Source organism: Nicotiana tabacum, chromosome 15 (genome assembly GCF_000715075.1).
Source record: "Nicotiana tabacum cultivar K326 chromosome 15, ASM71507v2, whole genome shotgun sequence".
Classification (NCBI taxonomy): domain Eukaryota; kingdom Viridiplantae; phylum Streptophyta; class Magnoliopsida; order Solanales; family Solanaceae; genus Nicotiana; species Nicotiana tabacum.
Genome location: NC_134094.1, coordinates 8,320,010 through 8,392,098, shown reverse-complemented (window position 1 = coordinate 8,392,098; position 72,089 = coordinate 8,320,010). Strand labels below are relative to the sequence as shown.

General features: G+C 38.7%; 2 protein-coding genes across 2 annotated transcripts; both read left to right on the top strand.

Moving 5' to 3' along the window:
* The first annotated feature begins 14,988 nt into the window (after positions 1 to 14,988).
* Positions 14,989 to 19,321, top strand: LOC107769005 (AUGMIN subunit 2-like). The gene is made up of 4 exons (XM_075231811.1): positions 14,989 to 15,778; positions 16,801 to 16,905; positions 17,264 to 17,332; positions 17,462 to 19,321. Exons 2-4 carry the CDS (start codon positions 16,840 to 16,842, stop codon positions 17,627 to 17,629), a joined length of 303 nt encoding a protein of 100 aa, XP_075087912.1. The 5' UTR covers positions 14,989 to 15,778; positions 16,801 to 16,839; the 3' UTR covers positions 17,630 to 19,321.
* Positions 19,322 to 20,670: 1,349 nt separating this feature from the next.
* Positions 20,671 to 43,356, top strand: LOC107769007 (serine/threonine-protein kinase SAPK3-like). The gene is made up of 7 exons (XM_075231389.1): positions 20,671 to 20,793; positions 21,458 to 21,532; positions 42,567 to 42,668; positions 42,765 to 42,818; positions 42,917 to 43,006; positions 43,095 to 43,187; positions 43,342 to 43,356. Exons 1-7 carry the CDS (start codon positions 20,671 to 20,673, stop codon positions 43,354 to 43,356), a joined length of 552 nt encoding a protein of 183 aa, XP_075087490.1.
* The last annotated feature ends 28,733 nt before the right edge of the window (positions 43,357 to 72,089 follow it).

Below are 72,089 nucleotides of genomic sequence, written 5' to 3'. Positions count from 1 at the left end.
AGAAAATTATAGTACTAATTTTATTTGGATCATGATCATCTTTTAGTCTCATAACATAATTTTTAAAAGATATTGACTCCTTTAGTAGCTTATACGCTACCTTATCCGTTTAATTAAATAAAACTTCGTGTTACTTGAAGTATTTATTATCTAAGAAAGGGTTAACGTATTATAAGACTCGTTAGATTTTTGTCTTAATGCATATAGCTACGTGGAAAAAGGAAAGAACTCATTTTGTTCTCTTTTTGCCTTAATTATTTATATCATATTTGAAAATTATAAGTACATATGCTTTTCCACGTATATTTTTTTGTTGGCTTAGCAATAAGATAAGAAATACCATCAAAGATTGTGGCGGAATGATCGATAAATACTCATCCATCCTTAATTCGAGGTTTCAAATTCGAACTAGAGGAATGTTGTCGCCTTTGGGTTTGGAATATTTTACTTCCAAAGTGAGACTTTCCTGCGTGTTCCGAATAAGTTGGGGAAATTGGTATTTTAACTCCTTAATTTATTTTTTCCTCGAGGTTTATATTTTAACTCCTTAAATAACAATCTATTTTTTTCCTTTTACGTTTTTACTTCATTTTATGACTGGCTTATTTATATCGAATAAATAACATTATCCCAAATTCTTCCATCGAATTAGTAACATTATCTCAAATATTTTCGTGGATATGGTAACAGGTATACTATCAAATAAGTATTACTCGAGAAATTCTATCGAGTGACTGGCCAGGTGCTGTAGCCTGGTTGACCAAACAATTATTTGTTAATTCTCTGATATGAGAGGCAATAATACAACAATAAAATTGACGATTTTTTTTTTTTTTAAAAATCCCCCCCCCCCCCCGATTTCCCTCTGATCTCCTTCGATCTCCTTCGTCGAAACTATTACTCCTTTGATAACTTGAACCCACAACCTTGGAGTTGTAGGTAGAAGGTGTTGACTATCGGAGCAATCCTTCCTGTCCTATAAAATTGACGGAGCAATCTAAAGCGAATATTTATTGAGACGAAGTATGATATTAAGCGAAGGAAAGGGGAATTTTAGGAAAAATATCTTTTTAGATCCTTTTTCCCTTACTCTTTAATATGATCGTAATATTTTTGCTATCACTTTTGCATTTGCACGTAAAAGAGTAATTGATTAAACATTGAATAAAACAATACCCGAAGGTTCACAAGCAACTGAATACTTATTCCACAAGGGTTTATTATTCAACCTAATTGTACCATGTAATCTTTTAAAAAGTGTTCTGAGTGAGTTTTTACTCTCTGAAAGTCAAAACTATATTTGTTTGAAAATAATAGACAAAAGAAGAATTTTTTTTTCATAATAAATCAATCTCATTTCGTCCGTTTTCTGAAAGTCAAAACTGTATTTATTTGAAAAATAATAGACAAAAGAATGAATTTTTTTTTCATAATAAATCAATCTCTTTTCGTCAACGAGAACACAGGATAATAATTCGCAATAATAACGTCCAATGTGTCGGCAGTTAGGTGAAAAATACGTAAAGGCTCAAACTTCAACGTCCAAATTCAACTATAGATATGCATATGGTGATTGTTAATTACAATTACAACACCAACGGTTGTGGTAGGATAGTAAACGCAGATATCTCATTATCCTTAACAAGAGATATTGAGAATAAAATTATTTTTTATAGGGAGCGTTTTATTCTTAAAGTGAGATTTTCTGGCATGAATTGAAATTAGTCGGGCCCAAACTGAATAGCTGACACTGAGTGAGAAGTTAAAAATTAGAAATTTCTAATTTAAATGAGTTTAAGTTTTATACATTAACAATGACAAAAAAAAAAAATCCAATAAAGCCATTTCTAAAATAATTACATGTGAATTTCATGATAAACACTAATTGATTACTTATTACAAATGATAATTAATACAACCTAGTATACTAGATTAATGCATACATATGGTATAAAAAGAATTTATATTGTTAATGTATATAACTTAAATTTAATTTTAATCGTTAATCAACTATAATTATTATTATCTTCCTTCTCCTTGGTTCTTCTTTAAACTTTTCTATTGCTTGTGCTTGAAGGCTTAGGAAAAATCTATATTACTCCTAACTTTTATGCACTTTAGTTTTTGGATTTGCCATTTGTTTTTTTTTTTTATATGATTACTTTTAGAACAAAATGCGTTGGTCGGTTTGAGATTACGGCGTAATCTAAGCTAGATCAGCGATTTTACCAATAATAAGTCTTGTGTTGCTAGGAACAATATTTTAATTTTTTTAAGTGTTACAGAAATTAATAATAATTTGCTAGGACGATATCTAAATTTTGTTAAGTGTTTAGAGTAATTAAGATTATGTAACATCAGACTGAGAAAAAAGCAAAAGAAAGTTGTAATTTTATCAACTTTTTTTTTTAAAATAATAGAATATTCTTTCTGAAATTCCACAATATTCCCTAGTTACAACTGTTGAAAATATTAACATGGAAAAACTGATAATGGTGTTAAAGCATATTTTATATTGTTTACATTATCAATGCATAAAACTTGAAATTTAATTAAAGTAAATAGTGATGAAGACATATAATAATAGGTTTTACCAACAAGGGCTATGCTGGCATCCTTAACAAAAGGTCTCAGGCTCGAACCCTGTGTATGATGTCGTATTTGTTAGGGAGCGTTTTACCCTCAAATGTGAGACTTTTCGGTTCGAATCCAAATTTAATCTAATCCCAATGTGAATACCGAATATCGGGTGAAAAATCAAAAAATAAAAATGAAAGTGATGCAATATGCTATTTAGGTTTAGGTTTTAAAATAACTTGTCTACGAGTATTTTGACAAATCATACATTACTTTAGAAGGACGAGGAAACTGGAAAATTCCAATTAACTAGCCGTGGTCCAAAATCTACATAACCTAATCAACGACATTGTGACCACTGCTATTGCTGTTTCTTGGTTTCTTCGTCTACAAATGCTCTTGAATTGCGAGAATTAGTTAAAAATGTTAATTGGGTGATTTTAATTTCTTTGGAAAAGTCTTTCTATATCAACGATTGGTTGGTGGTAGCGTGATCGCGAATTTATGGTGATTTACGGTAAAAATTTACTCGCATCATAGTTAAAGAATATGTTTTTTCACTTTAATTTTATTTATTAAGATTGAATTAATTGATTTAGTATAAACATTCTATGCAGGTTCATATGACATAAAATCTTGAATCTATTAGTTTTTCTTCTAAAATGGTTGACGAATAGTTTATTCAATTGGCTAGCTAATAGTAATAGTTATTTAGGAAATTTGCATGGCTATTTTCTCCATACTTTGTCACCTCTCGATTTACTTGACGAGTATTGTGGTGCTATCTACCTAGCTGCTGATATAAATATAAAATCTTGAATCCGTTTCTTCTTAATAGGATTGATGTTTAATCAGTAGTTAGGTATAACACATACAATGCATTTATTCATTTGTTAGCCCATAATAATAATTGAAATGGAGCTTTGAAGGCACGGTAAAGTTGCTTCCATATCACCTATAGGTCACACGTTCGAGCCACGAAAATAACCACTAATGTTTGTATTTGGGTAGGCTGTCTAGATCACACTCTTTGGGGTGTTGTCTTCTCCCGACCTTGCGTGAATGCGGGATACCTTGTGCACCGAGCTATCCTTTTGCTAGCTAATAACTGTAATTAAGGGAATTCCTTAGTTCTTTCCTATGTACTTTGTCACTTCAAAATTTGCTAATCACTTGTGATATTTGTTAAAGAAAGATGATTATGAAGTCTAGTTCTATTTTAAGCAGTTACATACTTCACAGAAGGAGAGGAATCACGTGTCCTTTCCCATTGCTGTTGAAGAAAAGTAAGTAGTAGACTAGTAGGTAATAAAGTAGGGTTTAATCTTCACATGTGAATGCATTTGTAAATCATTTTGACTCTTTCATAATTCCAATATTGACTGTACATGAGGGCGAATACATGAATAATACTCCATATTCATTTCCATGCCTAGTTCTGTAATATATAGTTATATAGAAGTCTTTGCCGTGTCGGCTTGAATATGAGTATTAAATTAATTACTTAGAAAATAATAGTGAAACCATATATACCTTAGATTATATTAATATAGTGTGAAAGAAGCCTTAGAGCAACGGTAAACTTGTCTCCGTGTGATATGTAGGTCACGGATTCGAACAGTTGAAACAACCATTAATGTTTGCATTAGGTTAGACTATCTACATCACATCCTTTGGGTGCGGGTGCGGCCTTTCCCGGATCCGGCGTGAATGCCGGATGCTTTGTACCGGGCTGCCCCTTTATATTAATAGTGTAAAAATTACTTATATTTTCAGTAGTCAGTTATACGTAATGCATTTATTCATTGGCTAGCTAGCCAATAATTGCCATTTAGGGAATTCCATTCTTTTTTCTCTATATACTTTGGCACTTCTAAATTTGCCTTGTGATATCTTTTGAAAGGGAAGATAATTCTGAAGTCTCATTCTATTTTAGGCAGTTACATACTTTATAGGAAAAGAGGAATCACATGTCCTTTTCCATTGCTGTTAGAGAAAAGTAATTAGTTGGTAGTAAAATAGGTTTCATTATATGGTTCACGTGTGAATGCATTTGTAAAACATGCATCTCGACTCTTCTATATATAACCCCATTGACTGCATGCATTCAACTAATATATAAGTACTCCATGTTCCTTCCGAACCCTAATTATAAAGAGTTTAATTTATACATAGTTACAGAATGAACGTAGACATACTTGATCACGTCCAAAGCACACCTCGAGAGATATGAAACGGTCGTATGCAATAATAGAAACCCAACTAAGAGTCGGGATCGAATCCACGTGGAGCTAAGATGGGAGTTAGGGGTATATATTTTAATTTGTGCAATTGGATTATCTAGATTGCACTTCCACAACAAAGATTTATTTTTTATTTTTAATGTTACTCTAATGATTGCAAAATAAAGAAAAAAGACTAGAGATACTTGTGTTTAAGGTTTTTCCAAATGGATAAAAGGCTTAGAGTGACCTAGGTGTTTGCCTAATGTGATAAAGACTTTAATGTTTGTTTTGTCGATTGGGGTGTATTATAGATCTCAACTATAAATTACTCATTCAATACCTCTCGGTCAGAGAGTGGTTTTGTACAATTTGGCTTTCTCAAGACCAAATGGGTATGAGCCAAAACAGTTGATAAGAGCTCAAGTCGGGTTATTGCTATCTCTAGGTTGAACCCTTTAATTGGGTTAATCAATCTCTCAATTAACCCAATTCCTTGTTAGCCTAGTTATCCTAGACTAGGTTCCTCTTTCTCAAGTAAAGACTAAGTCACGAATCAATGTTTGCAACCATTAATTCTATAATTGAAGTATGAACTAAGCTAAACAATCAACACCCAATCATAAACAAGCATAAAATTAATCACCCATAAGGTTTACACACTAGGGTTTGGGTCAAAACTCTTGTAAATATCTAGCTACTCATTATGAGATTTGAAGAAAATAAAGATGAAAAGCAAATTAAACTCATAATGGAAGATTAAAATGATGAAATCTAATGTTAAAATACTCAAATAAGCTAAAACTTCCTAAAATAGCAAAGAGAAACAGCTACAACAGCTTTCTATGTTCAAAACTTAACCTAATTGTGTGAAACTTATTTATTTATACAAGGCTAAAAATCTCGGACAATAATGCCCCTCGGGAGGTTCTGCGGCCGCACAATTCCATGTGCGGTCCACAAATTTCTTCATCTGGCAGGAACTGGAGTTCTGCGGCCGCATATTTCTGAACTGCGACCGCGAGGCATTCTTCTGTAGCCACACATTTCTGGAGTGCATCCGCAAGGTAACACGTTTGCGGTCCGCATAATTAGGACTACGGCCGTACAAATCTTGTGCGGTCCGCAATTCATAAAAGCTCCTGGACTTGGTCTTTTTGCATACTCTTTGATCTTCGACTCTTAGCCTAGCTTTGCGGCCGCACAATTCATATGCGGTCCGCACTTTGCGCAAATGTCTTCTAGATTTTTCCTCTTTGTTTGCGGCCACAGATGGAATTTTGCGGTCCGCAATTTCTTCTGCGGAACGCACATTTGTGCTTCTGCGCCCTTGATTGCCTTGTGCTTTGGATTACTCCTTTTTGAGTCAAATTTCATTTCGGGAGACTAACTTCCAGCATTCCTGTAATTTTGTACAATTTTATTAATTTCGGAAACACAATTCAATGCATTTATACTAAAACAAAAGTTAAAAGGCTCTAATAAGCCGTCAAAACCCCCACTTATCAATACTACAGAATGAATGTAGACATACTTTTATATAATGTACATAGGTAGCAGAATTATATGCATTCATAACACATTTATAACATCTCATTTTTTATTCTTTCTATAGTTAGGGCTCTATGTACTTGTATATATACTTGTTACTTCTTACAATAATATACAAGGAGATTGCTCCATTCTCTCTATATTTTACATGGTATCAGAGTAGATATATTTGATTCGCCGGCGTTGGTTTAGAAAGTTCGCCGGAAGTCATAGACCAGATCTGGTACGAGGGAGGTACTAGGGGATCAGTTCGGGTTTTCATTTATGATGTTGGCTATATATTTTCGATCAAAATTTTGTGGATTTTTTATTCATCAGACTTAGATTGGGTAGATTTTGAAGCATTTCAGGTTTTGTCAAATTTATTTTCTTTGGTCAAAATCATCTTTTGTTTTTACTTTCCATTTGCTGATTTGGTATCTAATTACTATCTAAGGACTCCATATTCTTGGTAAAATTATCCTCTGTGAATCTTTGGCTTGTTGAGCTTTATTCAAGTGAAGATCATTTTGGTGATTGGGTTAAAGAAGATTCTGTTACTTGATCTTTTGGATATTTGTTGGGGTATCTTTTTAGTGGAATTTTACTGGTTCTTCTTCCATTATTTTGATACTTTGAGTGTTATAGTTGAGCAAATTCTTGGTGGAACTTTTCAATTATATCAATTGGAACTCTATTCTGTTTGATTCTCACTTCTTCTCTGGTTCATTGGCAAACTTCTGATTCTGTATTCCGTGAGGTAACTTTATTTGTGTAAAGTTCTGGTTGTGGTCAGTTTGTTGAAGTTCCCTTTTGTTTACTGATTTCGTGGACTTATGGCTATGTCTCCTAGTCCAGCAATCTTGGTTTCAGATGGGTTTCTAAAATTCCTTCATCAAAAATCAGTTAGGGAATCTTCTTCGGTTGCTGATTTTGCTGGGTTAGATAAAACATGTCTTATAACCTCTTTAAATAAATGGGTGATTGATTCAGGTGCCACAAATCATATGACAAGTAATCCAAACATCTTCTCTAGTTTTCGGTCATACAAAATAACTTCTCCAGTTACTGTAGCTAATGGATCAACTTGTAAGAGTGTTGGATCTGGGACTGTCAAACCAACTTCCCCTATTACCCCGTCATCTGTATTAAGTCTACCAAACTTGACCTTTAATCCGATTTCTGTTAGTAAAATCACCAGAGACCTTCATTGTTGTGTCGCCTTTTTTCCCGACCATTGTTTATTCTTAGAACTTACAACAAAGCAGGTTTTTGGTAAAAGGTATCAGGTGATCTCTATATCCTTGATGATTGTCAACCCCGATTTTTTGCATGTTCCAGTATTGTATCTTATTTTGAAGCACATTATCGATTGGGACATCCCTCTCTACCTCTGTTGAAGAAAATCTGCCCTCAGTTTCAGAATATTTCTTCATTGGATTGTGAGTCATGTCGATTTGCAAAACACCATCGCATATCATTAGGTCCAAGGGTTAATAAGCGAGTAGAGTCAGCTTTTAAGTTAGTTTATTCTGATGTTTGGGGATCATGTCTTGTTGTTTCCAAAACCGGGTATATGTATTTTGTCACTTTTATAGATGATTTTTCTCTAATGACTTGGGATTTACTTTATGAAAAGCCGATCTGAAGTTTTTACTCACTTTTCTACCTTCTATGTTGAAGTCAAAACTTAGTTCAATGCTTCAGTGCGTATTCTAAGGAGTGATAACGCTAAAGAATACATGTCAGAGTTATTTCGATCTTATATGAGACAACATGGTATACTACATCAGTCTTCATGTGTTGACACATCCTCAAAATGGAGTTGCTGAGAGGAAGAATAGACATATACTTGAGACATCTCGGGCACTTTTGTTCCAAATAAAGGTTCCTAAACAGTTTTGGGCTGATGCAGTCTCTACAACTTATTTTTTGATTAATCGCATGCCATCTACTGTGCTTGGTGGTAATGCAACTTACAATGTTCTTTTCCCAAGAAAGTCATTGTTTCTGGTGGAACCTAAGGTGTTCGGATGTATATGTTATGTCCGATATGTTTGACCATCTGTTACCAAATTGGATCCCAAGGCATTAAAGTGTGTTTTCCTGGGCTACTCTCGCCTTCAGAGGGGGTTTCGATGTTATTCTACTGAACTTGGCAAATATCTAGTGTCAACTGATGTTGTATTTTCAGAGGCTACACCATTATTCTATGCACCTCCCATTTCTACAGTCTAGGGGGAGGAAGATGAGTGGCTAGTATATCAGGTTACCCGTACTTCGACAGAAGAACCAAATATTACTTCATCTCCTAGTTTTTCTATTGAGCAACAATCGACTATTATGCCTTCAGCACCTGCTCCAACTGTGTTAGCAAGACCACCAAACTCGCGGAGGCGAGAGACCAATAATACATGTCCAGCAACAGTTCTTTCGTCATCAGATCCTCCTCCGTATGATTTAGTAGAAGACCTTGACCTTCCTATTGCTCTTCGTAAAGGTACACGTACTTGAAAATTCACATATTCTATTGCTAATTTTATTTCCTATGGCCGCTTATCCTCTACGTCTAGAACTATGATTGCTTATCTAGACTCCATTTAAGTATCTGAAATAGTGAAGGAAGCTTTGAATCATCCAGGATAGTCTGATGCAATGCTTGAGGAAATACATGCCTTAGAGGATAACCACACGTGGGATTTGGTGGATTTATCCAAGGGAAAAAAACCAGTGGGATGTAAGTGGGTCTTTACAATTAAAGTTAATCCAGATGGTTCTGTGGCAAGACTTAAAGCTAGACTTGTGGCTAAAGGGTATGCTCAAACTTATGGGGTGGACTTCTCCCCGGTTTCCAAACTTACTTCTGTACGCTTATTTATTTCTCTCGTTGCTTCTACGAATTGGCCTTTACATCAGTTGGATATCAAGAATGCGTTCCTTCATGGTGATCTTCAGGAGGAAGTTTATATGGAGCAACCACCCGGTTTTATTGCTCAGGGGGAGTATGGGAAAGTCTGTCATTTGAAGAAGTCTTTGTATGGCTTGAAGCAAAGTCTTCGAGCTTAGTTTGCAAGTTTAGTGAGGTAGTTCAGGAGTTTGGGTTGAAAATGAGCAAATGTGATCATTCAGTCTTCTATCGGCAATCAACAACTGGAACTATTCTTCTTATAGTATATGTTGATGACATTGTTATCACAGGATGTGACTATGCGGGGATTTCTTTCTTTAAGTCTTTCCTACACACTAGGTTTCATACAAAGGACTTGGGCATGTTGAAATACTTTTGGGAGTAGAAGTAAATCGAATCCAGAAGGGAATTCCTTTGTCTTATAGAAAGTATATTCTTGACTTACTTGCAGACACTAGAAAGTTGGCAGCTAAAGCCGTAGTACTCCAATAGTTCCTGATATGCATCTTATGAAAGATGATGGCGATCCTTTTGATGATCCAGAGAGATATAGGAGGTTAGTTGGAAAAATTAAACTACCTCACTGTGACTAGTCCAGATATTGCTTTTGCGGTAAGTGTTGTTAGCCAGTTCATGTCTGCACCAACGGTCAAACATTGGTCAGCTTTGGAACAAATTTTATGTTACTTGAAATGAGCTCCTGGACTTGGCATATTATATAGTAATCACGGCCATACTCGTATTGAGTGTTTTGCAGATGCTGATTGGGCTGGATCCAAAAATGACAGAAGATCTACTACATGCTATTGTGTCTTTGTTGGAGGGAACCTAATATCTGGGAAAAGTAAGAAGCAAAGTGTTATATCTGGATCTAGTGCTGAATCTGAGTACAGAGCTATGTCTTAGTCTACGTGTGAGATTATATGGATACATCATTTTTTGACTGAAATTGGGTTGGAGCATCCAATACGAGCAAAACTCTGGTGTGACAATCAAGCCGCCCTCTATATTGCATCAAATTCGGTGTATCATGAAAGAACTAAGCATATTGAGGTTAACTGCCATTTTATTCGTAAGAAGATTCAGGAAAACTTGATATCCACTGGCTATGTGAAGACATGAGAGCAACCAACTGATTTATTCATAAAGGCGTTGAATAGAATTCGAGTTGATTACCTTCGTAACAAGCTGGGCGTGATCAATATCAATACTCCAGCTTGAGAGGGAGTGTTACAGAATGAATGTAGACATACTTTTATATAATATACATAGCTAGCAGAATTATAGAGATTCATGGCAGATTTATAACATCTCATTTTTTATTCTTTCTATAGTTAGGGCTCTATGTACTTGTATATATACTTGTTACTTCTTGCAATAATATACAAGGAGATTGCTCCATTCTCTGTATATTTTACAATACATAATGGGGAGCCTTGGAGTAACGGTAAAGTTATCTTCGTGTGATCTATAGGTCATGGGTAGGAATGACAAAATGGTTAAAAGAAAACAGTTAACCACCCATATTATCTACTAAAAAATGGGTTGGATAATAAACTTTTTAAAAACGAGTCAAATATGGATAAAAGCCATATTATTCATTTAGAAAATGGATAACTAATGAGTTTAACTTTTATATTTGTAAAACCTCAAATTAGGGGTTCTTCAAGTTTGGGAGTCTAGTAATTCTCCCTAAAGTGATCATATTCATGAAGCGAGGCCCATATTATCCGCCGGTTAACCTGTTTTTTATCCGTATTAAATATGGAGAGGGTCGAATATTATTTTTTCATTACCCATTTTCGACCCGTCCCATATCCTACTCGACCCTCCTGTTTGCCACCTCTAGTCACTGGCTTGAGCTGTAGAAGAAGCCATTAATGCTTGAATTAGGATAGACTGTCTACATCACACCCCTTAGGGTGTGACTCTTCCGCAAACCCTACGTAAATTAATGCAGGATACTTTATGCACAGGGCTGCCCTTTAAATTTATATTCATTGATGATGTAAATTTTTTTTCCCATAAATCAAGTTACTTGTATAGTATTACAGATAAAAATATTTTTATAATAAATATTATTAGTAACATAGTAAAAATAGCAACTAATAAAAGGTTAAATCATACTTGCCGTATAAAACTGATCTTATTATGTGAAAGATAATTCGTGGCAGAAAAGTTTTAGCTTTGTAATAAATTGAGGTCCAATAGGATATTTCCACCCTTAATAAAAGATTGTGGGTTCGTCTCTTGGGTATAGATCTTGGTAGGAAGCATTTCTCTTTCTAAGAGGTTTTACACAACGTAAATTCAAAATTGTGACGACCCCATGATATCGATCACTAGGTGAGAAACAACAATAACAACTTAGTATAATCTTACTAGTGGGGTCTGGGGAGAGTAGTGTGTACGCAGACCTTATCTCTACCCTAGGGTAGAGAGGCTATTTCCGATAGACCCTCGGCTCCCTCCCTTCAAGAACTCCCACTTTGCTCTTGGGGTGATTCGAACTCACAACCTCTTGATTGAAAGTAAACCACTCTTGTCCACCATGTGAGAAAGAGAAACCAAAGAAAAAGAAAATTGAGGTCCAATAGGATATTTCCACCCTTAATAAAAGATTTTGGGTTCGTCTCTTGGGTATAGATCTTGGTAGGAAGCATTTCTCTTTCTAAGAGGTTTTACACAACATAAATTCAAATTTGTGAGGACCCCGTGATATCGATCACTATTTGAGAAACAACAACAACAATCCAATATAATTTCACTAGTGGGGTCTGGGGAGGGTAGTGTGTACGCAGACATTACCTCTACCTACCCTCGGCTCCCTCCCTTCAAGAACTCCCACTTTGCTCTTGGGGTGATTCGAACTCACAACCTCTTGATTGGAAGTAAACCACTCTTGTCCACCATGTGAGAAAGAGAAACCAAAGAAAAAGAAAATTGAGGTCCAATAGGATATTTCCACCCTTAATAAAAGATTTTGGGTTCGTCTCTTGGGTATAGATCTTGGTAGGAAGCATTTCTCTTTCTAAGAGGTTTTACACAACATAAATTTAAATTTGTGAGGACCCGTGATATCGATCACTATTTGAGAAATAACAACAACAATCCAATATAATTTCACTAGTGGGGTCTGGGGAGGGTAGTGTGTACGCAGACATTACCTCTACCTACCCTGGGGGTAGAGAGGCTGTTTCCGATAGACTCTCGGCTCCCTCCCTCCAAGAACTCTCCACCTTGCTCTTGGGGTGACTCGAACTCAGAACCTCTTGGTTGGAAATGGAGGGTGCTTACTGCTAGAGTAAATCACTCTTGTCCACCATGTGAGAAAGAGAAACAAAGAAAAAGAAAATTGAGGTCCAAACCAAGAAAAGGATATTCTCTTAGACGTTCAAACTCGAAAAAGAAAAAGGAAAGGAGCAGACACGTTCTCACAGCCTCCCAATGACCTTTTAATTTGGTCAAAACAAAACGGTTAGAGATGGCCTTTTTTGATAGACTAGGTATATTTATATTCTTCTAATTTCAAAAGCATATGGTCAAGAAAAGAATATGTTCAAATAAGAACAAATGGTAGATGTAAAAAACTCTTAACAAAAGCTACTATTAGTCTTTGAAATTTTACCAGAGATATACAAGATAAAGGTGGTGCTAAAAATGAATAATTATACTATCAGCGCCATATACGGCGGATTTACATCATAACTTATGGGTTCACGAAAACTCAATAACTTTTATCCAGAAAATTAACTGATTTGACTGTAAATTTAATTATTAATTTATATTAAGTTGAGGTTGGCACATGAATTTGTAAACTTCGTGAATCTGCCTCGGCTTTGTCATCGATATCGGCATAAAGCAAATAATCAGAAGAAAAGGTCTAAATTATATTCAAAGGTGAAAAAGATGGTGCAAATGTGAACTTGAGTTAGTATCAGCAAATATAGGTGAAAGCAGGCTTCACAAGTGGGCTGACTTGGGCCCAAATTCGCCCATTAAAGTTTGGAAGCGTGGATCGTAGTCCGGTTCAGTCCAGTTAACTGCTTAACGGGCTCAACCCGGGTCCAACATACCCCTATCTCGCTTAAACTGGGCAGGGTCAATTAGACCGGGCCGGGTCATTTTGTCAATCCAAAGAAGTGAAGTTCAAAATTTGTAGTAGTCGTTATAGAGAGAGAAAAATGCAGATGATGGGAAGCGACAAAAACTCAACATGGGTTGGAAGAAAACCAATGAGACGAATTGGTGGGATGTCGGATTAGGGCTGTTTATCGGGCGGATTGGGCGGTTAATTACTCTTAACGGTTTGGCTTAACGGTTATCGGCTTTTAAATATATCAATCCGCTAGCCACCCGATAAGATATCGGGCGAATTGGTATCGGTTTAGCTCTTATCGGGCGGTTATTGGGCGGTTTATCGGCCTAATTCAATCTATATTGCGTGTATTAATTGTTTGCTAACCGCCTAGCATACAAATTCAAAATAGGAAATTATACGTTGAGTCCAGACATACATGTCTGTTAACGCCTACATAAGAATGATGTAGTGTGTCATGTGTTGTAGAGTGAAAAAAAATGTGGCACAACACTGTTGTTCTTCTATTAAACATAGACAACATGCATTAGTTTTAAAAAATAAAAGCAGAGGTGAACCATAGACATCAACTTAAACAATCTTGTTGTAGGGTGGGAGAATAAGCTAAGCTTAGCCAAGCCTGGGATCTTCTGATGCATAGTACGTAAGGGTTCTAATTATTTAGGAATTAGGCGTTAGAACTTAGAGATAGAGTACTAGAAGAAGTGGAAGGGTTTTTTGATCTTTAATATATATATATATATATATATATATATATATATTCTTAATGGGTTAACGGATTATCCGTTAAGAAAATTGAATAATCCACCCCCAAACTGATAAGCCGTTAATAAAAAAATTTCAATCCGTTCCCCGTCCGTTAAACCGTTAACCCGATACCAATAAGCCATTAAACTTCGATTTCGATTCGGTTTTCGGTTTCGATTTGGTTTTGAACACCCCTATGTCGGATGCACTCTCTATTGCTTCTGAACTTGGCTTCTCTGTTCGTCCTCCTCCTTCACAGGTCCATTTTTTCATGTCCCTACTTATAGTGCCTTTAGAAGTTCCTAACTTTATTGTTGTCAATAGTAATAAATGATGAATTCCATTTTTACTATACATTTGGGTCCTATTTGGTTGCGATTAATCTGATTGCGATGCACGTGAAATTTGACCGTTTTGGAAGTTACATTTAGGTAATTGGGTTTTGCTTAAGGAAACATAAAATGATTAGAAATGTCTTCGACTAAAATTGAGATGCAACATTAAAATGCTGCTAAGAAATGATTGATTTTTTTTCTTTTCTGTGTGTGTGTGGGGGGGGGGGGGGGGATTTACATGGTTAACTCAAGATTTATAAGTGAATATTCCCCTTTAAGTGGAGGCAAGAAACACCAGTCTAAGCCTTTGTGGCAGAGTTATCCAGTACTATAAACTGTTGGGAGTTAGTAGATACCCGGTGGAATAGTTGAGGTCCGACAAGTTAGCCCACAAAAAAAGAAGAGTGAATATTCCGGGTTGCAATCTGAATTTGTTTTATACTTGAATTTTGTTTAGCAGGATTTTAGTATCGCATTTTATCTATGCTTTTAGTATCACAATTTAGGGTTGTGGTGGAATTTACATGGTTAACTCAAGATTCTAGATGTTTCTTGCTAAAAAGTGAATATTCCACTTTAAGCAGAGGTAAAGAAACACCAGCCTAAGCCTCGGTGACAGAGTTATCCTGTGATATAAACTGGTGGGAGGTTGCAGGTACCCATTGGAATAGTTGAGGTGCCGACAAGATAGCCGCGACACCTTTGTAAAAAAGAGGAGTGGATATTTCACGCTGGAACTCTGAATTTGTTTTATACTTGAATTTAATTTAGGAGGATTTTAATATCACAGTTTATCTATGCTTTCATGATTGGTTGAGCCCTTCCCCATTGCAGGTTTCTTTTCCTTTTCTTAACTCTTTGTTTGTTTTCTTTTGTTTTCTCCGTGGGCCTTGCTTCTCTTTTCTTTCATCCCTATGTTTTTGGTTTCTTAGTTGAGAATATGTTTTAGACAAATTAGCACTTGTAATATAGGTCCTATGCTTTCTAGGAGCGGTTTAGCCTTTAGAGATTTCTACGTTTAAAATATATTGAGAACTTTTACTACGATTTATTTGTAGCTGCATAATATTGGCATGAGATGAGTTTAAATGGAGTAACATTCGTAAGAATTCATATAACTGACCCTAACTCTAAGACCTAGTCGTAGTTGTTGTTGTTGTAGTAGTAGTAGTGTTTGCTTTCTTAAGATGGTTATTTGAGCTTTATTTGTACTTATATTTATCGGAACTAAACAATGTTCCCCTTGTATAGGAGGAGATCCAAAATTTAAAAGGGTGATGATTTGATAAGGGTCTTGAAGGAACTAACTGCTGTTCAAAGGAAAATTGCAGATTTACAAGTGGAACTACAAGGTCGAAAGGTGACGTTTGTTGAGATTCTACTGAAATTCATCTATTTTTGTAAGGTTTTACATGTTCCTCAGAATTATCCAACACGAAATGGTGCTTTGAATCTAGTGAATACGCTTCTTGACAGTATGATTTTATATCACTTAACTTTTCACTTGACCATAGTATATAGATGTCCTATCCATTTCAGCAGGGGATGGGTTCGAAATCGTTCAAAATAATTCGAGAACTTCCCTAAATTAGTTTTTAAATTTGTAATTGAGTTCAGCACATGATGTTTCCGGCCAATCTGAGTTTGAAATCGTTCTATCAAAATAACTTAACCATAAAAAAATAAAATTGAATGAACATTCTTTCCTTTGAACAATGTTAACAAAAGTTTATATAGCCTTCCTTATACAATTATTTGTTTTTGTACTAATTAATACCAGTTAGATGTTGTTCTCTATTTACTATTTAGTCATCCGAGTATTCAAATGCATAAAGAGCTTGAGTGCTATAGTTAGGGACTAGCACACATTGGGTTGGCAGCTCAATTTAATAGTTTAGTAATTTGATCAAGATGGGTGATCAGCAATGCAATGAGTTTTCTGATGAGCTTGGACCTTTAATATTTATCCTTGTTTCATCTTGGGAAAACATAAGTTCAGTAGTATAACTTGTCTATGTCTACCTTAAATGCACAATAACTTAGTCTTCCGGATGATGACATCTTGCACTAAAAATATAATACTACTACATTTAAGAAAAAACTAAAATTTTAACACTAGAAAACATCTTGACTTTGAATCTTAGGACTGGGCGCAGAGAGGTTTTGCAGCTTCCTTACCTATAAGTTTAACTCAAACTGTATTTTCTGTTTGTTTTACACTTCTTTTCGCTTCCTTGTGGACTCCTAGAGTGATAGGACATTATAAATTAAGTTAAAAGGACTAACAATTATGATATTTGATTTTCATCACTTTGGTAACCTGAAAACTTAACTCTTTTAGATGATATCATGAACTAACACAGTACTGTGCTACAACTTTAGGAGGACAAAAATGTTGCTCATCTGACACACGTCAGTGAAATGGAAAAGAAGATTGAAACATTGCAACGGATTACTATTATTTTGAAAGACGTTATTCAGAATAAGGTAATTGACCTAATCTAAGTTTTAACTTCTGTTTTCTTCTTTGTTTTACATTTGGTGATGTTCAAATATTTCATTATGATCTCCTCCGTCCACCAGTTTGAAACTAAACCAAATTCCCTCCTATAGTGGGGAGGCATCAATCCTACTTGTGTCAAGTGTTTAAGAATGCTTGCATTAGCTTGCAGTTGCTTCTAGCAAAGAGCATTGATAACTTTATTTGAAGTGTAGTGAAGCAAATTTCGTCCAATTGCAGAATTAATAGTATCCTCTTATCTAATTATTTTGTCATTGTCACTTCTCTCCTTAATTGCTTCATTTTGCTGCTGCATTTGCTTAAATATCTTCTGTGCATTTTTAGGACCGCATAATAGCTCGCCTTCAACAACCATATTCATTGGATTGCATTCCTGTGGAAGCTGAATATCAGGTTAGTTACTTGCCAGAGCAAGAAACTCAGATGGCTCTATCAATCTTTAGCTTTTTTCAACTGTTCATTTAACCATTCATCCATGTGATGAGCCAATAGATAGACGCCTAACGTTATTGAATAGTGCAGAGACAATTTTCGGAATTGCTGATGAGGGCTGCTAGTGATTATGGTGCTTTAACGGCCTCTGTAGCAGATTTTCAATGGAGTCAGAATTTTAAAGAACCACCAACAGATTGGGGGGTATGCACTTATTGTTTCCAATTCTTCTATTATCTTTATCTTCATATGTTGTAAAACAAAAATCTTATTTCTCATGGTGGTTTGAGTATTGCAGTATTATTCGTAATGTTGTACCAAAAATACTATGTTTGTCTGGAAGCTATTATTTTGTTTAGTATGTGAGGATTCCTGAATCAGTAAGGGTAAATAGCATCATCGCACCCAAGGGTGTAGCCTAGTGGTCAATGAAGTGGGTGAGAACCACGAGGTCTCAGGTTTAAATCCCAAAAGAGGCAAAATCACTAGGTGATTTCTTCCCATTTGTCCAAACCTTGGTGGACAAAGTTACCTGGTACTTGTTGCTGGTGGGAGGTGGCAGGTAACCCGTGGAATTAGTCGAGGTGCGTGCAAGCTGGCCCAGACACCACGGTTATCAAAAAAAAATAAATAGAATCATCACGTTAGCATATATCTGTTCTGGTGACTGTTTTCAGGTGTTTGATGATACTCATTTCTTAATTCCCCATTTGTTTGATGCAAAAAGAATGTTAATTTTCGTTTTGTGGTAGGGCATGTCAATGTAGTTCTACATACTTATTGATGGAAAGAAATTCTGAAACCCAATAGGAAGGAAAGAAGAAAACAAAGAGTGGTGTAGTTAGCAGGGGCAATAACTGTCAAATAGGCACAGAAAATTGATAGAAGAAACCAAAGTGTGGTGTATGAATCTATATAGAAGCAACACATGTTTGTATGTGTGCTCAGATAAGTGTCCAAGAAGTTGTAACCACTAAAGGAACTATAAGATCACTAGTGCAGTACTGCGTTCTGGTTTATCGCATAACTGGGAATTGAACCCTCAAAGTGCATATAGGTTGCAAAAATTGTTCCTTGTTACTCTGCGGAATGCTTGGGTCTGTTGCATGAAGAATGTTAGAGAACTTCTACCTAAGGCTTTGGTCTAGTGGCTAAGGCTTTGGTCTAGTGGTAGGAGCGCAATATGTGATGTGTGGCTAAGGCTTTGGTCTAGTGGCTTCTTGCACCATATTCTTTGAAGCCATGTCCGCAATGAGGGAGTCATTTGCATCGCTGCAAGCTTTGAGAGTTGAGTCATTCTTCTTCTCCGGCTACAATAACGAGCAACTATCCTTCTCAAACAAATGTTGGAGATTCTGATTGCGTGACTCCTCCCACATTGAGAACTGAATCGAGCTTTGATGATTTAGCAGTCGAAAGCTTGAGAAGGCAAGAAAGTGAGCCCCGCAAGAAGGTTGCGAAATTGCAAAAGGTGATGGTATGAGCCACAGGAGATTGTCATGGCCTCCTTCAGTTAAAAACATCTCATAATTGTACCAACGCTTCTTGGCATGCTTTGTATATTGTTATTCCCGGTTCCAGTTTGGATCTCTTTGTATTCTCTCAGGGCTCGTTTGGTATGCGAGATAAGGGATAATTAATCTCGGGATTGAATTTGAGATGAGTTTATCTCACGTTTGGTTGGGACAAATCGTGGTATGACTAAACTAATCCCCGGATTAGTTATCTCGGGATTGTACTGTTTTTTTAATCCTCGTGGGAGGGTGAGATAACTAATCCCGAGATAACTAATCATGGGATAACTTGTTTCCCAACCAAACGACCCCTTAGGTGGTTGTATCCCTTTAGTGAATAGGCAGTGATGTTTGTTTGGTTTTACTCTTGTAATCGTCACTGTTGAACTGCAGCTATTTCTGGTAGTGTACAAAGTGATAATAGGCGTCTGGTCAATCTTATGGTGTAAACTCTATTTTGTTATTGTACATAACTAAAATGTGCCTAATGTTTAGCCATTTAATGTTTTAAATTAGGCAATCCACATTATTCAACAGTTGTTAAGTTTCTCCCATTCGGATCACTATTCTGTTTTAAACCAAAAAAAGGAAGGAAAAGAACACTTTTGAAAGTTTCACAAAAAAAGTGACAACAATATGGAAATGATATCGTGTAGCCGCTCTCAAAATAATATCCAAAAAATGTAAATTTTTTTTATATATACATTCTGTATATTATATATAAAAATTATATAAATTTTATACATTTTTTTCCGACTACTAAATATAAATAGTTTCTGGCGCGGATTAAAACACCAGCAATTGGTCGGTAAACTTAGTTTAGTAGCGACCCAAGAGTGGATAATATTCTTTACAAAGCTAGAACAGTAGTAACAAGTAACAACTAAAAAGTACTTCATCGTAAATTTGGGTTCATGTCTTGGGTCCTTTGTTAGTGTGTTCTTTTATCTTTATACATGGAACTTTCCGGCGCGAATTGGAATAAACTAATTACTATTGATTATCCTTAAAAATAATTTAATTGTGTAAATATCTTTTTATGCCCTTGAGAATACATGAACATTTGTATATATAATATTAAAGGACACTTATAATACTAATTATTAAGGGGTTGGCTTCAAACTTCAAAGTTCATTCAAATTATGAAGACATTTTCTTGAAAAGATTCTGTATTGTTTGTCTAGTTTAAGATTGTAATAAATGGTTGTCGGATAACCTTTTTAGTTTTCAGTATTGTTTAAGATTCCAAACGATTTGAAGTTTCATGTACTAACGATGTAAAAGTTATTTATATAATCAAGTTACTTGTAAAACAATTACGTAAATCTCTAAGATAAACAATATACTCTCTCCGGTTTCAATTTAGATGAGCTAGTTTGAATATATATATATATATATATATATATATATATATATATATATATATATATATATATATATATATATATATATATATATATATATATATATATATATGTCCTTAGAAAACATTTTGAAAATAGTTTATTTTTAAAGAAAATGTCGTCGTTCTGGATTAAAGAGAGTAGTGGTCTAACGAAATGTTTATTAAAAAATTGGTGTAACTCTTCCCAGTATATATAATTAGTAGTGAGAGTTGAGTAATTTCATTAACTAGGATTGGTCAAGAAGTCTAGTTGCTTTGATATAAAAAAAAGATCTTCTTGTGAGTGGCTTTTCAAGTTCAAGATTTTACAATTTGTGAGTGTTTTTACATTTCAAGATTTCAAAAATTGTTTATTTGTTGATTTTGAGTTGAGTTGAAAAATGGAGGAGAGATATGAGCCATTAAAAAAACTTGGTTCTGGGCATTTTGGGGTGGCTAGACTTGTCAAGGACAAGAAAACAAAGGAGCTTGTTGCTGTCAAATACATTGAAAGAGGAAATAAGGTAATTTTCCTTATCAAGTATTTTGCTCTTCAATGATTTTTCACTTGTTTGGGAATGTACTAACTTTGTTATGTTATTATTTGTTTCAACACTTTTATCGACACATCGTAAGTGCATATTTATAACATCAGTTTTCGCATGCAAAGGTGTACTAATGCTTGCATTAGGGTAGACTGTCTATATCACAGCCTTAGGGATGCGGCCCTTCTCCGGACCCTGCGTGAATACGGAATGCTTTATGCACGACCCTTCCCCTGACCCTGCGTGAACACGAGATGCTTTATGCACCAGGCTGAACTTTTTTTTCCGCATGTAAAAACGTTTTCGAGCACTTGATATTTATCAACTACTTTCAACCAGCTAAATCCAGCGGACTCTAACTTGATTGATCTTTCTATTGTACTGGTTAAGATTGAAATTTGTGTTATTTGTTCTTTCAAATGACCAAATGTAGGTTGTATTAAGTTTGGTTATTACATATTTACAATCTGAGGTATTATAATGGGAGAAGAGGATTTTGATAACACTTGACTTTGCAAGTGGAAAAATACCTAAGCTTTATCTCCCCTTATTATTTACTGTATAACGAGAGTTTGTTATGTTTTTTTTTTAAAATTATTATGTTAGCCTTTTAAACAGATACAGATTCTTTTTTTTGTTTCAGATTGATAAGAATGGGCAGAGGGAAATTATAAATCATAGATCATTAAAGCATCCCAATATTGTCAGATTTAAAGAGGTAAGTACCTACTCTTATGTTACTGTGAATACTTGATTTTATTAAAATGAAAAGATCCAAATTTTCCCTTAGTACTATTCCAAATTGTTTAATTTTGCTATCCTTTAAAATTTTGGTCAATTTATATCCATGTCATTAGCAAATCGTCTTGTATTTGTCATGGTGAAATGTGAAATGGGTGCTTTGTGAAAAAAGGGAATGAATTCACCCCTCAACTTTTGACTATAGTTTAAAATTATCAGTGCTTGGACTCCATAAGAATCAAAGGCAAAAATAAAACTTTTATAAGGTGGGATAATGTTAGACCAAAAGTCCAACGGAGGACAAAGTTGCTCAAATTCAGATAGTACTTAGGCAAATTTGACGTTACTAATGGAAATGCATTTTTTTTAATACTAAATTGAGTCGAGCTTCTATCAGAAATAACCTCTCTACTTTCCTAAGGTAGGCTAAGGTCTGCGTATACATTACCCTCCTCAAACTCTACTTGTGAGATTTCACTGGGTATGTTTGTGTACGGTCAAAACCGATTCTCAGTCATAAAGACCGGTCGAGACAATAACGTTTCAATCGAAGGGTATCCGCATGGTGAGCTCGGATGAATTCTGAAGTAGAGACGTCGAGCTTCGAGCCTTGAGACCAATCAACCGCAAAACTCGATGTCATTAGCGAACCCGCATCGGGATCGGACTACGGGGTAACAACGACCGATGCGGGCCCCGAATATCGATCCTCTAAGGCAGAACCGAGCTCGAATTAATACCGGGGATTCGATCTAGCACCAAGCTCGAGTCAGTGCCGAGCTCGCAAGGCAAGAGCCGTTACAACCGCACCAAGGGAGAGAATCTTGGTGAGAATCGAGGGAGAGACAAACCATCATGGGTTCTCCACTATATGTATTATTTTATGTTGTTACTAATAAAGTAGTGACCCTCTACTATAAAAGGAGAGATAGACTCAATAGGAAGGGGGCTCAAGATTTCATTATACTTGTTCTTCTAATATTTTTCAGTCTTCCCTTCCATCATTTTCCATTTACACAGCAAAATACCTGTATTGTCATTTATATCAAAGAAATTTGCATACCCTTAGAACCATATTTAAATTTAACGTTATCTGGTTTTTCGGATAAACAGTTTGGCGCCTACCGTGGGGCCAAGGGTAACGATGATTGACTGATATAAATCTACAGTACGCTCCAGCTTACAACTTCGAATCAGCAATGGCTCTACCTATCGACCTCGAAGCCAGCCTTCAAGATGAAACCAACAACTTGGTACCCGGAGGCGGAAGGCTACCTAACAACGGTAACGAGGCTCGAATCGAAGAACCCAAAATTCGAGCCGAAGTACCACTGGATATCAATTCGCAAATAGCTCTAGAAGCGAATTAGCGTTCTGAACCAGAGAGGAGCGTTCAGGGCGGTGCTCGATCTATAGCCCGAGACACCTACAGCACGGGGGAAATCGGGGTCAGCTTGCATATGATTTTCGAAATATTGCAGGCCCAACAAGCAGCAATAGCTCAGTTGTAGAGCCGAACCCATAAGCAAAGCGGGTCGAACTCCAATCCGCTTCTTCGGGAAGTCACACCCAGAACGGAACCCGCCGTAGTGAAATCAAACGAGCGGGAATCGGGGACCGCTCCTGAAATTGCTCGAGGAACTCACGAAGCGAGTTGAAGCCAACGACAAAAAAATGGAAACATATAACGCTAGGGTCGATCAAATTCCGGGGGCTCCGCCAATGATGAAAGGGCTCGATTCGAAAAAATTTATACAAAAGCCTTTTCCCTCGAGCGCGGCCCCAAAACCAATCCCTAAAAAATTTCGTATGCCCGAAATTCCCAAATATAACGGTACGATCGATCCTAACGAACAAGTCACCTCCTACACATGCGCCATTAAAGACAACGATTTGGAGGATGATGAAATCGAATCCGTGTTGTTGAAGAAGTTCGGAGAGACCCTCGCAAAAGGAGCGATGATCTGGTATCACAACTTACCGCCGAATTCCATTGATTCTTTCGCCATGTTGGCGGACTTGTTCGTAAAAGCACATGCTGGTGCCATAAAGGTTGCAACAAGAAAATCGGACCTCTTCAAAGTAAAGCAAAGGGGTAACGAGATGCTGAGGGAATTCGTATCCCGATTTCAAATAGAGCGTATGGACTTGCCACCGGTCACAGACGATTGGGCCGTACAAGCTTTCACCCAAGGACTGAACGGGCTAAGCTCGACAGCGTCACGTCGGCTGAAACAAAATTTGATCGAGTACCCTGCAATAACGTGGGCAGATGTACACAACCGGTACCAATCAAAAATCAAGGTCGAAGACGATCAATTGGGAGTTCCATATGGGCCCGCACGACAGAACCACAAAACCACTAAAAATCAAAGGGAAGCCAACAAAGAGCAAAGGTCGAACAGAGATCGATACCAACCGTACGGCACAGATCGGATGAATAACAGTTTAGCATGTGACACGGTTTGGAACAACCGAAGGATTGATCGGGGGCAAAGTTCTCGGGGACTTATGAGCAAGAGCGACTTCGATAAATATACGGATCCTATAGAAATCCCTTGGCTATCGGAGTATAATTTCAACATTGGTACATCCGCCATCGTATCGGCCATCGGGCGCATCAAAGACACCAGATGGCCTCGACCCATGCAAACCGATACTGCCCAAAGGAATCCCAATCAAATGTGCGAATATCATGGCACCCATGGTCACAAAACGGAAGATTGCAGGCAACTAAGAGAAGAAGTGGCCCGCTTATTTAATAAAGGGCACCTTCGGAAATTTCTGAGCGATAGGGCGAAGAACCATTTTAGAGACAAGGAATTCGGTAAGCGAAACGAGCCAGAAGAACCGCAACACATCATTCACATGATCGTCGGCGACGTCGATGCCCCCCAGGGACCGATGCTTAAACACGCTAAAACGTCAATTGTGAAGCGATCTCGAACCCAAGATCATGCACCCGTAGGGACTTTATCCTTCAGTGATGAAGATGCAGAGGGAATCATCCAACCCCATAACGACGCGCTGGTAATATCCGTACTCATGAATAAAACTAAGATTAAGCGTGTGTTGATTGATCCAGGTAGCTCGGCCAATATCATCAGATCGAGGGTCATAGAACAGCTCAGCCTGCAGGATCAGGTCGTACCCGCAACTCTAGTTCTAAAACGGATTTAATATGGCATGTGAAACCACTAAAGGCGAGATCACCCTACCGATAAATGTAGCCGGAACTATCCAGCAAACAAAGTTTCACGTAATCTAAGGTGATATGAGATATAACACCCTCTTCGGAAGGCCGTTGATCCACAACATGAGAGCCGTACCCTCAACCCTACACCAGGTCCTCAAATTCCCAACATCGGAAGGTATCAAAATAGTGTACGGGGAACAACCGGCCGCAAAGGAAATGTTCTCCGTCGAAGAAGCAAAATCAATATCCTCACCTTCACCAATGAAAGGATCATCTTCAAAGCTGAGCGCCAAATAGCAATCACAGACATCGGCTTTGACCCGACCAGGTAAGAAAAACGTTGAAGAAGATGATGATGATCGATGGATCCCTCGATCCTTCGTACCCCCCGATGATTTCGATGCCACCAAATCAATAATTGAGGAACTGGAGCAGATCGTACTAATCGAACAACGGCCCGAACAAAAGGTACACTTGGGAACGGGTTTGAGCCCCGAACTCAGGAAGAAACTCATTCAATTTCTTATCAATAACATCGATTGTTTTGCCTGGTCCCATCTAGATATAACAGGGATCCCGCCGGATATAACGGCGCACCAGCTAAGCTTGAACCCTATGTTCAGACCGGCGAAGCAAAAAAGAAGGCCCCAGTCGACGAGGTAACCAAACTGCTCAAGATAGGGTCCATTCGAGAAGTAACATACCCCGAATGGTTAGCCAATGTGGTTGTTGTACCTAAAAAAGAAAACAAACTTAGAATGTGTGTGGACTATAAGGATTTGAACAAAGCATTCCCCAAAGATTCCTTCCCACTGCCCAACATCGATCTTATGATCGATGCTATGGCCGGCCACGAGATTCTCACCTTTCTCGACGCCTATTCCAGATATAATCAAATTCAGATGAATTCGGACAATCGGGAAAAGACTTCATTTGTGACCCGATATGGAACATATTGTTATAACGTAATGCCCTTCGGGCTAAAAAATGCAGGAGCTACTTATCAACGCCTAGTAAACAGAATGTTCGAAGAACAAATAGGTAAAACGATGGAAGTTTATATTGATGACATGCTAGTTAAGTCCCTGCGCGCAGAGGACCATTTGCAGGAAATGTTCAAGATTTTGAGGAAATTCAACATGAAGCTCAACCCCGAAAAATATGCTTTCGGGGTCGGTTCGGGCAAGTTCCTCGGCTTCATGGTCTCAAATCGGGGAATTGAAATCAACCCCGACAAAATCAAGGCCATCGAAGACATCACCATCGTGGACAGCGTGAAAGCTGTACAAAGGTTAACGGGAAGAATTGCAGCCTTAGGCCGGTTCATTTCAAGATCATCGGATCGAAGTCACAATTTTTTCTCCCTACTCAAAAAGAAGAACTACTTCGCCTGGATGCCGGAATGCCAACAAGCGTTATAGGAATTGAAACGATACCTCTCGAGTCCGCCACTGCTTCATACTCCGAAAGCAGACGAGCAGCTCTACCTGTACTTGGCGGTATCAGAAATCGTCGTAAGCAGCGTCCTAGGTCGAGAAGAGCAAGGTACGCAATTTTCCGTTTATTACATGAGTCAGACCTTAGGAGAAACAGAAACTAGGTATCCGCACTTAGAAAAATTGGCACTTGCCCTGGTAAGCGCATCTAGAAAGTTAAGGCCATATTTCCAATGTCACCCCATAAGCGTATTAGCCACCTACCCACTCCGAAATATCCTGCATAGGCCCGAACTATCAGGCCGATTGGCCAAATGGGCCATCGAACTCAGTAGGTATGATATCAAATATCAATCCCGCACGGCCATCAAGTCTAAAATTTTGGCAGACTTCATGGCCGACTTCACGCCAACCCTCATACCCGAAGTCGAAAGGGAACTCCTTTCGAAATCAGATATATCGTCCGGGGTATGGATCCTTTTTACGGACGGTGCTTTGAATATAAAGGGGTCCGGGTTAGGCATAGTTTTAAAACCCCCCACGGGTAACATTATTAGGCAAGCCATTAAAACTAGCAGGTTAACTAACAACGAGGCCGAGTATGAAGCCATGATTGCAAGTCTCGAACTAGCTAGAAACTTGGGAGAAGAAGTCATTGAGGACTGTGACTCTTTGCTGGTGGTGAGTCAAGTAAACAAAACCTTCGAAGTCAGAGAAGGTAGGATGCAAAGGTATCTGGACAAACTGCTTATCACCTTACACCATTTCAAACAATGGACCCTACAACATGTCCCCCGAGAACGGAATAATGAGGCCGATGCTCTAGCAAATTTGGGATCATTGGTCGAGGTAGACGATTTGAGCTCGGGGACTATCGTCCAACTCTCAAGATCGATAATCGAAGAAGGGCATGCCGAAATAAATTCTACTAGCTTAACCTGGGATTGGAGAAACAAGTATATTGAGTACTTAAAAAACGGAAAGCTCCCTTCAGACCCTAAAGATTCCAGGGCCCTACGAACTAAAGCTGCCCGATTTACGTTGGCTGCGGACGAAACACTATATCAAAGAACATTCGATGGACCGATGGTGGTGTGTGTGGGTCCGGGAGATACCGATTATATCCTCCGGGAAGTACATGATGGCACTTGTGGCAATCACTCCGGCGCCGACGCATTAGTCCGAAAAATGATCAGAGCGGGGTATTATTGGATCGATATGGGCAAAGATGCGAAAGAGTTTGTTCGTAAATGTGATAAATGTTAGAGGTTTGCGCCAATGATCCATCAAGCCGGGGAGCAACTTCACTCGGTCATATCCCCGTGGCCATTCATGAAACATCGTCGGCCCTCTGCCGTCGACCCCAGGTAAAGCCAAATTTATTTTATTTATGACTGACTATTTTTCTAAGTAGGTTGAAGTACACGCGTTCGAGAAAATAAGAGAGAAAGAAGTCATAGACTTTATTTGGGATCATATCATATGCCGATTCGAGATACCCGCCGAAATAATATGCGATAATGGGAGACAATTCGTTGGCGGCAAAATCACAAAATTCCTCGAAAATCACAAAATAAGAAGGATATTATCAACACCGCACCACCCCAGTGGGAACGGTCAAGCCGAATCGACGAACAAAACTATTCTTCAAAACCTGAAGAAGAGATTGAACGTCGCGAAAGGAAAATGGAGAGAAATCCTACCCGAAGTCCTTTGGGCATACCGAACAACGTCAAGATCCAGTACGGGGGCGACCCCATTCTCCTTAGTATATGGTTTCGAAGCATTGATACCAGTCGAAGTCGGTGAACCTAGTCCCAGATTTCGATTCATGACAGAAGAATCAAATAACGAGGCCATGAACACCAACCTTGAATTATCGGACGAAGGACGAGAAGCTGCCCTCATCCTACTGGCCGCCCAGAAGCAACAAATCGAAATGTACTATAATCGAAGAACTAAAATCCGCCATTTCAAGCCCGGGGACTTAGTGTTAAGAAAGGTCACCATCAATACTCGGAATCCAAACGAAGGAAAATTTGGACCAAATTGAGAAGGACCATACCAGGTGCTCGAGAACGTTGGAAAAGGATCATACATGCTCGGCATCATAAACGGCAAACAGCTATCAAGCAATTGGAATGTATCACATCTAAAATGGTACTACTGTTAAGGCACGGCCTTTCCATATTCATCTAACTAATCCATGCAGAAGTCCGAACGAGAGCTGAAGAAGATCTTCCAATCAAGAGCACGCGTTGCACTCTTTTTCCCTTAGACCGGTTTTCTCCCAAATGGGTTTTTTCGGCAAGGTTTTTAATGAGGCAACCATCGTTCGTGCTGCACTTTCAACAATATCCGAGGCCTCTTTCCGACATACCTTAAATACCAGGGGGGCATCAGGGCCCTCAAATGCATCGAGTTCAGATACAAGAAAGTTCATCTCACAACAACAGGAAAAATTATAAGAGCCAAATGGTCAAAATGAACCATGCTCATATAGATTAGCCCAAACATAAACACACGTGCAATGACTTGAGATTTATTGCTCAACTATAATTAAGATTCACTCAACAATCAAGCCTACGGGCTACCTATATTCTGAGTTCGAAACATTCACTCGAATATTAAGCCTACGGGCTACTGTTATCCCGAGTTTGAAACATTCACTCGACCATTAAGCCTACGGGCTACTGTTATCTCGAGTTCGAAACATTCACTCGACCATTAAGCCTACGGGCTACTGTTATCTCAAGTTTGAAACATTCACTCGACCATTAAGCCTACGGGCTACTGTTATCTCGAGTTCGAAACATTCACTCGACCATTAAACCTACGGGCTACTGTTATTCCGGGTTCGAGCAAGCACTCACTCGACCATTAAGCCTACGGGTTACTGTTATCCCGAGTTCGAAACATTCACTCGAATATTAAGCCTACGGGCTGCTTTTATTCAGAGTTCGAGCAAGCTCTCACTCGACCATTAAGCCTGTGGGCTACTTTCATTCCAAGTTCGAAGTAATCACTCGAATATTAAGCCTACGAGCCACATGATCTCAAGTTCAAAACATTCACTCGATTATTAAAGCCTACGGGCTGCTGTTATTCCGAGTTCGAGCAAGCACTCACTCGACCATTATGCCTACGGGCTACAATATTTTAAGTTCAAAACATTCACTCGACGGCTAATAAGCTACTTTTTTACATTAACTCAACCATTACATTACGCCTACGGATTATGTTCCTTCAAAATTTTGAATCATCGACTCAACAAGCAAACCCAGGGGCTACAAATCTGATCGATCAGAGAAACTACAAGGTCAACATTCGATTAAAAGTCTTCACAAAACAAAAACAAGTCGACCTGATTACACATGTATATACAAAATTTACCTACGAGGTTAATGTACAAACATCAAGAATTAGAAACTAAGCTTCCGGGTCAAGCTCTTCCCTGTCCTCGGATCCGCTTTTGCTACCATCATCATCATCATCGTCAGAAGCCAAGGCTTCAGCTTCCGCTTCGAGCTCTCTTGCTCTTTTTACCTTTTCGGCAAGATCGAAATCTTGAGCGTGAATCTCCTCGAGGGTCTCCCTCCGAGACCTACACTTAGCAAGTTCGGAAATCCAATGAGCTCGAGTATCGGCGGTCTTCGCCGCTTCCCGGGCCTCCATCTGAGCAGCCTTAGCATCAGCCCAATATACAGCAATGGACTTATCTGCCAAGACTTTCGACGACTCAACCTCCGCCTTAGCCTTGGCAAGTCGTGTTTCAAGCTCCTCGATCTTCTTAGCTTGAACCGATCCCTTTTTCTTGACACTTCAAAGCTTAACGTCGGCCGATAATAATTTTGTTAAGATGGTTTTTTTTTCCGTTGCCAGGCGGTCGAGGGTCTCCTTCCACCGATTGCATTCAGCTCGGATTTGATCGACTTCTTCTCGAAGTAACCCGATCTTTTCGATCTTTTGCTGCAATTGAGACAACGAAGGGTTAACTTCCACGGTTGAGTCAGACCCATACTTTAACAGAACGAGGCTCACCTGCTTATCAAGCTCGACCCCTTCTTCACGGACCTTAGCCAAATCCGCTTGGAGGTCCTTTATAGCCTCGTCCTTTTGGATGCAAAGAAGCCGCAGGGCATCTCTCTCACCTGAGGCCTTCCGGAGCTCGGCCTCACAACGGCTAAAATTGACTCGAAACCTACCAATGGCCTGCACAGTAAAAAACACAAAGTCAAGTATGGAAAAGAACAAATAAACGAAGTATGGAAGAATCATTACCCGAGTAATGAAACGCTGATCCTCCTCCAATAAAAGAGAAGCGTCACCGATATCAGAACCGTCGTCGACTCCAGTAAAACAATCCCCGAAAGGATCCCCTGCACCAGAGCCTGCGCCGATATCAGGAGTCTTCAATTCTTGAGCTTCCTTCAGCGCCTCCTCAGAAAAAGATGGAAGAGAAGGCAAATCACCCATTGTCATAGCCCCGAGCAAATCGCTCGGAGTATTCCGGTCGAGATTCTGGTCTTCGGGAACAACCTCGATAGGTACAGCCGCCATCGGCTCGGTAGCTCTGTTAACCTCGATGGCCTCCGTAGACCGAACTACCAAAGTCAAGGAGCTATTTTCTTCTTCTTCATCTCTCAGTCGCTGGATCGAGTCAATCGAAAGGGCAATTGTTTTTCTCTTCACCCTGCGAGTTTTGGGCTTGGGGTCCCCTGACCGAAAGGAAGCTTTTCGCTTCTTATCTTCCCCCTGCTTAGGGACCAGGGACTTGTTTCTTTCCTCGCCGCTCGAAGGCCTCAAAACGGCATCCGTGGTTACACCTGCCCAAGAGGAAATCGGTAACGAATAGAATGCAAAGAATACTTCGAAGGAAACAAGAAGCAAACCTCACCATGGTTCTTGGCCTCCCATCTGCCTTTTGCCAAATCACGCCAAACGCGCTCGGCGTAAGAGGAGGTCGAGGCCAACTTCCGAACCCAGTCCTCAAGGTCGGGCACCGCTTGTGGCATCCAAGGGGCAGCTGAACATTAGGGAAGGACATCAGAAAAAAATCGGAAAAGCACCTGAAATGCGAACAAAAATTACTTACGGTCAAAATTCCATTCCTCACGGAACGGCATCCTCTCCTCCGGAATGATATCACGGGTCCTCACTCGGATATAACGACCCATCCAACCTCGATCCTTGTCTTCATCGATGCTCGACATCAATGCTTTCGATGCCCGACGATGAAGTCTGATTAGTCCTCGAAAGATCTGAGGCCGATACAGTCGGATGAGGTAGTTCAGAGAAAAATCCAACCCTCCGGCTTTGGTAGAGAAGAAGCGCAATATGATCACTATACGCCATAAAGAGGGATGGATTTGGCCAAGGGTGACTTGATACCTTTTGCAGAAATCAATAATCACCGGGTCGACGGGTCCCAGTGTGAAGGGATAAGTGTAAATACTTAAAAACCCCTCCACGTAAGTGGTAACATCCTCGTCGGAAGACGGAATTTGCAGCACGACCTCGGAACCCCAGTTGCAGTCCTTTCGGACGGCCTCGAGGTGATCCTCCGTTATAGAGCATATATACATCAATACGTGTTCACATCGACCCGGAACGGAAGAAGGGTTCTCCACCTTAAAATCGGTTTTCAAAATGCACGGGCCAGGAACATAGTCATGAACTGGCGGCTCCACCGACGCCTTATCATCAGACAGTTGTGAGGAAGAGGTTTTTTCCTTCTGAGGTACAGTTTTGGAAGTTTTCGCCATTGATTTAAAAGGAAAGAGTGCAAGGGAAGAAGTGGACAGCACCAAAATTATGGTATGAACGACCCCGTAGCAGCAAAGTAGAGAGGATAAATAGGAAAGTCTGGAGGAAGAGAAGGTGCAAAAATGGTAGAAGTTGTGTGGAAAGATTATCTATAGACTAAGGCCTGACGGTTCGGTATCAGCGGTGGCCGACCACCGTCTGACACATATTAAATGCCTCGGTAAAACCAAGCCGATGGGACAGCCATCGCATATGTCGAGATCGGGTTCGATAGAAACGTCGGCATAAATTTGATCGAGCCGCAGGGAAATCATATCGTTCCTCGCCGCATCCTTTCCGAGAAACGAGGGGACTATCTGTGTACGGTCAAAACAGATTCTCAGTCATAAATACCAATCGAGACAATAACGTTACAATCGAAGGGTATCCGCATGGCGAGCTCGGATGAATTCCGAAGTAGAGACGTCGAGCTTCGATCCATGAGACCAATCAACCGCAAAACTCGATGTCATTATCGAACCCGCATCGGGATCGGACTATGGGGTAACGACGACCGACGTGGGCCCCGAATATCGATGCTCCAAGGCAGAACCGAGCTCGAATTAATACCGGGGATTCGATCTAGCACCAAGCTCGAGTCAGTGCCGAGCTCGCAAGACAAGAGCCGTTGTCACACCTCTTTATTACCGAGGGGGATAGGGATAAGAGAGTTTTTCCAATTAAAGTGACATTAATCGAAATGGAATTATTTATTAAATTCAGAGTTGCCACTTGGAATAAGTTATGGTGTCCCAAGTCACCGGTTTATTTTACATCCCAAATCGAGAAAATTTGACTCTATTTATGGTCTGCGAACACAGAAGACCGGGTAAGGAATTCTGTTAACCCGGGAGAAGGTGTGAGGCACTCCCGAGTTCCGTGGTTTTAGCACGGTCGCTCAACTATTAATAATTGGACTAATTATATGATTTAATACATGTTTTAAACCCTAGTGTGCATTTTTATCTTCTAAATCGCTTTTAATGTTTATGGAATTTGTTTGAACAAGTCACGATGTCGCGCACTCGCTATTTTGGTACACGTTGCAAACCGCGCCACATGAAATGCACCCATGATTTACGACATATTTATTTTTATTATTATTTGAAGTTGTGGTCGAGTCACGTGAAACGCACACTCGAATTGGGGTTACGTATCATGACTATGCCACGGAAACCGTACCCACAGTCACGATAATTTATTAATCGCGCCTAAAGCAAGCTACAATGTTTGTGATTCTGTAAAGCAATTTACAGCAATCGGTTCTCAATCTCTAATTTTCCAAACTAATTAAGCTCTAAATAAAGCCAAATCCTATGAAACGAAGAGTAACCAAATTGAGAGCATATTCGTGATTTTAAAAGTCTAAAGATGCCGTGATTTTAAACAAGAACAAGTCAATACACAACACATAGAGTAATCAACATTATCACATTTAATTCAAACTCAATCATGATCTAACACAAAATCATATATAAAATAAAGATTTAGAGCTTAAGAGAAAGGAAATGGACCTCTAAATAGATACACTGACTGTTTTAAAACTTGACAATGCACAGGACCACGATCAGACCTCGACAGGCAAAAGACTGACCGAACCTCGCCGGAAAACACTCGAATCTCGCGGACGAACTCAAACTCTACTCAACCCGAAGAAAACCGAAACTCAAAGAGCTGACCGGAACTTTAAGAAAGAATTAGCTCAGAGAAGCTTTATCAATCAACTTGGAAAAGAGAAAGAATCTGAAAAGTCTTTAATTGGTAGTGTATTATAGTACTGGCTATCTCAATTCTCGTGCTTTGAGCCTAGAGAATTGCTACTGTTTCGTGACCTCCATTTTCTGCTATTCTAATTCCCGAATTCTCTTAGTCTCCTCTGTTCTATTTCACTTTATCCGTTCCTTTTTCTTTCACTCTTTGTCTTCTTTTTGTTTTTGTGCAGGTTGCGGCTGTTTGAGTCTTTTGTGTTTGAAGTGGGGAATTAGCTTAGGGGTTTTGGGTGTTAATTTGATTTTTATATGGTAGTGGGGAGTGAGTATTGACCTTTGAATGAAAGTAGATCAATGACTATGATTAAGGGAGGGGTTTGATGGGTGAGAAAAGGGTTTGGGCTAAAAGGGATTGGGAAGAATAGGCCTTTGTCTTGCTGGGCCACCAAAATACGAAAATGAGCTCCCAATTGGCCCAAATTCAATTCTTACTCATTGAGCAAAAAATAAAAATATTAATACTAATACTATCAAAATATACTAATTAATACAAAACTATTTTTTGGTATTTTTAAATAATAATAAAAATAATATCTTTCTAAAAATACCTAATACCTAAATTAAATAGAGAAAATGAAACTATTTTTGTATTTTTTCAATTTTTGTGCTTTAAAAAATAGAATTAAAATTAATAATAAAGTAAAATTCTATAAAAATAAACTCATATAAATATTCTAAAAAATACTAGGACTATTAAAGGTAATTCTAATGTGTGGATCAAAAATTACGTGCTTACAGCTGGCCCTCTTTGCTTGGAAACACAAAGTGTTTTTGAGCAAAGAAACAAGTAAGCGACGTAATTGATTTCTGACCCGACACTTATTCAAAAAGATTGTGACCGAACCCTGGTATCTGAGCTGCCTACATATCCTTGGCTATAAAGGAATCATGCCACGTGTAGTTCAGAAGTGATGGAGTGTGTGGAGAGGATGAGAGAGTCGAATGAGATACCGTTCCGTCGAGGTTCCTGTCCGCGATCCAGTTATTACATCAAAATCAAAAATGAAAAAGACTAACTAAGCCTGTCAGCTATGAGTTATAAGATTCCTATCTATAAGTCTTCTGAAACTTGATCTTGAATGGTTCTTCGTGCAGACTTTTGATTTGAACCTTGATGCTTGCTAGCTGCAGGTGCAGATTCATCTCTTCAGCTTCTTCGGATCAAGATAGGGCACGCAAAGCTTACGACTTCAGTCATGTCTTGAGCAACCCATATCTTTTCATCTGCTTATGCATTTTGAATTGACTTTTTTTTTCTTTTATTCTGGATTGAGACTTCTTCTTTTGGTCATCTCGGACTGTCGGCTTGCATTCTTGAGGCGAGCTTATGTACTTATAACTTGAATTGAATTTTGAAATAACTTCCCTCGTTCTTCAGGTGGGCGCCTGCATTTGACTTGAAATGTGAAATGAATTTCCTCGTTCTCCAGGTGGGCGCCTGCTAATGACTTGAAAATTGAAACAAATTCCCTCATTCTCCAGGTGGGCGCCTGCTGACTTTAAAAACTTGAAATGAATTCCCTCGTTTTCCAGGTGGGTGCCTGATGTTGACTTAATACTTGAAATGAATTCCCTCGTTCTCCAGGTGGGCGCCTGATGTTGACTTAAAACTTGAAATAAATTCCCTTGTTCTCCAGGTGGGCGCCTGATGACTTAAAACTTGAAATAAATCCCCTCATTCTCCAGGTGGGCGCCTGATGACTTAAAACTTGAAATAAATTCCCTCATTCTCCAGGTGGGCGCCTGCTGACTTAAAAACTTGAAATAAATTTTCTTGTTTTCCAGGTGGGTGCCTGATGACTTAAAACTTGAAATAAATTCCCTCGTTCTCCAGGTGGGCGCCTGATGACTTAAACTTGAAATGAATTCCCTCATTCTCCAGGTGGGTGCCTGATACTACAAAAAAATAGAAAAAACAAAAGAAACTTTTCTGCCCCAGTTTGCACTAGGAAGATTTGTGAGTTGTTAGCAAAACTATAAATCACCTATGCTATTGATGAATGATGCAATGATGAGAGTAAAAAAAAAGACTCGACTAGGATATGCGTCTCCTAAAGAAATAAAAATCTGAAAAATCCAAACTAGGAAGTGCGTCTACTAAATTTGAGATTGAGCTTGCGGAAAACTATAAACTAAGCTTGACTAAACTAAAAACTGACCCTATTCTCCAGGCGGGACCCCTGATTTCAAGAAAATTAAAGATTGATAACTTAAGAAAACTAAAAATTGACCTTTTTTAAAAATCCAGACTTCCCTTTTTTTAAAACTTATTATCCTAGGAGAAAATTCATCAGACTAGGTTTTTTTTATTGTATCTTAGGAGAAAGATTCATCAGACTAAGATTTCTATCCTAGGAGAAAGTTCATCAGACTAGGTCTTCAATCTTAGGAGAAAGATTCATCAGACTAAGATTTCGATCCTAGGAGAAAATTCATCAGACTAGGTCTCTTTTTTATTATCTTAGGAGAAAGATTCATCAGACTAAGACGTTAATCCTAGGAGAAAATTCATCAGACTAGGTTTTCTATCTTAGGAGAAAATTCATCAGACTAGGTTTTCTATCTTAGGAGAAAGATTTATCAGACTAAGATTTCGATCATAGGAGAAAGTTCATCAGACTAGGTCTTTTTTTGTTATCTTAGGAGAAAGATTCATCAGACTAAGATTTCTCTCCTAGGAGAAAATTCATCAGACTAGGTTTTCTATCTTAGGAGAAAAATTCATCAGACTAAGATTTTTATTGGGAGAAAATCCATCAGACTAGGACTTTTTATCCTAGGAGAAAAAATGTAAAGAGCAATGGCAATATTTTATGCATACTAGCAAGACAAAAAAAGGCAAAGATTTGAGAAACTTCCCTTTGTCGGCTCTTCTCTTCTCTTTTTTTTTTCTTTTGAACCACTTTCCTTGCACTGCTTTGTTCCTGTTTCAAACAAAGGAAATTTTGTCAGTTTTAAAAGTAGTGGCCGGTTTGTGGCCTTGAGTCTTGGGCAGCTTGGCTTTTGCTCAATCAGCTTTAGTCGATTTCAAGAGATGTTTTGCTTTACATCAACCCTGATCGTTTTACACCCAGTACCATTTGTATTTGTGGCTCAATCAGCCTTATCCCAACTGGAGATCTTTGCTTAGGTGACCTTTTCTATGTCTTGAATGTCTTTCTGTTTTTTGAGCAATTTGTCTGTCAGTGAGAATCACAACTGGTAAATGTCTTTTGCATGATGTGCACACTTCATAGTTCTTGGTCAGTACTACAGAGAGCCCGAGCCCCTGGTTAACCTCGAGGTTATCTTTGCTTGCTTTAGCCAAGTAGGATGACAAGGGTATTTTGGGGGGAAGCCTTTGCATGAATCCTCAAGGCATGTTGACTGTGACACCTGACTGTGCTGGCCAAATTAACTTTGTGCAACTGAAAAGCTAGTAGCAGATTTTGAATTTTTTTCTTGCTTGTTTTGACAAGGACTGACTCAGAGTGAAGGACACAATGATGCCAAGAAACAATATTAACAAGAAATGCCCATGTTGAGAAGGACATAAGGAAGAGTTTTTTTTTTTTTTTTAAATAGCTAGCCTTAATGAATCATGACATGCATTTTGAACTTAATGGCTGATCTATCAAACTAATTCAATCTTTCCTTTTACCATTCTTATGATTTTGAAGTCGGGCTAGTTCATGCCAATCCTTTGCATCAGCTTCACGACTCACTATCGACTAATGGTGCCCCGAGGGGTTTTCACCAACAAGTCTCTCTCATTTATTCATCTCTGCTTACCGTCGTCTTATAGTGCCCGTGAGGGTTTTCACTAGTAAGACTCTCTCATTTTTTCTTCTTTATTTTTCTTTTTCTTTTGATTTCTAGTGTGAGCAAATTGACAGTGTTCTATGTGTGTGACAACTGTTGCTCATTGCATGCGTCTCTTGGCATTCTTGAAGGCATATCGGGAGGTCTTTATTTGGAAGGTTTTTGGATAGGGTTGGAAATAAGGGTCGATATGGAGGCTCTAAGTAGACTCAATATGATGGGTTGTACACTTTACAACTCTTGGAATCGACTCTTTCAAAAGTGAAATAAAATTTTTGCCCCAGTTTTTTATACTGGGGATTTTTGTATTTTTTTTTTTCTTCTCTTTCTTTTTTTTTCTTTTTTTTTTTTGAATTCTTATTTGGTTGGACCGAACCGTGTAAGGTTGCCTACGTATCCCATTTTTAAAGGAATCAGGTCTAACGTAGTTCAAACATCTGACCTAACTATTATTTTTTCATCTTTCTTTCTGCTCTCTTTTTTTTCTTTTTTTTTTCAAAACAAGTTGCCCAACTTCTATTTTCTGGGACATGGACCTTTGACTATTTTATTTTTTTTCGTTTCACTTGTACTTTCTAAGAGTTGCCCCAGTTTGTACTCTTGGGACGTGGACTTTTCTTTTCATTTTTTCTATTCTTTTTTCTTTGTTTTTTTTTCTTTGACTTTTGAGTCTAAACTTGATTCCAAAAGAGGGTGGTCAAAGAAAATAACACAGGCTCGAAAGGGGTAACGAAGGGTATAAAGTATTTGGATAGCAGAAAAAGTGCCTCCCGGCCTCGAGAATGCCAATCACGTTAGCTCTTCACAATCACGACATTGATGCATATGTTTCTTTCTGGTCTTTTTCCGTGTAAAGTTGTATGAGCAATACTTTCCTCGCAGTGAATGACCCTTGTCAATTTGGGTGACTTTTCTTCGATTTTGTCTTGATGTAGAAGATGCATTTTACCAATAAACTGATCCATTTTAAGTTGACTGGGATACACCTTCTTTTGAAAAATACTTTCTATCTCTTAGTGCTAAACAGACTTCAACCCGTCTGATTATCCTTAAGCCCGATTTCCTCAATGATTCAAAAGGTAGAGATCCTTAACTATTATGAGCATGATTGCTTTTATTACATGTAAACTTGGTTCATGCTTATTTTCCAAATGTTTCATGTCTATATACATCTTCAAAAATCTCTTTCTCAGTTATCCAATTCAATACTAAATCAGTTTTCTAAGATCTGACCAAAAATTCCGTATGCATGTCATGTCACTAGAACTAGCGTGAAAAAAACTATGCACAAAAATGGACACAAAATGACTGACTGTTTTTTATTGAATAAAGGATAGCAGGGTCCGATAACACAAAACGAAGAAGAAAAGAAGACAAAATAAGCTACCATGGCTAAAAGAGGAGTGACTTTCCTGTTGCTAAGCGACATCTTAGCCACACATTAGCACATAAGCATTACTACGACATTTAACCGTTTTAATTGCTTTGGATTCAACACTCAAATTTTGACAATCATCCCGAGCAGGCCATGTTCTATTGCTCAAATCTGGTAAAGTCAACCCCACATTTGTTTCCATTTTTATTTTTCACAGCCAACTTTCCTATTTGCCTTTCTGTGACCTTGGATCAACAACAGTTGTGTTTGTTCCATTGGTTGAAAAGATGCTTTTATTTCCGAAGGATCCTGGAATCGCTATTGCAAACCAACAAACCGACCACATTTAACTAGCTTTTTATTTCAAAACAATAAGCATGTTAGAATAAACACTCTCTTTCTTTTTTCCTTTTCTCTTTTTTTTTTGTTTCTTTCCTTTCTCTTTTTTTTTTTTTTTTTTTTTGTTTCTTTCCTTTCTCTTTTTTATTCTTTTTTTTTTCATTCGATTGAACCTGATGTGGGTTGCCTACGTATCATGTAGGAACATGAATCAGATCTTGCGTAGTTCGGGAGGATTATGAATAGGTAAATAAGCTAACACTTTTTTTTACTTTTGAAAACACTCAGACAATGAAAGCATTTAGAAAAAGAATATGTACTTTTTTGCAATTTGTTTTTGTTAAATTTTCGAAAGAAATGCTTTTAAAGAGGAAAGAAAATATTTTTGAATTTTTGGTTTTGATTTTTTGATTTTTTTTTTGAAATTTTTGAAAAAAAAAGGACTTCTAAAGAAGAAAGAAAATATTTTTTTTGTATTTTTGATTTTTTGTTTTTTGAATTTTGGGAAAAAGACTTCTAAAAAAAGGTAGAAAATATTTTTTTGGATTTTGATTTCATTTGTTTTCTTTTTTCTAATGAAAGACTCCTACAAATAAAATATTTTTTGGTTTAAAAATTTTCTTATTTTTTATTTGTTTGGGATTTTCTAAAAAAAAGATTCCTAAAGAAGGAATTAAAGGAAAATATTTTTGGATTTTTAAAAAATGGGGGCCGAAACCGATTAAGTTTGCCTACGTATCTCACACCCGGTGAGAATCAGACCCGCGTAGTTCTACCAGTTTTGACGGAACAGGGAAAACATGAATTTTGATAACATTGGCTTATTTTCTCTCTTTTCTTTTCAAACTTTCGGCAGAGTGTCGAAATGTTTCAAATACCTACCTCACTCTTATTTTTTTCTTGATTTTCTTTCCCTATTCTAGAAGTCGGTCAACATACAACCCGAAGCAAATGAATACACAAGTAGCACGTAATGCATCAGGATGGTCTTTTAATTTGGGTACATCTGTGCTGGACGGACCTAACCCATGTGTTGAGTCCCAAAGTCAAATGCACGTGATGCAAATAAATGTTCCTACTAGGGATCCGGCATGAGGCTATGTTATTCTAAGTTTAAATCCTGGGTGTATTGTTCTAGACCTGGCTTACCCGAGCGAACAACTCGAGCCGGGGGGGGGGGGGGGGGCGTACCGGGAATACAGAAGTTTTACCGGCTTTGCAACTTGTCCGAACCTCGTTCTAAAATTAGGATATGACTCTAACAGAAAAGAAGCCACGCGAAGCGCACGCTTCCCAGAAGATTTAGAAGACTCAGAGAGAAGAAGGGTTTCGTAGCAGTTTATATACAATTCACACAATATCAAAGCGGTAAAAAAAAGCGGCATTTAGCACATTAGGCTCAAACACGTAAAAATCAGACAATCATGAAAGCCAATCATAACAGCTATTCTAAGTTTGAATTTTGAACCCTGAACCAGAGATTCTGGGTTCTTATCCCCAGCAGAGTCGCCAGAGCTGTCACACCTCTTTTATTCCGAGGGGGATAAGGATAAGGGAGTTTTTTCAATTAAAGTGACATTAATCTAAATGGGATTATTTATTAAATTCAGAGTCGCCACTTGAAATAAGTTATGGTGTCCCAAGTCACCGGTTTATTTTACATCCCAAATCGAGGAAATTTGACTCTATTTATGGTCTGCGAACACAGAAGATCGGGTAAGAAATTCTGTTAACCCGGGAGAAGGTGTGAGGCACTCCCGAGTTCCGTAGTTTTAGCACGGTCGCTCAACTATTAATAATTGGCCTAATTATCTGATTTAATACATGTTTTAAAACCTAGTGTGCATTTTTATCTTCTAAACCGCTTTTAATATTTATGGAATTTGTTTGAATAAGTCACGATGTCGCGCACTCGCTATTTTGGTACACATTGCAAACCGCACCACATGAAATGCACCCACGATTTACGACATGTTTATTTTTATTATTATTTGAAGTTGTGGTCGAGTCACGTGAAACGCACACTCGAATTGGGGTTACGTATCATGACTATGCCACGGAAACCGTACCCACTGTCACGATGATTTATTAATCGCGCCTAAAGCAAGCTACGATGTTTGTGATTCTGTAAAGCGATTTACATCAATCGGTTCTCAATCTCTAATTTTCCAAACTAATTAAGCTCTAAATAAAGCCAAATCCTATGAAACGAAGAGTAACCAAATTGAGAGCAGATTCGTGATTTTAAAAGTCTAAAGATGCCGTGATTTTAAACAAGAACAAGTCAATACACAACACATAGAGTAATCAACATTATCACATTTAATTCAAACTCAATCATGATCTAACACAAAATCATATATAAAATAAAGATTTAGAGCTTAAGAGAAAGGAAATGGACCTCTAAATAGATACACTGACTGATTTAAAACTTGACAATGCACAGGACCACGATCGGACCTCGACAGGCAAAAGACTGACCGAACCTCGCCGGAAAACACTCGAATCTCGCGGACGAACTCGAACTCTACACGACCCGAAGAAAACCGAAACTCAAAGAGTTGACCGGAACTTTAAGAAAGAATTAGCTCAGAGAAGCTTTATCAATCAACTTGGAAAAGAGAAAGAATCTGAAAAGTCTTCAATCGGTAGTGTATTATAATACTGGCTATCTCAATTCTTGTGCTTTAATAGCTAAATTAAATAGAGAAAATGAAACTATTTTTGTATTTTTTTAATTTTTGTGCTTTAAAAAATAGAATTAAAATTAATAATAAAGTGAAATCCTAAAGAAATAAACTCAAATAAATATTCTAAAAAATACTAGGACTATTAAAGGTAATTCTAATATGTGGGTCAAAAATTACGTGCTTACAGCCGTTACAACCGCACCAAGGGAGAGAATCTTGGCGAGAATCGAGGGAGAGACAAACCATCATGGGTTCTCCACTATATGTATTATTTTATGTTGTTACTAATAAAGTAGTGACCCTCTACTATAAAATGAGAGATAGACTGCAATAGGAAGGGGGCTCATGATTTCATTATACTTGTTCTTCTAATATTTTTCAGTCTTCCCTTCCATCATTTTCCATTTACACAGCAAAATACCTGTATTGTCATTTATATCAAAGAAATTTGCATACCCTTAGAACCATATTTAAATTTAACGTTATCCGGTTTTTCGGATAAACAATATTATTGTTGTTGTTGTTGTACTAAATTGAGGAGCCATTTGCATTGCTGTTAATTTCACGTATGGTCACCGAACGTGCACTCTTTTGTTGTAGGTCTTGTTAACTCCAACACATTTAGCAATTGTTATGGAATATGCAGCAGGTGGTGAACTTTTTGCTAAAATATGCAGTGCTGGTAGATTTAGTGAAGATGAGGTTATAAAGATCTCCAATTCCTTATTTTCTTTCTGTATTTTATAATAATATGAAAATATTGTATTAATCTTCATTCTTGTTTTTCCGAAAAAATAGGCTCGCTTCTTCTTCCAACAGCTAATTTCTGGAGTTAGTTACTGTCATTCAATGGTAAATTGCATAAATTGAAGTACTTTTCCATTTTGTTACGTTTGTTATCTTTCTTTTTTTTTTTTTATTTTTTTTTTTATGATTTTCTTTTACCGTAGGAAATTTGTCATAGGGATTTAAAGCTGGAGAATACACTCCTTGATGGAAGTCCAATGCCACGTAAAATATGCGATTTTAGTTATTCCAAGGTTTTTTGTTTTCTGTTACGAAATTTGTCGCTAATCTTTTCTTTTGTAAGATAATAGGCAGTTACTATACATTTTCTTTGTCATATAGTCTGGTTTGTTGCATTCGCAACCTAAGTCCGTTGTTGGAACACCAACTTATATTGCCCGTGAGGTGCTATCGCGAAAGGAATATGATGGGAAGGTACGAATACTCTCTTTAGATTATTACATCTTAGAAAGAAAATGAATCTTGAGTTTAACTTAACAACCGAGGATTACCTTTACTAAGAAGAAAACAACTCATTTGCATTACATTCACGTTTTTCACATGTATATACATGTTCTGTGTTTGATAGGGAGCCTTGACATAACTAGTAAAATTATTGTCATGTGACCTGGATCAAGTCATTGGTTCAAGCTAAGGCTGCGTACAACAGATCTTTTTGGGTATATATACCTCATGAATGGTAAAGGAAGAATGCGATAAAAATGAGAAAGGGATGAGATTGCATTTATTCAAATCCTACAGATATGCTACGATTCCAGAACATTATGCAAATACGACGTCAAGGTGGGAAAGTAAGGGTTCCTGCCCGAGATGTTATTAATAGATAAGGAACCAGTGCGAGACGTAAGTTAAGACAAAGGAAATAACCCAAGAAAGATTACGCAGAATATTGGTATGAGAATGAGCCAACGAGTAGTTAGTATACCGTTAAACCTCTTTATAACAGTCGCGCTTCTTTCCATATTTTTTGGATACTATAGTGAAGATCTGTTATAGATCACATGTATTATAACATAACATAAAAAATCAATTTCGAGAAAAATTTAACTTTTATAGTGAATGTTATAGGAATACTGTTAGAGATGTCTGACGTTATATAATTGTTGTGTCATTTAACAACTCTAAGGGTTTCTTCTTTCTTTTCTTTTTCAGAGAATAAAGAATGCTCAGTACTCTATACCAGATTATGTACGAATATCTGCTGAATGTAGGAATCTCTTTTCTGGAATCTTTGTTGCAAACCCCTCCAAGGTAACTCTCTTTTCTTGAAGTAATAACATGTGTTCAAGTTATTAGTGAAAGATTCATAAATTAGATTTTGTTAATCAATAGCGCTTCGTTGAATATCATATATATAATATTGGAATAAGATGAGTTTAAATAAAGTGACGTGGTTGATTAAGAGTCATACAACACCCGACTTGCTTTGGAATAAGTAGTGGCTTTCACAAGATTTAAGCAAGCAGTATCGTCTTATTGTCATAATTCGGTGTTTAAATAGTTTAGGTTTGGGACGATCGTGGTTTTAAGGCTTTATTTCATGTCCCAAGTGAATTCTTACTTTGTATAATTTGTAAGCAGTCTCAACATGATGTATATATACCTACTTTTTAAGAAAATATTATTAAAATGTATAAAATGATTTTTTTTTTGGACGTAGTGTCGGACGGCTTCCCTTGCTATAGGGTTTCTCCACCATTGGATTAAGGCGTAGTAGTAGCAGTTGTTGTCGTTGTTTCATCTAATATCATATCACATTAGAAGTAAGCTTTTTTTGTTTTGCATAGTTCTTGGGGCTAGAACTATTCGTCTTGGCAAAGGGCGGACTTAATGTACGAAATGGTATATGTTAGAAATTTATTAAATAAGTACAAATAGTTTATTTCGAACTCAGTACATTAAATGACGTTGTGCTAGAATTCTAAAATCGAACAGATAACTTTCAAATCCTGAATTCGGTTTTGCTCTTTACAACAAAAGATTGTACACACACATTGTGTGCTTTAAAAAAAATTCAATTTTCGCTGCACAGAGGATCACCATTCCAGAAATAAAGCAACATCCCTGGTTCCTAAAAAATCTGTCAAAAGACCTGATAGATTGTGAGAATTCAAGATTTGAAGAAATTGACACCAACGATCGACGATTTTCTGGATCCTCATAGAGAGTGAGCGACATGAAATATCAAGAATTCATGATATAGCTGATTCCGACTTGATTGGAATAAAGACGTTGTTGTTGTTGTTGTATCTGAAGGCCACATTGCTTAGTGAACCGAGTATGCAACTATTTAAGTGGTTTATAGTGTACATGGTATTTTCTATGCTTTAACCAGAGTGCTTTCTGTTTAATTTATATTTTGATCTCCCGTCTGTCGTGATTCTTAAAATTATTGAACTGCTCTCCTAAGTTATTTTGATGCTCAAAGCTTAGATCCCTGTTCCAATAAGAAATCATTAACAATCTTGAAAATATTTCACTTAAAAAGTTAATCCCATATTTCACTTGAGCCTAAGACAAAAATGTAATACAATGTTTTCTTGTTTCAGTCATAGAGCCGAATCCAGGATTTGAACTCTATGTGTTCGACTTCGGATTCTTCCAAAACTCATTTGATTTATTGGGGTTGAAATTAATTTTTTAACTCATATCCAGGGTCCGAGCCAGCCTTGGAGCAACAATAAAGTTATCTCGTATGTGACCTATAGATTACAGGTTCGAGTCATAGAAGAAGCCACTAATTCTTGCATTAGTGTAGGCTATCTACATCACACCCCTTGGAGTGTTCGAATTATGCGAGATGCTCTATACACCGAGTTACCCTTTTTTATATTCAGGGTCCGAGCCAAAACTACTACTCTACATCCGTCCTATGTTCAAGTCAAAATTTATAGGCCATATATCTATCATACTATCTTAGCATTATGAGTCATCAGAGGAATAAAAAGCATCACAGCACTTTAAAACCATTGTTGGTAGAACAAATTAAAGTCAGACTTGCATCTTCACAGCACTTTAGAAACAATTGGAAAGACCAAAAGTTTTTCCAGAGTCAACGAGAATATACAGAGCCACCGATGATTGGAAAAATCAAATAATTCACTAAAAAAATTTCATATGTTAGTTAATATTATTATTTATTATAAAAGGTTGTAATAATATAGTATTTTGTATTTAGTTTTTAATTAACTAAATTTTATTTTAAAAAAAGCTTTAAGAAATTGATGTCGGAATTGAAATTGAAAATTTAAAAAATTTATTCTTCATATATTCTGACCCTTTATTCTTTTTGAAACAAAAAGAAATAGTACTACTCTCCCTTGGCTGTAACAATTGCTTTTATTGTAGTTTTTTTCCCCAATCTTTTAATACACCAGAATATATTTTGTTTCAAAGAAGAAAAAGTACTAAAACAAAAAACATGTGTGTTTGGGACGCGGACATATAGTGCTCATCGACCACACTACGGCTATTGTGTTTTTCACTATGGGACCCTTTGGAATTTGTATTGCCTATATCTAAATGATTACTTTTGAGGGGACACGTTGTTCTTTCTATAGGTCAAATAAATAACAAAAGGGGAAAGACATTGTATCCGAGCATTTAACATGAGGGAAACTTGGGAAACTTCCTAAACTTGACGGCATGATACTTTCGGAGCATACACACTAGGTGTTGATAAGAATAAAATTTACCCACGAAAATAGGTATGAGATTGAGTGAAAATTATATATTTGAGTTCGTGAGGTTATGTGTAATAACTTTCTTTGAAAATTTTTGGAATCCGGGCACGTGGCCCTAGACGTGAATTTTAAGAATCTTCCAATTCGGGTTGGGTAATTACTCTAATAATTAAATTATGAACTTTGAAACATATATTGATTTATTTATACAATATTTGACTAGTTTCGTATTTCTCGGTACTGAGTTGAGGCTTTAGAGCGAATTTGAGGCCGGAAAACGAGCTTTGAGACGAGATAAGTCTTTTACCTAACATTGTAAGAGGGAACTCCCCCTTAGGTATATTTTTTTTTTTGTGAATTATATGTGTGGGGAGCTATGTATGCACTAGGTAACGAGAGTCTGTGCGTAACTATATTCTATATGATGTCCGGGTAGTCTTAGACTTACACCATGCTTTGTTTGCTCTATTATGTTGTTCATGAATATTAATTATCTGAACTAGAGCTGAGATTAAGGATTTTAAGTCTCCTGTTTAAATTTCATATGTGTGGGGAAGAATGAAAGAATTTTATAATAACTTTGAGAAAACTATGTTCACTCGTGTCACAAGTGTTTCCGCGAGCGAGGTAAATTTTCTCGACTCTCATGGGAGTGGGTCGTTCGCCTCGGTAGGTTAATAGATGCATCTATGGTTCGTGCCGTTTGACCCTCGGCAGTGCACATTGTTACGACCCAAAATCACCAAAGGTCGTGATAGCGCCTAATATCGACGTCAGGCAAGCTAACCGTGATTTAATCAATTCAATTTCTCATTTTAGTATTCTGAAATCATAACTTTTCCTTAATTAAATAGTAGAAATAGAATTACATGTAAAAACGATAATGACTACGTGAACTATAATAACGAACAGCCAGTAGGAATCCCCAAAACCCGGTGTCATAAGTGCATAAGCATTTTCTAAGGAATACAATAGTAATATTACAATATCTGTCCCGAATATAATAAGACAGAATAAAATAAATAGTACAATGGAGACTCGGTGGACTTCGATATGTAGCCTATAATACAGCTCACATAAAGTCTCCTTAACAGGTGCGCCTACACGCCAGGATGATTACCAATTGAACCTGTCAGTTTTCGCACATTTAGTGCAGAAGTGTAGCATGAGTACGTAAATCAACGCGTACCCAGTAAGTATCTAGTCTAATTCCGGAGAAGTAGTGATGAGGGATCGATATCGACACTTACTTAAGGTCCAATAAAGCAATATAATAAAACTTAAGCAGATATACAACGTATGGCAATAATAAGATAAATAAGTAAAGGTTCATAATCTTCCAATTATTTCTTTTAAAGTATAAATTTTTCGATCTTGCATCCTGCCTTAACAACTTAGAAATTAACAAGTGCCAATGTCAAATAAATAAGGAACACCGTATGATATGTCGGGCATCAGTAGAAAGATTAACTCATGAATATTCGGTCTACTAGCAATATAATGCATGATTCTGCCGAGGTCGTTAGACCCGATCCAGAATAATGTGTACACTACCGAGGGAGAAGCGACGCGATCCATAAATGCAACTATATATTACCGAGGCGTTTGGCCCGCTCTACAAGAAAAAGGGAAGGAGGTTACTTAATTTCAAGATACGTGTTTACAATACATGAGCACAACATTGAATTTAATCTTACTATTTCTTAATTTACTCGACCACAACTCAAAGTGTTGAGGCTTAGCCTGTCGTACATATAATTATTTCTAGATTAATTTCGATTATAACTTCGATTGATTAAGCCAGCAGAATGAATTCAAATAATTCAATTAGTACGTGATATGTTTCTAAATCTACCCGGACATAAATATATTTTAGCTACGTACGGACTCTCATCACCTCGTGCGTACGTAGCACCCATAACTAGTTGCACATAATAATTATCACCTAGGGGGTAGTTTACCCCTCACAAAGTTAGACAAGAGACTTAGCTCGCTCCGAAGTTTCATAACCGTCTCCAAATCCTCTCTAAAATCTCGATCTGATGCGCGTCGATCCAAAACTATTCAAACAAATGCGCAAACCAATCAAAATATACTTTAATACCCATAATTGATCAATTTATATTAATTCCCAACTCCGCTCGAAAAGTCTATAAAATCATCCCTCAGGCCCACGTGCCCACATGCCCGGATTCTAAATTTTTTTGAAAATAAACTTTACCCATAAAACTACAAAGTCAAATATATAACTTATCCAAATTTCCATGGTTAAAATCAAAAAATACCAATTCTAGGTTTTCTACTAAAATCTCATAATTTCTACTATTTTTTATGCTCTAATCCACATATAAATCACGTATATAACTTGTAATATGTGGTAATCACTTACCTTATATTGCTTGATTAAAATCTCCCCTTCAAGCTCTCTAACATCGCCCCAACCAGTTGAAAAATGAAAAAAAATGGGCCAAATCCCGTTATTATAAAAACACATCTACCTAGACGACCTTCCACTTCTGCGGCCTTTTAGCTGCATTTGCGGCTCCGCACATGCGGACATTCCCATCGCCGGTGTGACTTTCCATTAAGCCCAGCAAAGTCCGCTTCTGCGGACAAAAACCTGCTCCTGCAGTCACGCTTTTGCGGCGCCCTGATCGCTCCTACGGTCTCGCTTCTGTGGAGCCTTGACCGCTCATGCGATCCAGCGCCAAAGGCCTAGCCCCGCTTCTGCGATGCCTTCTCCGCTTCTGTGGATGCGCATCTGCGCCCCCAACTCTGTATCTACGGCCCTTTGCCCACCCGGCCCAGGACCGCTTCTGCGACCCCCTTGGCCGCAGAAGCGGCTCCGCACCTGCGGCCAAAACCTCGCAGGTGTGGTTACACCAGATGTATTTCATATGGCCAAATTCAATCCGTTAGCCATCCGGAATCCACCTGAGGCCCTCGGGACCTTAACCAAATATACAAACACGTCCCAAAATACAATATAAACTTAGTCGAAGCCTTAAATTACGTCAAACAACATCAAAATCATGAATCGCGCCTCGAATCAGACTTATAAATTTCCAAATTCTATATCTTGTGCCGAAACGTATCAAATCAAGTTCGATTGACCTCAAATTTTGCACACAATAGAACTTAAGCAGATATACAACGTACGACAATAATAAGATAAATCTGTAAGGTTCATAATCTTTCAATTATTTCTTTTAAAGTATAAATTTCTTAATATTGTATCCTGCCTTAACAGATCAGAAATTATCAAGTGCCAATTTCAAATAAATAAGGAACACCGTATAATATGTCGAGCATCAGTAGAAAGATTAACTCGTGAACATTCGGACTACTGGCGACATAACGCACGATTTTGCCGAGGTCGTTCGGCCCGATCCAGAATAATGTGTACACTGCCAAGGGACGAGCAACGCGATCCATATGTGCATATATATACTGCCGAGATGTTCGGACTACTCCACAAGAAAAAGGGAAGGAAGTTGCCGAATTTCGAGACACGTGTTTACAATACAGCACATGAGTTACCAAAACATGATCCTACATCTATGCTGAAATCACACCATTCACCACATAAGTCAGCTGCCCATAATAACATCCTCCGACCACAACAACTGTAATTTCATGAATCTGATGCCCGCAATACATCTCAGGACACTTATAAGTCATGTTTTAATTCTCAGAATACTGCCACGACGAAAGGGACATGTAGAAACTCATAACCACCCGCCGAATCAATAATTCATGCAGTCTCCCCTCCTGACAAGTACCATTACCTCATTCTGAACTGAATAATAATATTTTCTCTTTAATGTGCCTTATATAAATCTGATTGCACAAATTTCAGGTCCAATAATCTTGTCTCACCCAGTACAAGCTGCTCGGGAAATAAACCATCTCAAACACTGCCAAAAATCCTATATGATGCTCACAATGTGCCAACAAGCTATAACTCGAATGTGATACATAAGGAATAACGATCTCTGGGGAAAGGACTACCCAGCATACATAACGAATAAAATGGCCGAATAGATGCCGTGAACCCACCTCAGGGGTGAAAACAAGACACACAAAATAAGTGTAAGGAGTTATGTTCAACATCTCGCTGTTGTGACGTGCAACCCAATCTGATATGACACTGTTGCGGCGTGCAACCCGATCCAAAAACTATATACCCGTGGCAGTGTTCCAATCGATCCGCACATAACAATCAAGAAGAAAATATATGTATCAAGTAGTAACGCTTATACTTACGAAATGCCCGAATATCAACCACAAGCACGCCAAGTACATAATACCAAATCCTGGGAAGACGGATAGCGACGTACGTCACAAAACCCAAGCACAATTAAGGTGCAATGATGGCCTACATCTCGAGAGCCATCCTGCTCACCTCACACCACAAGCTACACGGGACCTCAACACGTGTGCGGATAATCAAGCCGCCTCACAACCCACATGGCACAATGGAGATTTACATGGAATAGCTGACGACATGAATAACATCCACTGCCCGACGACTCCTCCGAAGCTGTGCTATGACGAACGAACACATCTGACATGATGCAGAGTACAAACTCAAATTAGACCCATCAACGGACCTCAAACTGATTTTGATCCTACTGTACTATGCTAATAATGTTTCAAGGATCCACAATAACCTTTTTCCATGACTCACAAGAACGACCTCCAAATTCAGCACAAACTCACACAGTCCACACCCCAAGGAATACAACGCCTCTCAGGCATAAAACTCTCGCATTTGCGATATTACCAAAAATCTCCATACTCACATTCATTCTTTAATAATCAAGTGACTAACATGTCGTACCTATATAATTCTCCCCATGGGGTATGCTCGCACGACTTTCTGTACAGGTAGAAAAGTTCGCACATACATACCACCAATCGTACTAGTTATGCAGGGCAATCACAATCCACAAATCAATACACAATGCCTCTTCCACTGAACACCATTCTCAGGCGACACTAAAATAACGACATCTCACTCTAACCATCTGAATTCTTCCTTGCTCATCCGAGCTCGTGACATTCTTATCAACACCGACCCGCAGCCCTGATCCTCAACTTCCAATTCCCATGCCGCTCACTGCACCTATCATGCCGCTACGCGATAATACACGCATTCACCATAACCCTTGAACTACTAGTGGAGTAACCACTTAATTGGCTGGAAACCTTTCACATAGCTCATTTCAGAAGAACCACTATAGCACGCAACTGAATTCTCAAACCGCAAAAAAATACAACCTTAAGCCGTGATCTAAACAGTTATAACTCTCCCAGAATCCATTTACACCACAAGGCAATTCGAATCCAATACTCCCCAAATTAACCAAATTATGGTGGCTGCCAAGCCCGCACGTACAACCACAAATCACATGTTATAACTTCACACACTGAATGAACCGGTCATTGCCACAATCATGCTGATTCAACCATTACTAACTGACTCAACTTCTTTACATCTATCTGTGACTTTCCTTAGATATAATAATAGCTCCATCTACAGCATAACGAACTCAATCCGTACTTATCCCGAGTGACCCGAATTGTGAGACTGCATCGTCTCAATACCGATGAATCACCCCATACCTTCATCATGTGCACAATGGCATCTCCAACTGGTATACCCATTCTACAAGACTTCCCATAAATCCGAAACTGTTTCTTCCTTTTCTCCAACACTGCACCGCTTAGCCGGTAACACCATAGAACACTCCAAGTCCCGTTCTCAATCCACTGCAAAACTTGATCCTTGGATCGTTGTTAAGAGTCACCCACTCCGACCTGATCTCGAACATGAACAAACTCTAACGCTCTGCCAACCCATGAATACTCTCTCAAAGAAATAACCGGCTGACTCATTTTCCTTGCACATTACATCCATAGGAAGCATAGACTCTAAGCCTCCCCAACACATGCACCTCAATCGATAAGGCGAAGTATAGCACACATTCATCAAGTTCTTTTTTGAGTTACCCCTGATGGTTCCTTTTCTTAGTCATAAATAATCCACCAATGCATCGATAACCAGAAGCTGCACAAGCCGACAACCACGCGATCCAATCGTAGACGGTGGGGTTCCCCTACTTAGCTTTAAGCTACCATCACATAATATAGAGCCCACAACGATTCCCTTTCTTATTTACCGTGATCCCACACTGTTAACCCGCCAAATTCATTGTAGTTTCTTATTAAACTTTTCATGCATATCCCGAATTATTAGCCATAATCATATACTCGACCTTCCGCTTCATAGTACGTAGAACTCTTAAGGAAAGCTTCATCAAATCACAAAATCACTAACCTGCCCACATGGGATAGCCCACCTGTGGTATTCCATGCCAACATCTCCCAACGACGCTGCACTGGGTGTATCTACCACGTATTTAGTAATCCTCCTGAGCCCATGCTCGTCCACCAGCTATATAAGCATGTTCATTCCCTATTGACATCAACTGAGAGTTCAACAATATCATCCGAACTCAAGTCATGTTGCATCTGAACGATAACCAATTCTTCACACCCCTCTTCATTTCAAGCAAACTCTTTCCTGCCATATTCAGTCTTTCTCTATACAATAACCATTATTCCAAATAAAATATGTAGACCAAATTACCTTTCATCACGATTCACAAACCGTTCTACACTTTCCCAAGGCACGTGGCTATACTACCATAGATTCCATATGCTACTCTACTACTCCTATTTCTCTTAAACTGCCTTCTTAAAGAAATTCCTCGACCTCTGCTCTTCATACTTTGACCTACTAGTAATTCAACCACCGCAAGACACCTCCCACGTGTCCTTCCCTACTCTTCATTACCCAATGTTGCATCAAATCAAAATTCATCTCTGTAGCACTTGAACCAATAAAATGCTACCGACTCTAAGCTTCTTAGAAGATCATCTTCCTCGAGCCATCAACATTAGAAATACCAATTCAATTTTGAACCGCTGCATGCAACTATCTCTGGCAACCACCTCTCAGGCACCATTTCACAACACCCTGCCCCGAAGGCAAAAATCCAAGAAGACCATAACATCGGCGAACCGTAACGCGTTCAAACATGGACGACGACATCGCATCACAATGAAAATTCCATCACACTCAGAAATACCAAGTCTCATTACTCCATTAACCCAAACCTGAACATTCATAGTCCAATTGTCTTTCCTTTGCTGGAATGAAATACTGAATCTCTAAATCATGCACTGAGAGATCCTCTTTTCGAGTCATTCACTGCCTTAACACATAAATGAGCACCTTACCATTACACCAACATTGTGCGATAACAACCCATAGACATCGTAGCAATCCGTGTATAGTATCGAAACCATAGAAAATACAAATATTAAGCCGGACAAAAGAACATCCTTCCGCAAGGCGATGATAATATACTGCCCGAACACGTAGGGAAAACATCCTGCACCACGTCTGCAATACCAATATAACTCCTGGATGTCCAATTGACAACAAGCACTTCACGGCGTACAAGATTGAGTAGGAAGGAAATAAAGGCACAAGCCTCGATGGAATCAAACCGCACGATGAGAAAATAAAGAAGAGAAGTGCTCCTAACAGCCCTGTAGGCTCTCGAAGATAAGTACAGACGTATCCGTACCGATCTGCAAGACTTTACTAGACTTGCTCATGACCCGTGAGACCTAAGTGAACCTAATGCTCTGATACCAAGCTGTCATGACCCAAAATTTGCTAAAGGTCGTGATGGCGCCTAACACCATCGTCAGGCAAGCCAACAGTGACTCATCAATTTATTTACTCATTCAAGTGGTTGAAATCTTAATTTTCCTTAATGAAATCGTATGAAATAGAGTTTACACAATAACAATAACGAACAACTAGTAGGAACCTCCAAAACCCGGTATCACAAGTGCATGAGAATTTTCTAAGGAGTGCAATACATCATCTGTCCCGAATGTAATAAGACAGGATAAAAATATAGTACAATGGAGACTCGGTGGACTGCGATGCGTAGCTTGGAATGCAGCTCACATGAAGTCTCCTCAACAGGTACGCCTATGCACCTGGTGATCGTCAATGAACTTGTCAGATCCTGCACATTTAGTGCAGAAGTGCAGCATGAGTACGTAAATCAACGCGTACCCAGTAAGTATCTAGCCTAACCCTGGAGAAGTAGTGACGAGGGGTCGACATCGACACTTACTAATGGTCCAATATAGCTCCATTCAAAAACATAACGAACCAAATCCACACTCATCCTGAGTGACCCGCATCATGAGACCACATCATCTCAATACTCACGAACCATCTCATACTCTCCTTATGCGCACAACAATATCTCTAACTGGTACACCCATTCTGCAAGACCTTTCGCAAATCTGAAGCTATTTATTCCTTTCCTCCAATACTTCACCGCATACCCGATGATAACATAGAACATTCTAAGTCCCGCTCACAATCCATCACAAAACCCGATCCTTAACACAACGGACTCGAAATCCTTAGGCACTGCACTTAAATTCGTGAACTCACTGGACCGTTGTTGAGAGTCACCCATCCTGTCCTGGTCCTGAATATAACCAAACTCCAACGTTCTACTAGTACATGAATACCCTCTCAAAGAAGCAACCGACTAAATTCTTTTCCTTGCACATTACATCCACAAGAAGCATAGACTCCGAGTCTTCCAAAAACCTGCACCTGAATCGATAAGATGAAGTTTAGCACACATTCATCAAGTTTTTTTCTCGAATCACTCCTGGTGTTTTCTTTTCTTAGCCATAATTAGTTCAACAATGCACTGATAGCTAGAAACCGCACAAGCAGACAACCACGCAATCCAATCGTAGATGATGGGGCTCTCTCACTTAGATTTAAGCTACCATCACATAATGTATAGCCCAAAATGATTCCTCCTTTTCAATTACCATGGTCTCCCACCGTTAACCAGCCAAATTCTCGAAATTCTTTTGTTAAGATTTCCATTAACATTCTAAATCATCACCCACAATCACATATTCGACCTCTTACCAGGTAGCTAGTAAATATTTTCATAGAAGCTTTATCATCATCACACAACCGTTGTCCTGCTCATAGGAGATAACCCACCTGTGAAATCCATGCCGACATCTTCCAACGACACTGCACTGGGTGCAACTACCACGCATTTAGGACCCTCCTGATCCCATGCTCGTCCACCAGCAGTATAAGTCTGCTCCTTCCCTATTGACTTCAATTGAAAGTTCAACAATACCTTTCGAACTCAAGCCATATTGCATCTGAAATGATAGTCAAATCTTCACACCTCTCTTCATTTCAAGCAACTCCTTTCTGCCATATTCAATCTTTCTTCGTATGGTGAACACCATTCCAAATAAAATTCATAGGCCAAATCACCTTCCATCATGATTCCCCAAACCATTCTACACTTTCTCAAGGCACGTGGCTATCCTACCACAGAATCCATATGCTAATCTGCCACTCTTACTTCGATTAAACCATCTCCTTTAAGCAATCTCTCAATCTCTGCTCTTCATACTTGACCTGCTGGTACTTCAACCACCGCGAAACACTTCCCTCCATGTACTCCATCATTCTTCGTTACCCAATGTTGTATCAAATCAAAATCCACCTTTATAGCACCTGAGCTAATAACTCGCTACCAACTCTAAGCCTTTTCGAAGATCATCTCTCTCTCGAGCCATTAACATTAGAAATACCAATTCGATTCTGAACCGCTCTGCACACCACTATTCCTGACAACCCCCCCTCAAGCACCATCTCACAACACCCTGCCCCGAAGGCAAAAATCAAAGAAGACCATAATGCCGACGAACCGTAATGCATTCAAACAAGGATGACGACACCACATCACAACGAAAATTTTGCCACGCTCGAAAATACCAAGTCTCGTTACTTCATCAACCAAAACTTGAACATACATCATCCGATTGCCTTTCCTTTGCTAGAATTAAATGCTGAACCTCTGAATCATGTACTGAGAAATCCCCCTTCCGAGCCATTCACTACCGCGATCCATACATAAGCACTCTACCATTGTACCCGCACGGTGCGATACCAACTCATGAACAACCTAGCAATTCGTGTAAAGCCTCAAAACCATAGGAAGTACGGATACTGAATTAAAGCGATAGAACACCCTTCTGTAAGGCGACGATATTAGCCTGCCCGATCACACAGGGAAACCATCTTGCACCACGTCTGCAGTATCAATACTACTACTCGACGTCCAATTGACTACAAGCACTTCATGTCGCATAAGATTGAGTAGGAAGGAAATAAAGGCACAAGCCTCAATGGAATCAAACCGCACGAATAAGGAAATCAAGAAGGGAAGTGCTCTTAACAGCCCTGTAGCCTCTCGAAGATAAGTACAGACGTCTCCGTACCGATCCACAAGACTCTACTAGATTTGCTCATGACTCGTGAGACCTAAGTGAACCTAACGCTCTGATACCAAGCTGTCACGATCCAAAATCATCAAAGATCGTGATGGTGCCTAACGTCACCGCTAGGCAAGCCAACCGTGATTTAATCAATTCAATTTCTCATTTTAGTATTTGAAATCTTATTTTTTCCTTAATTAAATAGTACAAATAGAATTATAGGGAAAAACGATAATGACCACATAAACTATAACTAGTAGAACTCCCCAAATCCCGTTGTCAATAGTGCATGAGCATTTTCTAAGGAATACAATAATAATATTACAACATCTGTCCCGAATATAATAAGATAGAATAAAGTAAATAGTATGATAGAGACTTGGTGGAATGCGATACGTTGCCTGGAATATAACTCACATAAAGTCTCCTCAACAGGTGCGCTTATGATCACCAAATGAACCTGTCAGATCCTGCACATTTGGTGCAGAAGTACAGTATGAGTACGTAAATTAACGCGTACCCAATAAGTATCTAGCCTAACCCCAGAGAAGTAGTGACGAGGGGTCGATATCGACACTTACTAAAGGTCCAATAAAGCAATTTAATAAAGCTTAAGAAGAAATACAGTGTACGATAATAATAAGATAAATCTGTAAGGTTCATAATCTTTCAATCATTTCTTTTAAGTTATAAATTTATCGATTTTGTATCCTGCCTTAACAGCTCAAAAATTATCAAGTGCCAATCTCGAATAAATAAGGAACACCGTGTAATATGTCTGGCATCAGTAGAAAGATTAATTTGTGAACATTCGAACTACTAGCGATATAACGCACGATTTCGTCGAGGCCGTTCGACCCGATTCAGAATAATGTGTACACTGCCGAGGGTCGAGCGGCACGAACCATAGATGCATCTATATACTATCGAGGTGTTCGGCCAGCTCTACAAGAAAAGGGAAGGAAATTACAGAATTACGAGACACATGTTTACAATACAACACATGAGCATAACATGAATATAATCTTTACCAATTCTCAAATAACTTGCCCAAAATTCAAAGTGTTAAGGCTTAGCCTAGTGTACATATATTTACTTCCAAATCCATTTCAGTTATAACTTCAGTTAATTAAGCCAACAGAACGAGTTCAAGTAATTCAAATATCACAGGGTAAGATCCTAACTAGTTGCACCCACAACTAGTTGCACATAATAATACTTATCACCTAGGGGTAGTTTCTCCCTCACAGACTTAGACAAGAGACTTACCTACCTCTGAAGTTCCATAACCGGCTCCAACGCCAATCCAATACCTCAAACTGATGCCCATCGATCCAAAACTTCAAATAAATGTGCAAACCAATCCAAATATATTCTTGTACCCCTAATTAATCATTTTAAATAATACCCAACTCCGCTCAAAAAGTTGATAAAATCAACCATCGGGCCCACATGCCCGGGTTTCTAAACTTTTCGAAGAAAAACTTTACTTATAACACCACGAACTCAAATATATAACTTATCCCAAATTTCATGTCCAATTTCGTGGTCAAAATTCAGAAATACCAAACTTCAGGTTTTCTAACGAAATCCCAAATTTCTACTAATTTTCATGTTTAAATCCATATATAAATCATGTATTTAACTTGTAATAGGTGGGAGTCACTTACCTTGTGATGCCTGATGAAAATCTCCCCTTGAACCTCTCCAAAATCGCCCCAACTAACTGGAAATAGAAGAAAAAGGGGCCAAACTCCGTTTTTATGAAACCTCACTGCCCAGCGACATCTCGCATTTGCGGAACCTTAGCCGCTTCTGAGGCTCCGCATTTTCGGTCCGCCCTTCGCATCTGCGGAGGCCACTAAGCCGCCCAATCGCTTCTGCTATATGGTCCCCGCTTCTGCGGGAGCGCATCTGCACGAACTAACCTGCTTCTGCATACCAGCCTCATCACCCCTGCTTCCGCTTCTGCGACCCTCCAAGCACAGGTGCGAGTCCGCACATGCGGAATTCCTGATGCAATGCGCTCCACCATCCCTAGTCCATTTCTCCTCATCTACCCAACACATCCCGCACCTGCGATCAAAGCTCTGCAAGTGCGATTACACTAGCAGAGCCCAGCCTTCAGCAATCTCACAACTTCAACTTTTGATCTGTTAACCATCCAGAATCAACCCGAGGCCCTCAGGACCTCGATCAAACATACTAAATAATCTTAAAATACAATACGAACTTAGTCGAGCCTTCAAATCACATTAAACAATGCTAAAATCATGAATCACGCCTCGAATTAAACGTATAAATTTCCAACTTTCTAAATTCTATATCTTGTGCCGAAACGTATCAAATCAAGTCCGATTGACCTCAAATTTTCACAAAAGTAATAAATGACATGACGAAGCTATTCCAAGGCTCAGAATCCCAAACAGACATCAATAACATTAAAATCCACTTCAAGTCAAACTTAAGAATTTCTTAAACTTTTAAAATACCAATCTTCCATAATAAGCGGCTAAACGCTCCTGGGTGATCTGATACTCAATTCAAACATATGCCCAAGTAAGAAATCATCATACGAACCTATGGGAACCTTTAAATCCCGATTTCGAGGTCGTTTACTCAAAAGTCACACCTTAGCCAATTCTTCCTACTTAAAGCTTCCGAAATTAGAATTTTCTTTCCAAACAAATCCCGAACTCCCCGAAATTCAATTCCGACTACATGTACAAGTCATAATACCTGAAGTGAAGCTACTCAAGGCCTCAAAATGCTGAACAATGCACTAGAGGTCAAAATGACCGGCCGGGTCATTACAACAAGTCCTAATAAATCACAACAAGTCATCTAAAACTTTCGAGGGATATGGTTTCTTCATTATTGAATTTACTAAATATAATCAATATTCATTATTATCATGAATTTCTTTATTTTTTATTATATAATTTTAAATAACTCAAACATGGTGTCTAATAAGATTTGCGTATTTTTAGAAGTTGTGTACTCACTAAAATGGGTACACGCGCAAAGCGCGTACCCTAAGACTACTAGATTTAAAAATTCGAAACTATTGATTTGATTTGGTAATTGAAAAATCCGAACCAACTCAATCTATGTACACCCTAGTTTATAGGCCAAATATAGTCAACAAAAAGCACATAGCATTGTGAGTCATCAAAGGAATAAAAACATAACACCTCTTTAAAACCATTGTTGGTCGAACAAATTAAAGTCAGACTTGCATCTTCAAAGTCTTCTGCATTTTAGCAACTATAATTAGGAACAATTGGAAATACCAAAAACTTTTCCAGAGTCAACGAGAATATACAGAGCCACCGATGATTGGAATCAAGTGATTGACTTTAACGATCGTTTGGACGTAGCAATTTACTAGTTTGACGACTCAAAGTAAGGTAGAAAGTTTTTCTGCTCTATGTGTTTCATTTTATTACTATTTTAAAAATCAAACAATTCACTAAAAATATTTCTTATGTTAGTTAATATTTTATTTATTATAAAAGGTTGTAATAATATAGTATCTTGTATTTAATTTTTAATTAACTAAATTTTATTTTAAAAATGCTTTAAGAAATAGATCTCCGAATTGAAATTTAAAAAGCCGACACCATTGGTTTGGTTTGATAATTGAAAAATATGAACCAACCCGACCTATGTACACCCATACTTGGAGCAACAGTAAAGTTATCTCGTGTGTGACCTATAGATTTGTAACGACCTGACCGATCGTTTTGCTTTCTAGATCCATGTTCTCCTAAATAAGACTCCCCGTATATGCTTTTACTAAGACTCCCCGTATATGCTTTTACTGTTTTATGACTTGTAGGGATGGTTAGTTTGGGATTTGGAAAGGTTCGGGTTGAAATCCGAACACTTAGTTCCTTGGTTTGGCCTTAAAAGGCTAAGTTTGTCTTTGGTCAATATTTTGAGGAAACGACCTCGGAACCGGGATTTGATGGTTCCAATAGATTCGTATGATAATTTTGGACCTGGGCGTATATTTGGATCGGGCTTTGGATGATCCAGGAGTATTTCAGCGCTTAATAGTGAAAGTTGGCACATTGGAGGTTTTAGAGTTCTTTAAATTTGGTTTGACGTAGCATTTGGTGTTATCGAGGTCCATTTGGGATTGAGCTGGAGAATAGTTCCATATGGTGATTTAAGACTTACACGCAAAATTTGGTATCATTCCGAGTAGTCTAAGTGTGATTCAGCGCGTTCGGAGAGATTTGGAAACTCGAAGTTCATAAATTGATTCAATTGAGTTTTGAGGTGTGATTCTTAGTTTCCTTGTTATTTTACGTGTTTTGAGAGTTCGAGAAGGTACGTATTATGTTTATGGACTTGTTGGTGCATTTGGACGGGGTCCCGAGTGGCTCGGGTGTGTTTCAAACAACCTGGAGCTAAGTTGGAAAAAAAAGATTTTCCAGTTCTGGTTTCCTTCTTCGCGAACGCGGAAGGACCCTCGCGCTCGCGATGAAGGAATTGGGTTGCGGGAATTTTGTTCTTCGCATTCACATGATGGGTTCCGCGTTCGTGAAGATTAAGGCGATCTGGGTGGGGGTGTGTCACGACCCAAACTAACCCTCCGTAAGTTGTCGTGATGGAACCTAGTCTCTACGACTAGGTAAGCCTAATATTACAAAAAATATAAAGAAAACACAACACTTTAAAGATAAACAGCATAGTCTGAATAGCCAAGAGTAGTACCACTCGACATATATAAAATAATTTCCCAAGACCTGGAATATCACTAAGTCACAAGCTGCTATAGTCTATGTAGCTCTATATAAAAGTCTGAAGATAATAAAGAAAGTCTCTAGGCGAGGGAGTAGAAGGGGACTCTGAAGATCTGCGGACACAAGCAGTAGTACCTTGAAGTCTCCTAAAATCAGCAGCACGCACTAACTCCGAGGCTGATAGCTCGCACCTGGATCTGCACACGAAAACATGTGTATGGAAGGGCATGAGTACACCACAATGGTACCCAGTAAGTGCCAAGCCTAAGCTCGGTTGAGTAGTGATGAGGTCAGGTCAAGGCCCTACCGGAGTAAATATAATTAATTAAACAGTAAAAGATATAAGTAAAATTTATGGTAACACATTTAAAGAGATTCTCGAAAATTTAACAGTTAAGGGAGCCCTCGGCTCAGAACAATGTAAACATGGTGGAAAATCTCCCGGGATACTGTTCGTAGTTCCGAATAAATATGCAGTTCAGGGGGATCTCCCGGAATACGTCCGTAGTCCCAAAGTAAATATGCAGTGCTGGGGGATCTCCCAGAATACGTCCGTAGTCCCAAAGTAAATATGCAGTGCTGGGGGATCTCCCGAAATACGTCCGTAGTCCCAAAGTAAATATGCAAGACAAGGGGATCTCCCGGAATACGTCCGTAGTCCCAAAGTAAATATGCAAGACAGAGGGATCTCCCGAAATACGTTCGTAGTCCCAATTTAAATATGCAACGCAAGATGAAATGGCAGGTATAGCATTGAGTTATATAGTTTATACTGAACATATATAAGAAAAATAGGTATTTAACTAAGCATGGCGCACAGAATGTCAAATAGGCAGTTAAAACACGTAAGCATGCTTTTCTAGTCTAAACTAAACAAATAAACATATGATTTAAAAAGGATAAACGGGATTTTTGCAATAACAGCCCGTGTACGTACTCGTCACCTCACGTACACGGCGCCCACACACCAAATAATATCGAAATATCCTAAGGGAAAAGTCCCCAACACAAGGTAAGGCAAGCCACTTACCTCGAACCGCCCAAATCAACTCGATATCACGTTCTTTCCACGAGTATCCGACTCCAAATGGCCCGAATCTATTCAAGGTAATTGAATAATCTAAATATAACTACAACTAATTCAACTAATTAATTCGAAGCAAAAGCGTGAAATTAGGAAAAATGCCCAAAACGTCTCCCCGGGCCCACGTCTCGGAATCGGGTAAAAATTATAAATTTTGAACACCCACTCACGAGTCTAACCATATCAAATTTACTAAAATCCGATACCAAATGGTCCTCCAAATCCACAAATCAAACTTCCAAATCCCTAGCCTCCAACTTCCAATTTTTCACCTTAAATACATACTAACTAGGTGGAAAAATACATGGCAAGGCAAGATTATTGATAAAAAATAAGTACAAGGGACTTACCTCAAGAAATGCCTCGAAAATGCTCTAAAGAATCACCCAAACCGAGTTTGCAAAGTCAAAAATGACAAAAATTGCGAAGCCCTTCGGTTTTAACCACTGCCCAGGTACTTCCGCACCTACGGAACCTGGGCTCGCACCTGCGGGCTCGCTTGTGCGGAAAAAGTGCGCATCTGCGCAATTCACTTGCCCCCCTCTGCCTTTGCACCTGCGACGAGAGGGCCGCACCTGCGCGCCTGCGAAAATCCCTTCCGCTTCTGCGTAACTTCTGCACCTGCGAACAGTCTTGCGCATTTGCGGGCATCGCAGATGCGGCCTTTTCCCACGCACCTGCAACCCCTGACCAATCCACCCAATCCCGCTTCTGCGCCAGTTTTCTCGCACCTGCAGGCAGCCTTGCGCAGGTGCGATTACAGCAGAACCAGCAAAAGCACCAGATTTTCCTAAGTCCAATTTCATTCCGTTAAGCATCCGAAACACACCTGAGGCCCCCGGGACCTCAACCAAACATACCAACCAATCCTAAAACATCATAAGAACTTAGTCGAGCCTTCAAAACACATCAAACAATGCAAAATCATGAATTAAGCACGGATTCAAGCTTAAGAATTTAAAATTTTCCAAATTCTACAAACGACGCCGAAGCACATCAAATCTAGTCCGAATGACCTTAAATTTTATACACAGGTCACAAATGACACTACGTACCTACAGCCACTTTCAGAATTTCATTCTGAGCTCGATATCAAAATTTCCATTATCGGCCGAAATCGCCGAAAAAACTAACTTTCGCCAATTCAAGCCTAAATCTACTACAGGCCTCCAAAATATATTCCGGACGCGCTCCTAACCCAAATATCACTCAACAGAGCTAACAGAGTCGACGAAATTCTATTCCTGATCCGTCTTCTCACATATCTGACTACGGCCCAAATTCTAAGGCTTAAACTCATAACTAGGGACTAAGTGTCCCAAAACACTCCGAAACTCAAAACCAATCATCTCGGCATGTCACAATAACAGAAATAGATATAGGGAAAGAAGTTAATAGGGGTTCAGTGCTCTAACTCTCAAAACGACCGGCCGGGTCGTTACAGGGTGGCACTGTTGCCCTTGCGTTCGCGAAGGTGCCCTCACGTTCACGTAGGGCAGGGCAGGTAAGCCTCCGCGTTCGCGAGGCCCTGGTCGCATTCGCGATGGACAAGTTTTCTGGGGCTGGGCCATTAGCCTTAGCGAATGTGAGGTCCTTTCCGCGTTCGCGAAGAAGGGGCAGCTGGGCAGTGTCTTGTTTTAAATCGGGACTTACGCTATTTTGAGCTGATTTATTACACTCTTGGGGCAATTTTATACCTTTAAAGAGTGGGATTTCAACCTAGCTTTTGAAGGTAAGTAATTGCTACCCAATGTGAGTTTAATACAAATATTATGGGTAGGTTTTAACATTTAAAATTGTGGAAATTTTGGGTTTAGGTGAAAAATGTAGGTTTTTGATAAAAATGGGATTTTACCACGAAAATGGTTTTGTGCTTGAGTGAAAACTATATATTTGAGTTCGTGAGGTTATGAGTAACAAATTTCTTCAAAAATATTTGGATTCCGGGCATGTGGGCCCGGGGTAAATTTAAGGAACCTTCCAATTTGGGTTGGGTAATTACTCTAATAGTTAAATTATGAACTTTTAAACATGTATTGATTAATTTATATAACGTTTGACTAGTTTCGGGTCATTTGGCAACGAGTTGAGGATTTAAAGCATATTTGTGGATCGGGAGTGAGCTTGAGAACGAGGTAAATCCCTTGACTAACCTTGTAAGAGGGAGCCCATCCCCTTAGGTGTATTTTTGTTTTGAATTGTATGTGTGGGGAGCTACGTACGCACTAGGTGACAAAAGTCCGTGCGTAGCTATATTCTATGTGATGTCCGGGTAGTCGTAGGCTTACACCGTGCTTTGTTTGCTCTATTATGTTGGTAACACATATTAATTATCTTAATTTGAGCTGAGATCAAGGATTTTAAGATTTAAATTCTCCCATTTAAATTTCTTATGTGTGGGGAAAAATGGAAGAATTTCATAATAACTTCGAGAAATCTATGCCCACTCGCGACGCAAGTATTTCCGCGAGCGAGGTAAATTTTCTCTACTCTCATAGAAGCGGGTCATTTGCCTCGGCAGGTTAATAGATGCATCTATATGGTTCATTTCATTCAAACCTCGGCAGATCACACTGTATATACATATATATTTGAATCGGGTCGTACGACCTCGGCATAAATCATGCGTAATATTACTTGAAGCCTAATCTTCTTGATATGATTTTATTGGCTTGAGAGGTTACAATTATTTAAATGATGAAAATTGACTTGGGATTTATTATTAGTGAAAGAAATATTTGTTATCGCTTGTCGTGGAGATTTATGGTTGTATACATAACTCATGCTTATTTAGAATTTTGGTATTTTATTGTTAGCCCATAGTAAGTGTCGAAGTCGATCCCTCGTCACTACTTCTTCGAGGTTAGACTAGATACTTACTGGGTACATATTGTTTATGTACTCATGCTACACTTCTGCACTAATCGTGTAGGATCTGAGGCATGTGCATCTGGACATCATCCCGGTGCGCACTCCTGATACATCGAGACTTAGCGGTGAGTTGCCTTCCGAGTCGTTCTACAGCACCCGAAGTCTTTCTTTTTGTATTTTACTTTGTGTCTACTTTATTTCAGATAGTAGTTTCGTATTTTGTGTACTACTAGCTCATACACTTATGACACCAGGTCTTGAAATTTTGCTAGTAGACACTTAGTAATTTTTGAGTATTTATTTCACTACACTGGATCCTACAATTTGTTACGTTTTATTTTATTAAATTTTCTCATCTCTTATATAATAATTTAAAAATCAACTATTTCAAAAATGTTAAAAGAGTAGATACACGATTAGTTCACTGTTGGCTTGCCTAGTGACGATGTTGGGCGCCATCACGGCCTATAGAAAATTGGGTCATGACAAGATTACAAGTTCGAGTCATAGAAGAAGCCACTAATTCTTGCATTAGTGTAGGCTATCTACATCACACCCCTTGGAGTGTTCGAATTATGCGAGATGCTCTATACACCGAGTTACCCTTTTTTATATTCAGGGTCCGAGCCAAAACTACTACTCTACATCCGTCCTATGTTCAAGTCAAAATTTATAGGCCATATATCTATCATACTATCTTATAAGCATGAAGAGCAAACTAAAAACTTAAAAAACTTAAATAACCTTATAAAGCTGAGTGACTATAATGCCCTTCAGCATGATATTATTTCAAATACAATTTTGTAAAAAAAATGTAAATATACATTCTAATAAAATTAATGAAAAAAATATTTAATTGAAATAAAGACAAACATGGAATTCACAGCCCTTTGACTTTCAACATTAATAAGTAACCTTGTAACAACCCGACCAGTCGTTTTGAGCTCTAGCGTATCGTTTGGCGGGTTTGAGGCCTTGAGTAGCTTCATTTCAGGTATTATGATTTGTACGTGTGGTCGAAATGAAATTTCGGGAAGTTCGGAGTTAATTTGGAAAGAATATTCTACTTTCGGAAGCTTAAAGTTGGAAGAATTGACTAAGATTTGATTTTTGAGTAAATAACCTCAGAATTGGGATCTGAAGGTTCCAACAGGTTCGTATGATGATTTTGGTTTTAGGAGCGTGTCCGGATGTTGATTTGGAGGTCCGTAGGTCATTTCGGCTTTAATTGGCGAAAGCTGGAAATTGGATGATTTTTGGGAAGTTTGACCGGGAGTAAACTTTTTGATATCGGGGTCAGATTCTTATTATAGAGGTGGTATTAGGTCTGTAATGTCAATTATGACTTGTGTTCAAAATTTAAGGTCAATCAGACTTGATTTGATAGATTTCAACGTCGAATGTAGAAGTTTGAAGTTCTAAAATTCACTAAGCTTGAATTGGGATGCGATTCATGGTTTTAGCATTGTTTGATGTGATTTTAGGACTCAAGCAGATTCATTTATGTATAGGGACTAGTTGGTGTGATTGGACGAGGTCCCGGGGGGCTCGAGTGTGATTCAGGGTGGTTTCAGACCAAGTTTGGGTATTATGATGTTGCTAGTTGCTGGTGCTGGTGTCCTGCTTCGCGATCGTGAGTAGGCTTATGTGATTGCGAAGAAGGATTTTTGGGGCAGGTGGAGATTACTCATCGTGAACGTGATACAGAGGTCGCGAACGCGAAGAAGGGCCTGAGGAACCTACGCGAACGCGAAAGGGTGGTCGCGAACACGTAGAAAGAAAGGGGGAGCTGGCCCTGGAGCTGTTTGGCCTTTGCGAACGCGGCTCGTAGAATTCAAGGGGAGATTTTCATCATCTATGTCTAAGTAAGTGATTCCCGCACACTGTGAGTTAAATACATGGTTTATATATAGATTTGAACATGGAAATTAGTAAAAAATTGTGGGATTTTGAAGAAAACCTAGAATTTGGTATTTTTGGATTTTAACCACAAAATTGGACATGGAAATTAGGATAAGTTATATATTTGAGTTCATGGTGTTATGGGTAAAAGTTATCTTCGAAAGAAATTTTGAAATCCGGGCATGTGGGCCGGAGGGTTAACTTTATCGACTTTTCGAGTGGAGTTGAAAATTTGTTTAAATTGATTAATTATGGATATTAGAGTATATTTTGATTAGTTTGCAAATTTGTTTGAATAGTTTTGGATCGACGGGCATCGGTTTGAGGTGTTAGAGAGGCTTTGGAGCCGGTTAAGGGATTTCGGAGCGAGGTAAGTCTCCTATTTAACTCTGTGAGGAGAAAACTACCCCTAGGTGATAATTATTATTATGTGCAACTAGTTGTGGGTGCTATGTACGCACGAGGTGACGAGAGTCCATACGTAGCTAAATCATGTTTATGTCCGGGTAGATTTAGGACCATATCATGTACTAATTGAATTATTTGAATCCATTTTGTTGGCTTAATCAATCGAAGTTATAATCGAAATGAATCTAGAAATAATTATATGTACACCAGGCTAAGCCTTAACACTTTGAGTTGTGGGTGAGTAAATTGAGAAATGGTAAGATTAAATTCATTTTTGTGCTCATGTGATGTATTGTAACACGTGTCTCGAAATTCGGAAACTTCCTTCCCTTTTCTTATGAAGCGGGTCGAACGCCTCAGTAGTATATAGATGCATCTATGGTTTCATGCCGCTCGACCCTCGGCAGTGTATATATTATTCTGGATCGGGCCGAACGACCTCGGCAAAATCGTGCGTTATATCGCTAGTAGTACGAATATTCACGAGATAAACCTTCCACTAATGCCCGACATTGTAACGATCCGGCCGGTCATTTTGAGAGTAATAGCCCCGATCCCCTGTTTACTACTTCCCCCGTACATTTTTCTGCTTATGTGACTTACTGGGAGGTTGTTGTTGTGGTTTTGGAGTGATTTTGGGACACTTAGCCCCTAAACGGAAGCTTAAGTCTTAGGATTTTTGACTGTAATTGAAACTGTGTGAAGACGACTCCGGATTGGAGTTCCGTCAGTTCCGTTAGCTCCGTTGGATGATTCTGGACTTAGGAGCGTGTCCGGACTGTGAATTGGAGGTCTGTACCTAGTTTAGGCTTGAATTGGCGAAAGTCGAATTTTTAGAGATTTTGATCGGAAGTGGACTTTTGGTATCGAAGTCGGATTCCGATTCCGGAAGTTGGAGTAGGTCCATAATGTTGAATATGACTTGTGTACAAAATTTGGGGTCAATCAGACGTGGTTTGATAGGTTTCGGCATCAGTTGTAGAAAATTGAAGTTTCAAGTTCATTAAGTTTGAATCGGAGGGTGATTCATGTTTTAGCGTTGTTTATTGTGATTCGATGGATCGACTAAGCTTGTATGGTATTTTAGGACTGGTTGGTATATTTGGTTGAGGTCCCCGGGCCCTCGGGTGTGTTTCAGATGCTTAACGATTTGAATTTGGACTTAGGCAAATGGCTAAAGTTTTCTGGTTTCTGGTATTTTCGCACCTGCGGTGGGGATACCGCAGGTGCGGGATCGCACGTGCGCAAGGTCTATCGCAGAAGTAGAGTGGGATAGGTGCTCAAGGGTCGCATGTACGAGGCAATTTTCCGAGCGCAAGTGCAGAGTGAGACCGCAGAAGCAGACCTGTTCCCGCAGGCGCGCAGGCGCAAGGGCGGCCCCTTCATCGTAGATGTGGACCCAGCCCCTTTAAGTCATTACCACACCTGCGAGGGAAATTCCGCAGGTGCGGTGTTGCAGGTGCAAAAGTAGGTCCGCAGATGCGGAATAACTGGGCAGAAAATAGGATTTCGAGGGTTTGATTCCCATTTCGATTTTAAGACTTTGAGATATCGGTGTGAGGCGATATTTCGAGGTTTTTCAAGAAGATTGTTGGGGTAAGTGATTCTAACTCGGATTGGATTATATTTCATGAATCTATTGCTATTTTCATCATCTAATTAAGGATTTGAGTTGAAAATTTGGGGGGAAATGGTAGAAACTTCATAGACTAAAATTTCGAGTTTTGGAAGGTGATTTGAGGTCGGATCCAAGTATTTCTTGTATGGTTAGACTCGTGAGTAAATGAGTGTTCATATTTTGTGACTTTTACCCGATTCTGAGACATGGGGCCGGGGAGGAATTTTGGGACGATTTCCTAATTTCTCGCTTTAGCTTAGATTTCATTGATTAGATTAGTTTCTTATAGATATACCTATGGTATGTAATTGTGTTTGGCTAGATTTGGGCCATTCAAAGTCGGATAATCGAGGAAAGGGCATTCTTACAGATTGATTTGAGCTTGGTTCGAGGTAAGTGGCTTGCCTAACCTTGTGTGGGGGAATTCCCCTTAGGATTTGGTACTGATATGATATGTGAGTGCCGTGTACGCGAGGTGACGAGTGCGTACACGAGCTATTTGTTGCAAAATCTGATTTTTACTAAGTAATTTCCTGTTTTCACCTTAATTGAGTATACTAGCATGTGTAGTTACCCTGTTAGCCTCGAATAACATGTCTACGTGTCTTAATTGCTTAATTGAACTCTTTGCAGCATGCTTAGTGAATTCCTGTTTCTTTTCTTGACTTGTACTTAATCTAAACTGTAGATTCTCTTGTTGTACCTATCATCTGTAATTGTCTGAGATGTGTATTTACTTTGGGATTACGGGATGGTATCCCGGGAGATCCCCCTGCATATTTACTTTTGGGACTACGGGATGGTATCCCGGGAGATCCCCATGCACATTTACTTTTAAGAATACGAGGCGGTACCTCGGGAGTTCTCCCTGCACATTTACTTTTGAGACTACGAGGTGGTACTTCGGGAGTTCTCCCTACATATTTACTTTTGAGACTACAAGGCGGTACTTCGGGAGTTCTCCCTACATATTTACTTTTGGGACTACGAGATGTTATCTCGAGAGATCCCCTGTTGTTTATTTCTGCGTCTTGTACTGTTATTTCATTGTGTTTTCCTTTGTTGAACTCCAGTCTCTTATTATACTGTTATATTCTCCTGCTTTATTTATTATATACCAATGGGCCTGACCTGACCTCGTCACTACTCGACCGAGGTTAGGCTTGGCACTTACTGGGTACCAATTGTGGTGTACTCATGCTACTCTTCTGCACATGTTTTGTGTGCAGATTTAGGTGCTTGTTATCAGCCGCATTACCAGTGAGTCGAGACAGCTTTGTATACTTCAAGGTATATCTGCTATGTCAGCAGACCTCGGAGTCTCCCTCTATTCTCCCCCGTGTCAAACACTTCTTGTATTTTGTTTTATTAGACTCTGGTGTATAGAGATACTATTTCCTTTCTGTAGCTTGTGACTCATGATGTTCCGAGTTTTGGGAAAGCTGTGACATCTAGCGTTTTGGTTATTGTACATCCCGAGCAACATTGTTATTGGTTATTCAGGATCTATTGCAGTTAGTTGATAAGTTTTGCTTCCATTATTGGAATTTTTGCAATTTTCTAGGCTTACCTAGTCGTAGAGATTAGGTGCCATCACGACGTGTTTCGGAGGAGTGTTTGGGTCGTGACATGCATATTTATGATATTCCTTATTTATTTGATATTGGCACTCGACATTTTCTGAGCTGTTAAGGTATAATACAATATCGAAAAATTTATACTTTAAAATAAATATTTGGAAGATTATCAAAATTGACAGAGTTACCCCACTATCGCTGTTCACTTCATATCTGTTATGAATTATTATATTATTTTATTGGACCTCTAGTAAGTATCGATGTCGACCCCTCGTCACTACTTCTCTGGGGTTAGGCTAGATACTTTGTGGGTACGCGTTGATTTAAGTACTCATGCTGCACTTCTTCACTAAATATACAGGATCTGACAGGTTCATTTGGCGATCATCTTAGCGCGTAGGCACATCTGTTGAGGAGACTTTATGTAAGCTGGAATCCAGGCTTCACATCGCAGTCCACCGAGTCTCATCGTACTGCTTATTTTATCCTATCTTATTTACATTCTAGACTGATGTTGTATTATTATTGTACTCCTTAGAAAATTCTCATGCACTTGTGACACCGAGTTTTGGGGGTTCCTTCAGGTTATTCATTACTCTGTAGATTTTTACTTACTCTGTAGATTCTATGTTATACTGTTCATTAAGGAAAAATTATGATTTCAAATACTAAATTGGTAAATCACCGTTGGCTTGCCTAACGATGGTGTTGATGGTAGGCTATAATCCCGTATTTTAGTCGCTTATTGCACTCTAATTTACTGCACTTTAATTGAGTTGGTGCTTTAATCGTTGGTGTTTTGCACTAATTAAGTTTTTATGCCTTGTAGGAGTGATTCCGATATATGTAGATGTTGTGGAATGAATTCATGCTATTTTGGAGCTTTGAAGTCTGAGCAAAAGCCAAGGATTAAGTTGAGATCGCGTTTGGGGGTCAACGGATGATAGTGGAACGAAACAAAGAATCGAGCAGGCATATTGTGCAGTGTCCA

Excerpts from the sequence above, each read along its gene's own strand:
- LOC107769005 (XM_075231811.1), top strand. The coding sequence starts at position 16,840 with ATGGAAAAGAAGATTGAAACATTGCAACGGATTACTATTATTTTGAAA. Across the intron at positions 16,906-17,263 it reads AAGACGTTATTCAGAATAAG|GACCGCATAATAGCTCGCCT; the intron begins GTAATTGACCTA and ends GTGCATTTTTAG. Across the intron at positions 17,333-17,461 it reads CTGTGGAAGCTGAATATCAG|AGACAATTTTCGGAATTGCT; the intron begins GTTAGTTACTTG and ends TGAATAGTGCAG.
- LOC107769007 (XM_075231389.1), top strand. The coding sequence starts at position 20,671 with ATGGAGGAGAGATATGAGCCATTAAAAAAACTTGGTTCTGGGCATTTT. Across the intron at positions 20,794-21,457 it reads ACATTGAAAGAGGAAATAAG|ATTGATAAGAATGGGCAGAG; the intron begins GTAATTTTCCTT and ends TTTTTGTTTCAG. Across the intron at positions 21,533-42,566 it reads ATATTGTCAGATTTAAAGAG|GTCTTGTTAACTCCAACACA; the intron begins GTAAGTACCTAC and ends CTTTTGTTGTAG.